This window comes from Fomitopsis serialis (assembly GCF_022376445.1).
Source record: "Fomitopsis serialis strain Sig1Antser10 chromosome Unknown B0H18scaffold_113, whole genome shotgun sequence".
In the NCBI taxonomy this organism is placed as follows: domain Eukaryota; kingdom Fungi; phylum Basidiomycota; class Agaricomycetes; order Polyporales; family Fomitopsidaceae; genus Fomitopsis; species Fomitopsis serialis.
In genome coordinates, this window is record NW_025955073.1 from 1,309 (window position 1) to 72,993 (window position 71,685).

Here is a 71,685-nt window from a genome sequence, read left to right on the forward strand (position 1 = left end):
GTCTACAGCGAAGGAGTACGCAGACGCGACGCGGAACTTCTGCAGCCTTTTCCTCGGACCCGTGTTCGTACAGGCGTTTGTCCTCACCTTCCTCGGCGAGTGGGGAGACCGGAGTCAGATATCCACCATTGCACTTGCAGCTGCACATGTGCGTTGGCCATTCTTCCGGTGTCACATCTTCATTAACCCATGCGCAGAATGTATACCTTGTAACACTGGGTACCGTCATCGGACATTCATGTTGTACCGCCCTCGCCGTCATCGGCGGTCGCTACGTCTCCACGAAAATCTCCGTTAAGCATGGTGCGTCGCTCCCTGTCTCAGAACCAAACATTTGCTGACTTCCATGCGCGCAGTTACGCTCGCCGGCAGCGCACTCTTCCTCGGCTTTGGCCTCATATACCTTTACGAAGCATTCGCCTCGATAGATACCGACAACGCAGACTTCAACCCCGCAAACTAGATGATCATTGTTGCATGCACATACAGTACCCTGCATAGTTTTGTATAATCTCATCCCGGAGTGTCATTCCCTTCAACCTTCCCAGGGCGCGTGAGGCACAGCCCTGGAGCGTGTGCACTCGAGTTGCCTCCTGCGTGCTTGCATGTATTGCATGCAGCAACTTATACGCGCCAGTAAGTACGGTGGTCGACTGACCGGAGAGAGTGATATTCATGGGCTCCGGACTAGCGTTCACATACTACGCCATGGCTATCAAGGAAAGCAACAGGATCTCCACAGTACAGTAGTATCATACTTACGTGTCGGACGGCAGTGCAAATCAGCAGAGCTGTGTAGTCTCCCCTAGGCAGACCCTAAAGAAGACCTTTGTGAGTGGGGGAGAGGACGGTCAGGGCTGTGAGCATGGTGAGCATGCCTCCGCAATCGTCATGGTCAGAGTCAGAAAGACAGGCTGTTTATATAGTATCTCACACTCGTAACGATATGTCCCTGGTAGTATATCGGTTAGTACACGCGCCTGTCACTGGGCCGCGCGAAAGCGGGGTTCGACTCCCCGCCAGGGAGTCATGATATAAGCTCTGCATGTTGCACCTTTTTTTTCGTGGCTATTGCATCCAAGTACTAGAATTTCACCTTAGTAGTCTCATACCTTCGCCCTCCGCGTGAGGGGTTTGTGTCGAGCCTATAGACTGAGGTACGGAAGCTTGAAGAATATTATGTCGAGCCTATAGACTGAGGTACGGAAGCTTGAAGAATATTATGACATGACATATGTTGTGGGAACGGATTTCTTACACTCAAGGTCCTTTAAAAACTTGTGGAGCGGAAGCAGTGAGCGTCGTGAAGACCTGTGCCAACTGAAGGTCCGAATGTAACACAATTGTTTCTGTCTTTGAAAAGGGACTGTAGGTCACCTCTATACCGGAACGCATCACTAGCTCGTTGCTTTGAGCTTTCGAACGCCGACACCGTGCTCATTTCAGCTCCCACACACTTCCAGCCTCCTCATGCAGTCGCTGAAGAGAAGAGACACAGCGATGAGCAGCAAGGCCTCCCATATGTTCGCGGACTCACATCTGGTTCAATCTCGAATCCGACGAGAGCCTCTAGGACCGCTCGGCCGGTCCACGCCTCTACCGCGGCGACCGTCTCCGGGGTGATGAAGTCCTGCGTCGTGCGCGAGGCGAAGACCATCTGCGCCGCGGCCGCCCTGATGCGCGGCTTCGGACGGAGTGTCCTTCCCTCAGCGTCGGTGGTGGACACGGAGGGGGGCTGTCCTTGCGTCGAGGGCGGGGGCGGCACGGTCATCGCGGGTGCCACCGGGAGGGTGGTAACGGGAGGCGTGACCGTCGCGGTTGTGTGCGTGGAGCGTGGCCAGTTCGCGGCGAGGTGGAGGATGTGGAACGTTTCCATCTACGATGACAATAGTGTGAGATACAATAGGGTGAGATAGCGGCGGCGAAGAGAGATAGCGGGGCATGTCGCACCTCTAGCGTTGCGAGCTCCGCATGCTGTGACTTCAATTCCTCGATGAGGGTCTCGTTGTGATCCGGGAAGGAAGTCTGACGTCCTTGGGAAGAGTAGAAGCTGCCGGGACGTAAGAGGATGTCCCGAAAAATGAACACTGGTATGACCTATCGGCAGATGCGTTGATAGCATTGTCAACGACGCCCGTGGACACTGTGGGTGGACGAGTGCGTTGCAGCGTGGCACTCAGCTATTGACCCTATAGAGTTAGCATGCATTTGGTTGGGCACAGGGTAAAGTACGGACGGCATGACGCAACTCGGGGTCAGCATCCACCTGTGCGACTGTTAGCGGAAAGCAGTAGTCCGGTATTCCAAAAACACTGACTGGTTTGCTGATTCTGTAAGGAAGCTCGTGGGAGTCGCCATTGATGAAGTCGTAGTCGTAGTTCCTCGTAACGGCAACGCTGGCCTTGGGGACGACGACTGTACCGACGGGTACATCAATCAGACCGCCACAGGACCCTAGTCTTCCACCTTATCAGAACGTCTACAGGTGCCTGGACGATCGCGCGAGACACGAACCTTATTACGACCATATCGCCGGTGAGGCATTCTCTCACTTCCCGCACGAAGAAGTCGGCGTTAGGATAGCCCATGCCAATGCTGACGACGGAGACGGGCATGCCCTTGTACCGGCCCGTTATGGCGGTGAAGCCGCGCTCTGAGCTAAGCGTGAACGGCCTGGGCGACGCGTCGAGGTGGGACGCGATGCCACTCGCCCGCGAAGGTGCCCCCACCGTGACCTATACGAACCTCAGCATGCGTCATCAAATTGACACACATTTTACTTCATACGTACGATGCGGTTAGCAACTTCGCCCGAGCGAATGCCGAGATGGTATACACGCTGATCTAGCGTGCGGGGGAAATCTGCAGCAACAGGTCAAATAGATTAGATGGGCTCGCTAATGATTAGGCTAGCCATGCCGCAGAAAGAGAAGTCTTGGAGCGCACTTACTCGCGTCGAGAATCAGATCCTTCATATTGACTCGCCGGCTTGCTGTAGTTGGCAGTTGGTGTCGTTGATTACCGGCGTTTGGCTTTCTGTATTGCCCCTAGTGGATTTGACCTTGTGGTGATAGGAAGTCTAAAGTCGATCAGGAAGGAGGTGGGCCGGCTCCGTATGCAGTGTTGTATTGAATTGTCGATGGTCGATAGGTGATAGTTGGATTGAATGGCTCAATTGAATGTGTGCGCGCTTGCCTCGGATCGGGAATAGCCGTTTACAGCGATCGTGCCACCCCGAATATCTCGGAGCCTCACGACCGCCACCGTCGTCCTCGTCCTCGTCGTCCTCGCCGTCCTCGGGCTGTCCGCCCACTGCTTTCTCTGTGTCACACTGCTTTCTGCAACTCCGCTTCCTCTTATGATCAAGTGGTCAACGCAGCAGAGAACCAATCAAACCACCTCGCTACGGATGGGAATCAGTTGAGGCAAGACACGGTGGGCGCAGACACAAGGTATCTGCTCCGTGTAAAGCAAGCATATCATTCTTCCTGATCCATTCAGTATATGCGGCATAGTCTACCGAAGGGCGGACACAGCTTGGTGGCGGCTACGCCCCAGGCGTCTGATGTGGCAACCCGATTCGGAGCGACTCATCCGTCTTGCTGCGAGCTGCTGTAATTCTCATCGGCGCCCCCATGTCCGATGTTTCAGTCTGCGGCGGCAAGAGAACGCAGAAGCAGAGGCCGGCGTGAAAGCAGGCGCTCGGAGAGCAAGTGCAGGGAGCGCGTTTGCATGCCGCGAGAACCACGAGGCCTCTTCACAAGGCTTCCCTCCCGTGCTTGCCCATGGTGTGTAGTGGATGACCTTGTGCGGGGACGCGTGCAGGACTGACAGCGGTCCGATAGCTCAAAGCTGGGGACATCATTTCTCAATCCGGCGTTGACCGCCAGCCATGAGAGCGTCCTACGTCCAACAATCTCCGACGCGCTCAGCGGAAACACGATGTTTGTACCTGGTATCCGGAGCGCAGGTCGACTCGCTGCGGGTCTTCCCTTCCGGAGGAAGGCCTCTTACGTGTGGCAAACCGCCGCCCGGATGTGGCCCAGAGAGCGTCGCCTCTGCTCCACGGACGATCACCATTTGCCGACCGACAACCGAACTGTGCACGCCGTCACCATCAGACCCTTACGACACAGGCTGCTCGGTATCCGTCTCCTGCGGTCAATCTGCGGTAGGGAAGTATTCCAGCTCCATGATTTGCAGCTCTTCCGACAAGGGGACCATCCCTCGAGCGGCGGCGGTAGACGGCGGGTAGCGACGAGGCTTCTGGGGCGCCTCCCCTAGGGTTCTTGCCCTACATGACATCAGCGGAGTCCTACCAGGCTGTCTTGTACTCCGTGTGAATGCACACATTCCTTTTCGAGAGCTTCACGCAGGAACAAGCCCCATGACAATCCACGGGGCTGCATGCCCAAGGACGCACTTGGTATCACCTCCGCCGGCGTGTGCTGAAGACACCTGCGGCCGACTCGAGAGATGACCCAGTCCTGCACATGTCGCGCTCGACATCGCTCGATCAGGCTATTTCAGCAACTAGCCGGCGCCACACATGCGTCCCGAGGACAAAACGTTGCCCTGTCCTCCACGATCAGCGACTGTGTAGGCAGCACCGGCCGCTCGGATAGACGGCCTTCGTCCAGGTACGGATGTGTAATCCCATAATGCAAGGTTCTGCCGCCAAGCCCTGTCACTTCTCGTGCGCCCGCAGTGTCTCTGGCCGTAAGTGCAATTCTCGGCCGTGCATACTCAGGAAGCTTGCTGCTGGCGCTGGTTATCTGATATCGATTCACAAGTCGTGTTCGTTCATCTTTCACCTGGCATGCTCGCAGCATGATTCCTGAGACGTATCGCGTACTGGGCTCGTCATCGATGCTCTCCAGAGCAGCGGAGGGCTTCTTATGTGCCTTGCGGCAGTCACTTGAAATCCCCGGGTTCCCACTGGCAGTCGTCGTATGTCCGGTGACGATGCTAGGCGCTAGTCCTTCTCAGGTAGCCTAGCCAGGAAGGGACTTTTGTCCTTAATCCCCATGGAAGGTGAGGCAATATCGCACCCGTAACTCACGAATGTCATTCTTACAAGGCAACCACCAGCGCGGGCCAAGCCACCGACCACTGGTCTGGGATTCTCAGGCCCGTCAACTGGCCGTGGTCTCACTCTGCGCAGTCCGGAGACTTTGGAAAGTGAGGGTGCGTTGCCTATATAGGTCCCGATCGAAAGCAAAGTGGGCGGTCCAGCACCGCAGGCAGAGCCTCGACCACATGGGCGCTTAGTGTGGACCCGTACCGTCGACTCAGGGCAGCGTTAATCGGAGGCACCGAAGCCATCTGTGCGGATCCTCCTTACCCACAGCGACTGAGGAATTCGGTCCGCTTTCAGCCCAGCGGAGTAGGTTTCATACTATGACACGAGACCTGTCCGCACCTCGACACCGTTTATAGGATTCCGGTCGGTGGTTGGAATCTCTCTTGCAGGCAGTCTTGCAGCCAAACTGGCTTCAAGTGTTTACCAATCCTGTCCGGCAACGGAACCAAAGAGAGGCTTTCATGGGCCTTCTTCGCCAACTATTGATCCCGCTTCCGGGGTGAGTCCGGCGCCTTACCCAAGGCCGCATGACGACTCGCAAACGGGAATTTCCGACCCACCGATATTCCCTCTCTTCGCCCGCCCTTGTGCATCCGTGTGAACTCGGTCGGCAAGAACGTAGCTCTCGCTTCGCGCCGTCAATATGTCAGTGTACCTGGGAGTCATAAGACGCGCGCAACCACTCCCGGATTGCCACAGGAGGTGAAATTCACAGTCCGCTTACATTCCGCGAAGGCTCGGGAGCCTCTGTCCACCCTCTGGTTCGGCGGGACGTCAATCATCAGAGCCTCCCTCGGCTACAAACCTAACCCGCTCCTGGACTTGTTCTCCGTGCGCTCCAGGGCCGCCGGAGCCACGGCCATCGCCTCAGCATCGCACCTGCTTCCAGCGGCCTCCTGGATCCTCTTTCGCGCAGCTCCATGCGCTCGAAGGCATCACGGCCGAGCACCGCGTCTTCTCAAGATCGGCTGAGGTGGGTAGACGGTCAGCATGTCAGGCGGCTCCCTGTCAGCAAAGGCGCTGCTGTTCCGGGAAGAGGAGCATGGTGCCCCAAGCTAACCGAATGCGGGATCGACTGATCCAGGCGGAATATGAAAAGGCAAAGCCCTTCATGGCCGATCCGGGGGCTATCAAATATTTCCCAATATCTAGGGCAACCCACCTGCGTCCACAAACCCTAATCAGTTTCAGCGTGCCTTTCTGTCCGGCGGTTGGACGAAGAACATCAGTCACACCAAACGCCCCGGCATGTGTACAAGATGCATTGACTGAAGACGCGCGACCCATCTCTCTTCTTGCTCAAACGCGGCGCGACACGACGCAGAAGACTCCAGCGTTGTCGTCACCCGACGCGTCTGGGAAGTATTTAGGAGGCCAGCTATCGCACACTCACTCCTCTCTCTCTGTTTGAAGGTCACTTTGACTGGAGAGGACACCTGACCGCCATCGACAATCTCGGCGTCGCTGCACGCTCGCTCGTAGCTTGCCAGCGATGAATTACTATAGCACAGATCTCTATTACGCGGGCCGCGATGATGGGTCCTACTACGATCAACAGCAGGGGCCAGGTCGTGTGGACAGGGACACGTCGCTCACGGAGCCAGATGCTAACGCAGCATCTTACACCGGCGGATACAAAGACGACCCTGACGTTGCGGGTTAGTGTTCTATCAGCAGTCGATACACACATATAACTTATTTCTCCTCTAGATGACCCTCACCTTGCGCTTACATCGCAAACATTGAACGCCGACGGCACGCCCAAGCGTCCCATGAACGCGTTCATGATATTCGCTCGCAAGAGGAGGCCCGAAATTTCTGCAGCTAATCAGATGATGCGCACCGGTGATGTGAGCAAGATATTGAGCCGGGAGTGGAACACAATGGAGATGGTATGACTCTCATGAATTCGTCTCGGCTAGTACTCATCTGTATAATAGCCGGAGAAGAAGTTCTACCTCGACCAGGCGAAGAAGCTCAAGGACCACTTCAACTCTCGATATCCCGACTACGTCTATCGTCGTAGACCAAACAACTCTCGGAAGAAGCGCAAGCCAGACGTTGGTCACGAGGCGTCCGCGGAAGGATCATCGAGTGTCGAGAGAGAAGACTTGGGCACCGATGACGCTCACGAGCTCGACGAAGTCGTCGAGGAGGCTGCGTTGCATGACTATCACTATCAGTTCGCACAGACCTCGGGGGCACCATCGCAGATGACCTACGGAAACGCCGCACAGTCGCACTCACTCTCCGGCTACAACGCACCATCTTCGCCATTCTCTTCGAATCGTTATGACGACAAGTCCGCTTCACTCTCGCACTCTCGGTATTCCTCTTCGACTTCGCCTCCGCTCACAGCAGGGATGTTGGCATCGCATCACGCGGGCGAGCTGAATGCTTCAAACGCATGGCCGTATCACCGGGACGGCACGAGAACAGGCCGTGTCCCTTTGTTACCGGCGCTGGATACCGGTCTTGCTCGTCAGAGGACTAGCGAGTCAGACTTGGCAGCCAGTATGAGGGCGGAAGCAACGTCTCCTCAGACTGGTGTGCGAACATGGGGAAGTGGTCCGTACTCCACCTCTTCAGGGAGCTCCAGTGCGTCCATGACGCATCACTCGAACTCGGCGTTCCCGACTCTCACTTCCCCCTTCATCCCTGCACCATCGCCTTCGCCTCGACAGGTCGATCCGCTTTCGTCGCCGATGTCGCATTACAGCGCTACTCAGGATTACTCTTCGGGGCAATCAGTGTATGCGCCCCGAGGAGCGCCCTCCTCGGGAAGGTCGGATGGCGCGTTTGAGCACCGTGGCTTCACCCAGACCAACGTACTGCCTCCGCCTGTTGCCAATACGTACCTCCCCCCTGCGGACCAACTGGGAGCGTCATGGTCGTCCCAGTATCGGTCCTTTCCTCCCTCGCACACAAACTTCTCGCCGTCGACGTTGTCTATGCCTTCCCTGCCTATGCAAGGCTCATCTCCCACGGCGCCTTCGCCTACAAACCCCAACGCAATGTCAAGCTCTCTCCCTCATATGGGGTACGTCGATCGGAATAGATTCGAGGGACGTTAGACGAAGTTTTATTGTATTTCGAGTATCGTCTCTTCCTGCTTTCGCTTTCCGCATCTCATCAGCATGGCCAACTCGTTCGCTCTCGTACAGGCTTCAGAGTATTTCGCATGAAATCAATATCTATGCCTCCCTATGGATGTCGTAGTTCGGACAGTGCGCATACCCCTCAATCAGTTTGCGTGACACTTCGCCCGCAGAATCGCTAACTGTTTGATAGACGGGTTTTTTGTCCGAGGACCCCCGACCCAAAGGCCTACGAATTCGGCGGTGCAAGAGTGGACTTAGGGCAGATCACAGGCAGACCGTCGCGAAACGGTCGGCTGCGCCCGATGCTGTTGCATGCCGAGTCAGGGTCCGGATTGGCGCTCCTTAACTCCCCACCGCATTGATGCCGTAATCCCGGCCCCGCGCTGTTCGCTGTTCGTGCGTTTCGGCCTGTCACAGCACGCGTGGGCTGTGGATCGTGTCACAGGGCGTACCTTCCGGCGTGGCGGGCTTCAGGCGCTGCGATGATAGTTCGTGCTTCCATGGTGCACGTCTGCCACGAGACAGCCATTACGTGCGGAAGCACGTCCATGTTCTTCGCCCAGTCCAGCAAGGCTTAGCAACTGAAGCCGACAGTTCCGCAGCATGTCGAGAGTGATCTACCGTATTCACACGACTTCAAGTGGGCCATCTCGTGAATTGGGGTTGAACCTGGTGTAACCCATCACAGCGCCTAGGCGTGTCTACACAAAACAACTCATCCCGACTCACGAACCTATTCTCTCGCTTGTGAGTACGTATGTAACAACGTCGCTTATGCCGTCTCATTGCTCGGTGGTAGCTCGCGCCAAACGACAGAAAATCAACCGGCGCTGCCGGGTGTCGCCCTTTTCCTCACGGATGGAGCCACTCATGCAACAACTTTGCCTGTCTTCCAACGCTCGTTGTGTTCAATAAAATTGCACAATAGACGCGACGTGGCCTCTACGCAGAATGTCAAATTGTCAACTCGTGCTTCGTTGCATCTCATCATGCCGGCAGGCTCAGTGCAAAATACTTAATCAGACTCGGAGAGCATTGAAGACGATGTCGCCGAAGATGCCAATCCGGATTGGGTGATCGGCGGCATATAACAACGCACTGGCGGTGAATATTTAATCTGTAAGTTGTCACTGAACGGCAGTCTGAACACCGACTCCAGAGGGATCCTCGGAGTGAATGTGGCATGAGCGAGCTCTTGCGACTGCGCGATTCAGCGTGCCGTTTGCGTTGTCAATCGACAAGCGTCACGGCTCTCCATAGGATTGTCCGGGCTCGATGGGCGACTCGCTTCCCATTCGTGCGTGGGTCCTACTTCCGAGGCGTTGTTCACATGCTCAGGCCCATGCTCAAGAATCAGGTATGTCCGTAGTCAGCATCCCACAATCACCACGGATGCGTTGCGCATGTGGTTCTTGACGTCACCGGTACCCTATCTACTTGCAGCGATGTGTGGCTAGCCTGCTGCACGACGGACGCTCCGAGTTGAGATCCGGTCCTGCGCATCGCAGTACTGAGACAGGCCCAATGATCTACGCGTTCCATATAAGTACGACTCTCGTGATGTAGCATTAAGTACACGAAGAATCGCCGTGCGTTGTTCACCGGATCCAAGCGGGCTTTAGGTTTCTTGGCACCGCGGAGAAGCTGGTCGGATGTTCTCGTTTCCGCTGCGACTGAATTGATCTCACAGAGAGAGCTCAAAATGTTGATTCGATCGCCCACATCTAATACAGACGGTGAGACATAATTCACTCGCATATCGAGATGAGATTGTAGGCACGAAGTCCGCGACGAGGATTGACACCGTTGTTCAAGCGAGCGCGATGGCTGTGCTGGGAAAGGCATAGCGGCACGCTCAATCAGCAGACCAACGGAGCTCGAACACCGTCTCTCTGGTACAGTCCCTTCCAGGAACTTGGACCTGGGTCTCAGCAAGCTCTAGATGGTATTCGTGATCAGCTTCCGAGCAGAAAGGGAGAACGTTCTCTCATAATTGCACTTCCACATGCAGCAATAACCTGGTAGGGAATCCCTTCATCTCCGTGAGTGGTCAGACGACATAAGAGGGTCCCCACCAGGTAGACAAACGCACATGAGACAACCAGCGCAAGCTTCTCCCGACTCTCAGGCGGCGCGCCCGCAGCCGACACGAATTATGGCGCCGTTTCTCTGTCCCACATAATCCATAAGAGTGATACACCTCTAAATGACCATCCAGGAGCGCAGGAAGCCGGAGAGACACAGACCGTAGCCATGAGGCCTCACCTATCGACCTCAAGAAAAATATATAGCCACTCGGAAGCTTGGTATTATCCCATCAGTCACAGCAACGAGGCTGCTGCTGCTGATGATCTAGAAACAGTGAACCCACGTCATCAACTCCAAGACATCATGCAAGGAATCTGCAACAAATGCGTGCGATCTTGTGGATTTCACGTTAACAGGTCGAGGCACCCTGAGAATCCGATGTTGTCGTGGCGGATAGGCCGTTGCACTAATCGGCCGAGAATTTCCTTCTTGAAACGGCTCTTAAGCTAGAAGAACGGCTGGGTGCTTGGTTGCGCGCCACCTGTGTGCCGCAAGCGCTGTTAGCCCAGCTGACGAGATGCGTACCTTGCGGAGCCGCCAGCAGAGCAGGGTATGCCTACAAATGGTGAACGGAGGGAACCATGTAGCAGCGCCCGTGCGAATTATCTTGCTACAGTCCGGCAGGACGAATATCCATGCTTCCGCATCCTCGCACGGCCATATGGCAAGGCGCGACACGAACGGCAGTCCTGTAACTCGGCATTGCGCGGGTGGCCTAGGGCTTTGTGCTCGCACCGGATATCGCCACAGAAGATCGCAGCGGAGGCCAAATACCTCCGACACGTACGGTACATCCCACCAGAGACGGTCTTCTCCCAACTGGGTATGAGCACTTCGAGTCCGGTAGGTGAGCGACTTCCGGTGCTGTCTTCTAGCTGCAGATGTCTCCAATTTGCAAGATTCTCTGCGCATAAATGGCTAGTCATCATTTGCTGATCGTTCCTTTCTCGGCCGCCAACATTCTTGTCGGCGAGAGCCCGTTTTGCGGATGTATCTGAACCTTGAGACCGATAGGCACGAAGCCCGTACGGTCTGAGAAGATGATTAGCTCTTGGGCGAAGGAAAATGACAAGAGGTTAAATAGAATACACCTGTCAGATGATGTCTTCGAAATTACGAATACAGCGTGGTTACGTTCGCTACCGTCACTGAAGCGCCCCTTGCGAGTCCTTCTATGAATGCTATGAGCGATGAAATTTCGTAGACTCTGTTCAACGATACCCACAGGTTGTTGCACTCCGTCCGGTTGTTGGACCGAAGTAGTGATAGAATAGGCGATATTGAAATCAAATAAGTCTGCTGTCGTTCCGACTCGTGTTGCTGTCCCATATTATGGAGGGATCGGGAGGTATTGACCCTGCGGCAATGCCCAGTAAATCAGTAAAACGCAGAGCTTTCCTATGTCCATGTAGAAATGGGCAATGACTAGTAGGATACTGACCCAGTAGTATATGACAGCTCGAGGGCACGCGAACAGAACCGGCGTTAGGGATGTTTACCGCCTCTCCCGATAGTCTACACATGTTGGTATTCTTCAAGGATCCTGGATTATAGCCAGTTTCCTTCGGCACTTCCAGCTATCGACGGAAAGGACTTGTCCAGATTAGAGGCCAGACGCTGTCCGGCCCGCCTGAAGCCGTCGGTGCCACCATGGCATCGTGGCCGAAGACTCTCGGAAGACGCGAAGTGGTGACCGTCCACACCCATATCGAGAGATTATGCATCTAGGTTCAGATAGGTGTGTTCCATGGAGTACCCCGCATTGCGAGCTCGAGTGTGTGATGCGAGTACGAGTATCATCTGATGAGAGCCACCCATGAACTCAAACAGCGAGTGACCTCCAGTGCCACCCAGTTTGGACGGAGTTGTACAATGTGGCTGATCACATGTTCCGCCATCAGTCCGCTATTACTATTAGTATGTCAACCGAACCACAATGATGTCGTCCACGTAGCAAAACCTACGTCCGACGACGAGGGCTTGACATTGTTCGCTCGTATGTTATCCTTGGACTTCCCTCTAGCCATCTGGTGAAATCGCGGGAGTCTTGACTCTTGAGTACTAGATTTGACGCCGCAAGCAGCTGTGTCATGCGACTCGTGTCTCCGGTGCCGCATGCGGCTATATCTCACAGCTGCTCACAGTACGACACTTTCCTCGACACTCAGCTGCTCGTTTTGAAGCGGGAACATCACGCCGATATACGCGGCTTCGACTCTGGACACGGGGGCCTACTATCGAAAACGGCCAACCACGGGATTGGGTGGACAGCGCATAAGACGTTTTGATCCCTCTGCATCGCTTCGTGCTCAGCTGACTCAAATAAGACCACAAACGTTCATCATCACAGATTGCGCCGGGCGCTGCATATATTAATGAAGTCATCGACCCCTCCTCCAACACCCGACGCCGCGCTCGACGTCGACGCTGAACCGCGTTACTTTCGCTCGAACGCACATCGCGACGCGACGACGATGGCACCCATCATCTGTGCGGTGCTGTTGACTTTGACATGTATTGTGCTCTCTGAGCCCACCGCGGGGTCAAGACTATCCTTGTTTCCCAAAGATGGAATGGCACGCATCGGCTCCACATCTCATTCACTCAACGTATCTTCATGTCCCGGTTCGCAGTTTAGTTTATATTGCCTGTTTGCTCCTTCTCATTGCCTGGCTTTTGCATAGGCTATACGCTGGACTCTTTGAGCGAATCAAAGACGGGCCTCACAGCGCAATTGCGGCTCGCAGGGGATGCTTGCGACGCTTTCGGCACGGATATCGTGGATCTTACTCTGCAGGTAACCTACGACACCAATCAGAGGTAATATATCCTAGTCCGACTGAGAATGCAGGGTGACCTGAGCCACTCTGTATTAGGCTCCGTGTCAACATCTTCGATACTGCGCAGTCGCAATTCACCATCCCATCGTCGGTTATTTCCGTGCCTCCCGAACCTACCGAAAGTTACGCGCAGACGTCAGACCTCGTGTTCAACTACGAGTCGTCGCCTTTCGCATTTTGGATCAGTCGTCGGTCGGAACCAGATGCGCTGCCACTATTCGATACTCGAATCAGCTCATTGCCTCCCACGCCGATCCCGCCACTCAATGAAAGTGACCCGTCCACTGCATTGGATGGGTTTCCCTTGGTATTCGAGGACCAGTACCTCCAGCTCACGTCCGCTCTTCCGTACGATGCCAACATTTACGGGCTGGGTGAAGTGATTGCAAGCAGCGGTTTCCGGCGTGATATAGGAACCACTGGGGGGCCCGGGACAATCCAGACTATGTGGGCCCGAGATATCGACGATCCAGTGGATGAAAATGTGTATGTACATGAGCTCATTTTCTGTGTTGCAGTGGCTGACCTCGGTTTACTGCGCAGCTATGGCTCGCATTCCGTATACCTGGAGCACCGTTACAATGATACTTCGCGGAAAGCCCAGTCACACGGAGTTTTCCACTTCAGGTTCGGTGCATCACCCTTGTCCGACCGTCAATGATGCTAATCGCTGATGTCATGGCAGCGCTGCTGGTTCTGATACGTTATTGGCGACTCCGCCGTCGTCTCCCGTCTCCCTAATCCAATACCGCGCCGTGGGAGGCACCTTCGACTTCTATTTCTTCTCGGGCCCCACTCCCCAGGACGTAATCGAGCAGTACGGCCAGCTCATAGGGCTGCCAACTTGGCAGCCTCTCTTCGGTCTTGGCTTTCATTTGTGCAGATGGGGTTACACGAACATTACGGAGACAAAGGAACAAGTGACCCGGATGAGGGAAGCAAATATCCCCCTTGAAGGTTCGCCAACCAGGCTGCTATGTGCTCGGGTGCTGTCTGACGTCTTGTGTTATGTAGTGATGTGGAATGATATCGACCTCTACCACGCTGTGAGAGACTTCACTACGGATCCCGTGTCTTACCCTGCAGAGGAAGTACGGGCGTTCATTCAAGAACTGGTAGGTCCACCTCACAAGCTGGGGATGTTTTCTTAAATCCGCTTGGGTAGGCGGCCAACCATCAGCACTACATACCCATTGTAGATGCCGCCATCGCCAAGCAAGTCAATTCAACCGATATTGTACGTCTGCTTTCCTACAACGGCGGCCCTATGCTGACCCTCTGACCAGTACGACCCGTACACGCGGGGTGTGGAGCTGTGAGTTTCATGCTAGGTCTGACTGTGTTCTCGCGTCGATGACTGTCCTCTACAGGAACGTGTGGGTCAAGAACCCCGATGGGTCCGAATACGTCGGCCAAGTGTGGCCGGGCTATACGGTGAGCCCCACCGTGTCTTCTTGCCCAAGTACTCGGGTCTGCGCGCTCATTTGGCGTCCTGCTGGCCTGGTTCCGTGGCTAGGTGTTTCCCGACTGGTTCTCTGACAACATCGAAGACTACTGGACGGAGGCGCTCAGCAACTGGTCACAAGGAGGCGTCGAATTCTCGGGAATCTGGCTGGACATGAATGAGGTGTCTTCCTTCTGCAACGGCTCATGGTCAGCTGAGGTCTTTTGTTCCAATTTTACTGGCGCTGACACATGTGTGCAGCGGTACTGGGGCTGATCTCTCTACCCCAACCCCGGTTTCTCTGCCTGGCGATCCTGGCAATCTCGTCACGGACTATCCCGAAGGGTGCGACTCTCATCGTCGCCGACAACTCCGACTGATGGTTTCCCAGCTACAATGTGTCGGTTTGGGGCCCGAGTGGAAATATCACGATCAACGGTACTTTAACATACGCCGCGAATGAGCGTTCGTTTGCTCCTGTGACCAAGAGGGGCGTTGGCGCCGGCGAGCAGTCTGGCGTCAATCTGAACTTCCCGCCATATGCCATTCATAACGGTAAGGGAGCTTTCCGGGTGCCACAACGGCGAGTTCGCTGATTGTAAATGCCGGTAGGGTTCGGTCCGCTATATGTCCACACTCTCGACACGAACGCTACTCATGTTGGCGGCTATGCCGAGTTGGACGTCCACAACATGTTCGGGCTGATGGAGGAGAAGACGACCCATCTCGCTGTTCAGAAGGTTCTTGGTATTCGTCCGTTCCTCATCAGCCGCTCGACGTTCCCCAGCTCTGGCAAGTGGACTGGCCACTGGCTCGGCGATAACCATAGCAAGTGGTCGTACATGTACTACAACATCCAGGGCGTCCTGCAATTCCAACTGTTCCAGATCCCTATGGTGGGCGCTGATACCTGCGGGTTTGAGGGTAATACGGACGAAGAGCTGTGCAGCCGATGGATGCAGATGTCAGCATTTATGCCGTTCTATCGGAACCATAACCAGCTTTCGGCGCTGCCACAGGAACCGTACAGGTGGGACAGCGTCGCGAATGCCTCCCGCACGGCGATCAGCATCCGCTATTCCCTGCTGCCCTACTGGGTGAGTTCCTTTCGACCGCTGTGTCCGTGTGCCTAGACCAAACCTTTGTAGTACACGCTGTTCGCCAACTCGTCCACGTATGGCTCACCGGTCGTGCGCGCCCTGTTTTACGAATTCCCGGACGAGCCGGAGCTGTTCGCCATTGACAGGCAATACCTCGTAGGGCGTGACGTTCTTGTGACGCCAGTTCTAACCCCAAATGTCTCAACGGTTGACGGTAGGTCTCTCGAGACTTTCCTTATGGGGGGAGAACTTACCTCGATGATAGGTATATTCCCCGGTAGGGGCCAGGTGACATGGCGCGATTGGTACACGCACGAAGTTGTCAATGCTACTTCCGGCGGAAACACCACCTTGGATGCTCCGCTCGGACACATTCCCGTGCACATCCGGGACGGGGCGGCGATTCTATTGTACGCAGCGCCTGCCTACACGGTCGAGGAGACGCGCCAAGGGCCGTACTCCCTACTCGTCTCCCTGTCACCCGACGGGACAGCATTTGGTACGGCATACGTCGATGATGGGCTGAGTGTCCCGCCGACGCCCAACACGACTCTGACCTTCGTCGCCGGTAACGGCACGCTGTCAATCGAGAGTAACGGTGATTTCTCCATTCAACAGGCTCTGCGAGAGGTGACGATCCTGGGGACTGGGCAAGCGAAGCCAGAATCTGTCATCGTACCGGGGCAGATGAACGCAACGTGGACTTACAAGCCTGACACCGAGGAGCTCGTCGTGACCGGGTTTGATTTGGATTTGAACAACGACACTCTCATCTCATGGATGTAACGAATTGAATCTCGTGTGCATATGTTCTCGTCCCCTTACGTCAGGATGGAATTTAATGAATATCTCTCGTAGTATTGTCGTCGAACGGCACACCTTGACTCACCGCTGCCCAACTTTGAGAATTTAACCTCGTTGCAATGGTAGATCGATAGACGCCCATAACGGAAGCATATTCTGATTAGTCAGCAGGTTCGCCAACAGTTTCCACACTAAGACGACCAGGTCGTAGTCGACGACTCCTCGACCTCGACGGTCACTCCCTGTGCTCGCTCCAGAACCACGCTTTGCTATTCCCTGAAACTAGTGTTTCGCTGGTAAGTTGACCCCTCTTCCTCGCTTGGATGGGCTTGTGCAGTAGTAACTCAGGCTGTCGTGGCGGTAGAACCTCGTAGTGCTGTAGGCCTTTCTAGGACGCCGGTCACGGACATGTCGCGGGTTGCGCACATCCGGAGAGACATCGCCGCTATTGAGCAACAACTCTGCTCCATTGAAGCCGAAAAGCAACAAGCGCGAGAGGCCCTAGACGTCCTGTCAGCGAAGAGACGCTTATTGGAGGCGCGTCGCACTGCACTCGACGCGCAGGCCACGCCCGTTCACTGGCTCCCATCTGAACTCCTACTCGACATCTTTGTCGCTTTTCTCCAAGCAGATGCGTCCGCACCGGTTACGTTGGAACTTTTGGTGCGCCCTATCACCGTCTCCCTCGTGTGTCGACAGTGGCGATCGCTAGCTCTCTCGACGTCGAGCCTATGGTTCCGCATCCCCGTCCACACTCGACCTATGATACTTTTCTTGAGCCGCTCTCAGGAGACGATGCTGGAACTAGCTTTCTTGCAAACTCCTGTTTTCGACGTCTCATCTTGGGATGCGACCCACTTGTCATTACGCCCTTACGTTCCACGTGTGCGGTCAATCCGATGGCGGATGACAGGCGGCAAGAGCCGTGATATGCTCAACAAGTTGATGACCAGTGATGTGCCGTTGTGCGCATTGCAGGTCATTGACATCTGCGGTCCGGCGCAGCAGAGAAGACTACAGTTCTGGGCAGTCGAACGCTACGTATGGATGAACAACACAACCCTCCCGGCGCTCGAGGAGTTGCGTCTCACTGCAGCCATGGCTCTTTCCAAACCTCCAGTTCGCTTTCCTCGATTGCGTATCCTACAACTCGACCACCGGGATTTGCGGCTCTCAGTGTTATATCAACTGCTTCAATGCACCCCGAACCTCAAAACACTTGTTCTAGTTGATATCGTACCAAGGTTGGATTTCGCTATACGGTCTATACCCGCTCGACTCGGTGACCGCCCTCGAATACAGTGGGCCTGGGCCTCAACCTCACAGCCTCGAATATACCGCGACGTGCCTGTTTTGGCTTGCCTGGAGCACCTTGATTGGAGCTTTGCTCCCCCGCGGATGCTTGGCTCCTTTTCCTTCTCCTCGACACTCCGAATCTGCGATCTCTTGCTCTGTGCCTCAACACTGGCCTGAGTCGATGGCCGCGTTACACGGGCTACGATCCCTCCAACCCCGACCCTGCCATTCAAGACAGCATTCCAGTGTGCCTGTCTTCTCTCCGAGAGCTGGATGTCCAATGTATTGATGACGAAGCGTTACGTTATGTTTTCCACAAACTCCACTTTCCCTCGCTCACGAAACTACACATCACGTATCTGCCGCCCCTCCGTGCGCGGTGCGAGCTTCCACGGCTTCCCCGCCACGAGAGCATGTTCCGCGAGCCTCGGCTTCACACCGTGACGGATCTCAAGCTCTCGCACTTCACTCTCGACATCGACGAGACCAAGACGATGCTGCGATATATGCCCGCTCTCACTCACCTTACTTTCCTGGACTGCCCTCAAGCGGCCGGCGTCGTCTGCGCTCTGTCTGGCGGCACTTGTGACAACCGACACGTGAACCCGCTCAACATCTGGATATGTCCGCGGCTCGAAGTCTTCCGGGTGGTGGACGTTCCCGACCTCAGATTCCGGTGCCTGCGAGGGATGCTCCACGCGCGATTCCATGGTTCCCGGGCACCCGGCTCCTGCCTCACCACTCCGTCGAAGCAGGGGCCTCGCGTGCCGGGATCCTCTTCTCCACGTGTCGTCAAGCCTTTGCGGAGAAGACTTCGGGATGACGACCTCAGTAGCGCCGACGGCTCTACGTCTTCGCCGTCCTCACGCGCGGGCGCTACCATTGGATGGAACCCATATGCCTCCATGCGACCATCGCTGCTCCGCATCGTATGCGTTGAGGGATGTCGCCGAGTCTCTGAGATAGAGGCGATGTCCTTGGGTGACGAATTCCCGTCCCTGAGGGTCAAGTGGGAAGCGTAGCCGAAATGTCCCGCGTTCAGTGAGTCGCCACGATCTCTTCCTTGAGGTTTCGTTACTCAAATATTGCATTGTGCCGCTGCTCTGTGCTTAGACGTGACAACCTCAACCTCAACTATTCCCGTTATTCCTACTGCGATACCTAATTCCCGGATCCTCATAACTCTGAACTGTGTGCGTATTGCACCTCTGATAGTCTATTCGTCCTGGCCTTGCGATACCCGCTACTTCTATGCGGACGCGTTGTTAAACCGTGTCCCCAAATGTCACTTACGATCTCAGACTGCCACTCTGGTATTCTAAATGATGTTGACGACTTGGTACCATGTATACGTGTACGATATATAGTCCGTGGTCACTTCATGAGTCCTATCTCTCCGAAAGCCTGCGCGATGTGGTTCTGATCACACTTTGTTGTCTGGAAAGATGGCGGAGCTAGAAGCTCAACGCCAATTAGATAAGCAAATTCATACCATCAGCATCTGCGCAAGTGCATCCAAACTCCTCCTGGCCTCTTCGTACTACGATCACAACCCCTTTTCAGCACTCTATTTCGGACGTAGCGCCGGACTTGGGCATATACGGTAGCCCGTAGCTGCCCAGCAGCGGTGCGTTCGATCAAGACGTCCAATGCTCGATAACTAATGGCAACCCAAACACAGTTCACAGTCGACTCGTTGCCAATCACGTCGAAGCGACTGCACTGCTCTAGCCAGCCACTGTGGGCTCCTTTGGCATCCTTACATTCTCACTTCAGGACCATCGGTAAGTATGTCAGATCGTCCATCTCTAATCGTTACATGGCTCATCTGAAATATAGGCCTCCAGCTTTGATAAAGCCAGCCTCCAGCTACGCCGTAACTCAACCGACTCTTCCGTGTACAACCACTGCAATCAAGCTGTCGATCTCGAATCATGCCCGGATCTTCGAATGACCTCGCTTCTCTGATTGAGGACGCCGATCACGACAAGCCCGTAGTCCTAGCACTCTCTGAAGAGGCACTCAATGAGGCATTTAGACCGGGATACAAACCCCTCTGTCATGTCGAAGTGTGCAAACTCGCCGACATCGCGCGTTCGGCACTGCGGCTACCCCCCTCCGTCCCCCCAACTGAGGTCCGCATCCTCAATGCTGGTTCCTTCAACAAGGTGTTCATCGTCCGTTTCAACTCAATCGCTACAGTCGCACGGGTTCCATTTGACGTACCGGCCGCGAGGGACCCCATCCGACTCAGGTCGCAGATTGCGACGTTGGACTTCTTGAAGACTCACAAGCCGACTATACCACTACCCAGAGTGCTAGCTGCTGTTGCCGATAGCGACAACCCGTCGCGCGCACCGTACGTCGTTTCGGAATTCTGCCGAGGATCGCCTCTCACGATTCAAGAGTGGTACGTGGACATGTCGGATGCGAGTCGCGACGCCGCGATTGAGCTCCTCGCTGACAACTGGGTCAAGATCGTGACGCCAATCTCGTTCCAGTCAATGGGAAGCATTGTCCGCGACCCTGCGCGACCGTCCGGCTTCTGAGTCATGCCCATGATCTCGCAGTTCCCGGGGCAGGCAACCCCGTTGCTCGATCCGTCTGTGGCAATGCTCGACGGACACAAGAGCCTCGGTGATTACTGGACCCTCACGATGGAAGGGCATCGCCGTCAGATGGTCGACTTCTGACCCGACAACGATCACTCTGTCGTTGGCCTGGACCTCCGTTACGAGAAGTACACTCTAGGGCATCTTTGGCAATGCTACGAGGCCGTCCTGGAACTTGTGCACATCGCCGCGTCTCTAGATCCGCTGGCGGACGCGCCAGCAATGGCACTCATGCACGCAGATTATTCCTTCTGGAAGAACATACTCTTCTCTGCGGATCGTACACGCATAGAAGGCATCATCGATTGGGACGATGCTGTCGTCGTTCCCCGAGATCTTGTCGCCGTATACCCCTACGAGTTGACGGATCAGGCTGGCGTATGGCGCACTGATCCGCCAGACCTAGTTGCTATCCCGCCGGGTACGCTGTTCGAAGATGAGGGTCTGTGGGAAACCGCGATCCAGGAAACACAGCAGAGGAGGACGTTCAGAGAAGTTGTGCGGAAGCAGGATCCTCAGCTGGCGGAGCTATACACAGATCGTCGGGCGAGGTTTGGGAGGCGAGTACATCTTCTGGTCAGTCAAGGATTGGACACTTGGCTATACATCAAAGACTGGATATTAGGTGAAGGTCTGGAGGAGGCGCGTGCATTGCGTGATGATGAAAGGTGACCACCGGCATACTGCTTCGCTCGCCGCAGGGGCATTGAATATGAGAACTGTCTGAAAATAGCCAGGTAACCGAATCACCGCGCCTTTGAGGCGGTTAGGAAGAAGAGCTGTGAAACTCTTCATGTACGTGATGGTCTGATTACTATTACATTGTTACCTTCGATGCGCGTATGGTCCGGAGTATACAGAGGTGCCTCTCTCTAAGTTTCGCATATTTGCCACAGCGGACTAAGCACGAGCCTGGACACCATGGCCCGCAAAGTCGCCGGCTTCGAATTTATCTTTCGGCCGCAGGCAGCCGTACCATCGTTGACGTTCTTCCCTGAAGCTTGGAGCTTGAAGCTTGAAGAGTTGTGCCACCGCGCATATACGTACCTTGCGGGAAGCGAACATTCAGTCAAGCAAACCATTGGCTGCCTTCAGAATGGCAGTAATACAACAATCCACCAGTATATTACATGGACACACTGTACTAGAACATCATAAATCCTGTCGACAACCGAATACGTGTCAAAGCTCGTGACCGTGGACTGCCTCCAGCGCAGAGCGAAGATTCGTCAGAGACAAGTATGCTTTAGTGTGATGAGATGCGACGTACCATCTATCCTACTCGTGGCCTGAGGTCAAACCCTGCGCTCAGCCAATGCACGCGCCTCATCCAAACCCTCGCCCAAGACCCACTTCTGTTTCCACAACCAAGTGCACCAGCCATACATGACCAGGTAGTGAACCCGTCTCCTGAGCCTCGCACGACGGTCGGTGTACAGAGCCGCAAGCTGTGGATCCTGCCTCTGTACCAACTCCCTGAACCTCCGTCTCTGCTGTGTCTCCTGGATCGCAGTGTTCCACAGACCCGTGTCTTCATACAGTGTTCCGGGCGGGATAGCAAACACGTCGTCCGGGTCAGAGCGCCACGAAGCCTCGTGTGTCAACTCCTCGGGATAGACAGCCGCGAGGTCTCGTGGGACGACGACGGCGTCGTCCCAATCGACTATCCCTTCGATGCGCGTGCGGTCCGCCGAGAAGAGAACATTACGCCAGCAAGCGTAATCAGCGTGCATCAGAGCCATGATCGGCTCGCGCCCGTGCGGGGTTGCCAGCGGATCCAAGGAGGCCGCGATAGCTGCGATAGTCTGCACGGCTTTAGCACATTGCCAGAGTTCACCTAGCGAGTGCTCGTTAAAAAGGCCATCCTTGACGATGACCGAGAGGTCATTGTTCGGGTAGCGAGAAGTGATGTTACGGAACTGCTCTTGAATTTTGGAGGCCCAAAAATCCGCTAAATTCATCGGCCCCGTGCGCCGCTCGAACGATGGTTCGAGGACCTCAGTATAACGGTCTGGAAATTGTGGAATCATAGGTATGATGCGAAAGCCACGCCGAGAACCACTAGCGTCTATGCGCCACATGCCATTCACGACACCGGAAGGGTCATGGAGTATGCTTCCGATTGCGTTGAACGGAACCGGCGCCGTGATCTTGACCCAGAGGTCGGCAAGGAGATCGACGACGGCGTCACGACTTGCGCTCGATAGATTGTCGCACCACTCGATATAGGTGATAGGAGTTCCCGTGAGGAATTGGGAAATGACATAAGGCGCACCCGCAGAGTTCGTGCTGCTGTTAGTAACAGCAGCAGCGATGACCCTCGGCACCGCGATATGCGGTCTGTACAGTGCCAAGAAGTCCAGTGTGGCGACCTGAGATTTCAGTCGAATGGGGTCACGCGCCGCAGGTACGTTGAACGGGACTCGTGCGACGACTGCTGTTTGCCCAAAACGAACGAGGAAGACTTTGTTGAAGTGCCCAACGTCGTGTATAAGCACTTCACTGGGAGCGACGGTGGAACGAAGCTGAAGGGCATCGCGGGCCGCAGTCACGAGCTGTCTCACGTCAACGCCGCAGAGGACCTTGTATTTCGGTGCGAAGACCTCATTCAAGGCTTCCTCAGAGAGTATCCGAGGTGTGATGACTGATAGGCAATAATCATCAGCATTATTAGCCGTCTGCCAATGGGTAGACCGTCACCTGGTGACCCGAGCATCGATGGCGGTAGTCGTCGGTTGCAGCGTGTAACGGGTGACGGGTAGGCACTTGCTTGAGGAGCTGACCAAAGGGAATGGGTACGTTCATATCACAACTTGATTATAACTGGCGAGCGACGGCGCCGTGGGATGTGAGTCAGCGTGACGCGAGTGTGATGAGCGCCTGAGTCACTTTAAGGAGATCAAAAAGTGGTCACGGTCACATAGCCTGACATGCGAAACTTACCCGGCTTATAGCTAGCCCAAAAGCCTGTGCGAGGAGGGTATGTTTGTGAGTCTCAGTGTGTACTTCGAGATGAATGCCGTGCTGATGCCTTGTAGTTTACGCGTCTGGCACGGTACTTTAAGTGCAAGCTTATGTCCACTGGCAGCAGCGCCACATGGACTCACGGTCGTTCAACGTTCCATAGTATAGAAGGCTAGCACGGAGTCGACCAGCAATACCGCACAAGAATCTGTCCATCTGCCACGCTCCCCGTTGGTCTCGCAATAAGTGAGTCTCGCTTCTGATGCGACGCTGTCGGAGATATCATTATGGGGCTTCTGTTGTTCTCGGACCGCAGATCCTGACATATACGGTGGCATCGCACCGCTCACTCAGGCTGAATGCGATGTCCGGAGACTATGTTGGCCGCAAACGTCAGAAATGACTGGAGCAAGGAGCGCACTATACTGCGTTGAGGAATGCCATGAGAGCCTTAGCCTGCCATGTGCTTGCGAAGTCTGATGCGGATAGCCGTTTCAGTGATGCTTGTATGCACCTTGTTCTGTGGCATCGGACTTCCGGATAACAACAAGTGTACAGTTCCGTGGGGAGACCCGGACCATACCGTTGGATTTCGCGGCTTGAGGATTCCTCGTGAATAGAACCGGAACAGGAACCATAAATTCATTGCTCGCCGTAGCCCATACGTGGACGGGCTTTCCACCAGGTTACTTTGTTGCTCCTCAGAGACGTTGCCTTGATATCGCGAATTGACTCGCTCAGTCTGCATGCTACGGCAGGCAATTTGCCCATACATCACAGCACTCGCACAAATTCAAGATGTTCACGCATCATGAGGCCGTGGACCTGGTAATTGCACCGAGGTCTTCTAGGCTATGCAGATGAAAACGGTACGTCCGCGCGTTGTGATTCTAGACCAACTTCTGAGCGCGCTGGTCCTAGCATTCCTAGGAGCTTCGGCGTGACTCAGTATACCAGGGCAACATACATGTGCATGTCCAGAATACGCACACAGGAGATGAGGTTCTAACACCTCGTGTATTGCTGGAATCGTGCCGTTCAGTCATATCACACATATTTGGCGATTTTGCACCGGTGTAAGTTCAGATGCATGCACTCGATTTGGAAACATTTGCCTAACATCGACAAGACAGACCAGGGAATCTGAGAAGAGTACCATCTCGGACGCGATCACGGCGCAAGGTGCAGGATGCACATTACGATGACTGTGTCTCCAAAAGAGGTCGTGTTGCTCGTGAACCGATATTGTGCCTCTCCGGAAACGGAACGCATGAGAAGATCTGCTCGGACCATAGTCAGTTCTCATTCGAGGGCGGCAAAGCTTAGCGCATAAAATGGCTCGAAGGGGACTCGAAGTGAGCAGCATCCTCCCCCAGAGTTCAAGTTGACCAGTGCTCCCTACGCATCTCAACCTCCTACGCCGATATATATCCCAATGGTAAGTTCACAGGTACACGGTTGGTCCTGTGATACGACAGACCGACGGTGGATTACTATTCTCTAGGAAACCATCAAGGAAGATCCGAAAGAGTGGCTGAATGTAGTCATTAACGATCCAAAGAAATCACCCGGCTACCCTACCCTGGCCGTAGGTGCCTGGACGAATATCCACGGTCTCGGCACTTCAACGCACAATCCCCCGCTGCGCGTTCAGATCATGCGCACGTCTCAGGGCGATTACAGATTCCGACTCCTTGAAAAGAACAGTCAGAGGATCGTTGCCGGTCCTCTTGTATCGAGCACAGGGGATGCCGACGAGGCTATAAAGGAGCTTCACAATTCCCTCTAAACCACCAGCGCGATGCTTCAGGTATTCGGTGAGCAGGTTCAAGTCGTGTCGTAATCATGCATGCCGTCTGACCATGTTGATAATCTGTCTTTAGACCTGCCTGTGTGCGTTGACAATGGCTGGAGTTCAGACGATGAATAACGTTCGGTGTCCCTTGACTTACTGTAACATACAGATTATGGCTCAGACGGATGTTTGATGATCTACGACAGACTGTAACTACCCCTTGCACAATTATTTTGGAAACACAGATCGTCCTCAGACCCCGGCGTAGCATTGGTCGATGCAGTACAGCACGCACATTAGCCCATTAATTTCTGACCCTTGCAGCTAGTGTAGTCTCCGGGCATCTGAGTTAGCTGTGCCATGCCACTGCCAGCGTACTACTGATGTATCAGATTCCGCTACTTACCCGGATACCGCCGCCGACCTGAACTTGCCAGTGACTCACTTATTGCGAGGCACGGCGGGAAGAGGCCTAATATACTGGCCTATGATATTGGATATTTATTGACATAAATGTTGAACGTTGAACGTTGGACGTTGACTATTTGAATCTTGGGTGCGTATGTTCCCGTCTTTTTGCTTCAGAATGGAATGCAAACAGTATTTATGTGATGTCGTGGTTGTCGTTGAACGGCGCAACTAGGCTTCGCTCGCCGCCGACCGCGGTGCAAAAGGTCGTCCGGCCGGCCTCGAACTTGCATATGGGTCGCGGGCAACCGTGCCATTGTTGCGCCCTGAAGAGTTGACACGTCCGAGTCGCGCACATATTTGATGGCAAGTGTGCACTTAGCCGAGTCAACCGTGGGCTGGATGGAACAACACAGCGGTGACAAATCAATTCGTAGTGTCCTACGTGGACACATCGTAGAACATGATACGCGCTCTCGGTAGCGTTTACCAGCTCGGTAGAACGCATGATGTATGGGTTTCTTGTACGCTCGAAGAGTCAAGACTGCTTGCTGTGCAGAAAGTACTGTAGCGAACCCTACAACCCGGATGTCACGCGTCACAAGCCCGCCGCCCGCCGCGGCGAGGATGTCATGTTACTCGTCACACCCGACCCCGCCGCCGGCGCCAACACTGTCGCTAGGCGCTAGGAGCGGCGCCTGCGGCGGGCACAGCGACAAGACCGCCATCCGGGGGGCGCATCACACGTCACACGCGTCCCCGCCGCTGCGCCGGATCGTGTACAGCCTGTCACACGTCACACCCCCATCCGGGTTGTGGGGTTCGCTACAGTAGTCAGAGACCAGTGTGCTTCAACACGGATATCTGTGACGTACCATCCGTATTAGTAGTCCTTGTGATTAGGTGAAGCTCCGCGTTTACCCAATGCATGGGCCTCATCCGAACCCTCGCCCAAGACCTACTTTCGTTTCCACAGCCAGGCGCACCAGCCTTCGGTGACTAGATAATGAACACGCCTCCTGAGCCTCGCACGACGGTCGGTGTACAGTGCCGCAAGCTGCAGATCTTGTCTCTGTACTGCCTCCCTGAACCTCCGCCTCTGCTGTGTCTCCTGGATCGCAGTTTTCCACAAACCTGTGTTTTCATACAGCGTTCCGGGCGGGATGACAAAGACGTCGTCTGGGTCAGAGCGCCACTTGGCCTGGTGGGTTAACTCTTCGGGATAGACAGCCGCGAGGTCTCGTGGGACGACGACGGCGTCGTCCCAATCGACTATCCCTTCAATACGCGTGCGGTCCGCCGAGAAGAGAACATTACGCCAGCAAGCATAATCAGTGTGCACCAAAGCCAGAATCGGCTCGCGCCCATGCGAGGTCGACAGCGGATCCAGGGAGGCTGCGATGGCTGCGATAGTCTGCACGGCTTTGGCACATTGCCAAAGTTCACCTAGCGAGCACGTGTTTCGAAGGCCATCCTGTACGATGACCGAGAGGTCATCGTTCGGATAGTGAGAAGTGATGTCGCGAAACTGCTCTTGAATTTTGTTGGCCCAATAGTCCGCCAAGCTCCCCGGCCCAGTGCGGTGCTCGAACGATGGTTCGAGGACCTCAGTATGGCGGGTCGGAAGTTGAGGGATCGTGGGTATCACACGAAAGCCATGCCGAGAACCACTGGAGTCCATCCGCCACATGCCGTCTACGACGCAGGATGGGTCATGGAGGATGCTTCCGATTGCGTTGAACGGAACCGGCGCCGTGATCTTGACCCAGAGGTCGGCAAGGAGATCGACGACGGCGTCACGATCTGCGCTCTATAGCTTGTCGCACCATTCAATATAGGTGATAGGAGTTCCCGGGAGGAATTGGGAAATGATATAAGGCGCGCCGGCAGGATTCGTGTTGCTGACGGCAGCAGCGAGGACCCTCGGCACTGGTATATGCGGCCTATACAGCGCCAAGAAGTCTAGTGTGGCGACCTGAGATTTCAGTCGAATGGGGTCACGCGATGCAGGCACGTTGAATGGGACTCGCGCGACGACGGCTGTCTGCCCCGGAAAACGGACGAGGAAGACTTTGTTGAAGTTCCCAGTGTCGTGTATACGCACTTCACTAGGATCGACGGTCGAGTGAAGCTGAAGGGCGTTGCGCGCAGCATTCACGAGCTGGCTCGCATCAACGTTGCAGAGGATCATGTATTTCGGCGAGTAAGCCTCGTTCAGGGCTTCCTCAGAGTGTGTCTGAGGCGTGGTGACTGGGAAGTAATGAACATGAGTAAAGTCACTGACCGTCTGTCATAATGGAGATGATTACCTGGTGGCTCGAGCATTCAGTCTTGACCGATGAAGTTACACGAAGTCAGTGTACTTAGTAGCGTGTAATGGGCGGGTACCTGCTTGAGGAGCGGAACGAGCGGATTGTATGTGTCAAAACCGCCGGCTGCGTCGCGCAGCGGGTTATGTTTGAACTCAGGCCAGCGTACCAATTTGGTACGACATACATGATATACAACGGCTGCTTGAGACACCACGGGTCCTTCAAGTTGAGACAGTCACGGTAGACTTCAGTGGCCTGGAAAAAAAGCTAAAATTTACTCACAACTGTTATAGACCTGCCGAGACCATGCTTGAGTGCTGGCCGCTGCACAGTAAGTGTTATGTCGAGGAGGAGGGAAAACCGTGTTTCACGCGTTTCCAGTCATTACGCGGTTTGCCGCATTCGGCGTCACAGTGACCATAAAAGTCACATTTCCATCACAGATCTAGATTTTGATACGCGTGAACACCCCATCATTCACTGGCACGGTGCCACAACCGGAGTCTTTTTTGTATTCTCCGTGTTTTAGGCCCGTACTGTAGGTACATGTGGGCACAATAGTAAGGGACGTCAGACGCTAACAGACCGTGCTGCGGCATGGGCCCCCAGATCCCGAGGAACCCCATCTCCCTGCGACCTCACCACCCTCCCAGCCCCTGCCACAACTGGAGTCACTGCCTGACTTTGGGCTGACTCGCGGGTCATTCACTTACCTATATCGCATCCAATCCCTTTGTTCCACTCCTCAAACAAGTGCCTATCCGTTGTACGCTACAACTAATGAGTCTACCGCCATCGGTCAGGACTACTAATGCAAACACCAGAGCCGCCAGGTGGGTTAGTAGTCTACCATCACTGTAGACGGACAACACTGCTCATCATTGCATGCTCACTGCCTCCCAGATATCACACCTCAGACACACTCTGAGGAAGCCCTGAATGAGGCCTACTCACCGAAACACAAGGTCCTCTGCAATGTTGACGCGAGCCAGCTCGTGGATGCTGCGCGCAACGCCCTTCAGCTTCACTCGACCGTCGATCCTAGTGAAGTGCGTATACACGACACTGGGAACTTCAACAAAGTCTTCCTCGTCCGTTTTCCGGGGCAGACAGCCGTCGTCGCGCGAGTCCCATTCAACGTGCCTGCATCGCGTGACCCCATTCGACTGAAATCTCAGGTCGCCACACTAGACTTCTTGGCGCTGTATAGGCCGCATATACCAGTGCCGAGGGTCCTCGCTGCTGCCGTCAGCAACACGAATCCTGCCGGCGCGCCTTATATCATTTCCCAATTCCTCCCGGGAACTCCTATCACCTATATTGAATGGTGCGACAAGCTATAGAGCGCAGATCGTGACGCCGTCGTCGATCTCCTTGCCGACCTCTGGGTCAAGATCACGGCGCCGGTTCCGTTCAACGCAATCGGAAGCATCCTCCATGACCCATCCTGCGTCGTAGACGGCATGTGGCGGATGGACTCCAGTGGTTCTCGGCATGGCTTTCGTGTGATACCCACGATCCCTCAACTTCCGACCCGCCATACTGAGGTCCTCGAACCATCGTTCGAGCACCGCACTGGGCCGGGGAGCTTGGCGGACTATTGGGCCAACAAAATTCAAGAGCAGTTTCGCGACATCACTTCTCACTATCCGAACGATGACCTCTCGGTCATCGTACAGGATGGCCTTCGAAACACGTGCTCGCTAGGTGAACTTTGGCAATGTGCCAAAGCCGTGCAGACTGTCGCAGCCATCGCAGCCTCCCTGGATCCGCTGTCGACCTCGCATGGGCGCGAGCCGATTCTGGCTTTGGTGCACACTGATTATGCTTGCTGGCGTAATGTTCTCTTCTCGGCGGACCGCACGCGTATTGAAGGGATAGTCGATTGGGACGACGCCGTCGTCGTCCCACGAGACCTCGCGGCTGTCTATCCCGAGGAGTTGACCCACGAGGCTGCGTGGCGCCCTGACCCGGACGACGTGTTTGCTATCCCGCCCGGAACACTGTATGAAGACAGACTTATGTGGGAGACTGCAATCCAGGAGACGCAGCAGCGGCGGAGGTTCAGGGAGGTGGTACAGAGACAAGACCCAGAGCTTGCGGCGTTGTACACCGACAGTCGTGCGAGGCTCAGGAGACGGATTCATTACCTGGTCATACACGGCTGGTACACTTGGTTGTCGTATGACGACTGGATACTGGGTGAGGGATTGATGGAGGCGAATGCATTGGCTGAACGCAATGCTTGAATACATAGCGGGCCACGAGGGCTACGGATGATGCGCCACATGCCGTTAACTTCGACCTTCCCAGAACGAACTGCACAGCCTGCGCGCATCTGATCCACTGATATCTCGAATTGTGGGAAACAGACTTGGCCTTGGTCATATTTAAAGAAGCGCTGCTAGCCCTCGCTAGGACTGTGATTTCCCAAGTACCTGATGACTGTGTCCTACAAACTTCGCAGCTGATTACCGTATGCCTGGATCATTTGGTGATTAGTTGAGTCCTCTTGTCACGTCGACAGATGCTTAAGTTACCCCTCTACCAGTTTCTGTGCCATCTGAGGCGGTGCTCAACGAGTCCTACATCCCGGGATACGGCAAACTCTGCCATGTCGATGTCTCTGGCCTTGTCGAAATGACGCGCGCCGCTCTCCAGCTATACTCATCCACCGCACCCAGCGAGGTCCGTATCCTTAAAACTGGATCTTTCAACAAGGTGTTCTTCATACAATTCGGCACCATCGCTGTCGTCGCACGCGTCCCTTTCGACGTGCCGGCAGCACGCGATCCCATCCGTCTTGGATCGCAAATCGCGACGTTGGACTTCCTCAGGATTCACAAGCCGACTATACCCATACCCAGAGTTCTCGCTGCTGCGCCCGACAACCAGAATCTGTCGCGCGCGCCGTTTATCATCTCCGAGTTCTGTAGAGGGACGCCTCTCACGATTCAAGAGTGGTACGACGACATGTCGAATGCGAGCCGGGACAGGGCCATCGACCTCCTCGCCGACGCGTGGGTGAAGATCACTGCGCCAGTCTCTCTCAATACGATTGGAAGCATCGTTCAGAATGCGTCGAACCTTCCGCATGGTATGCGGCCCAGCAGAGACGACGCGCAGTCGTCCGGATTCCGTGTCATACCCATGATTCCGCAATTCCCTGACGAATGGACTGGAGTGCTTGACCCGTCCACGGAGAGGCACTCTGGTCCTAGGAGCATTGCCGAACATTGGTCCCCCCTGCTGGAAGCGCAGCGCCACCAAATCGGCATGACGTTCGCAGGCAAAGACCCATCTTTCGTTGTATGGGACGACCGAGTCACTAAGCACACATTGGAGAAGCTCTGGCAATGCTTTCAGGCCATGCAGGAACTCACATGCATCGCTGCATCCCTGGATCCACTGGCACGTACACCGGCGATGGCATTAATGCACTCTGACTACTCGTGTTGGAAGAACATACTCTTCTCAGCGGACCGTAGGAGCATAGAGGGCATCGTCGATTGGGACGATGCCGTTGTCCTTCCTCGCGATCTTACGGCCATATACCCCGACGAGATGACGGATCAGGCTGGCGAATGGCGGTCGGATCCGCCAGACGTATTTTCTATCCCACCGGGTACGCTATACGAAGACGAGGGTTCGTGGGAGACGGCGATTCAGGAAACACAGCAGAGGCGAACGTTCAGAGAGGCTGTGGGGAGGCGGGATCCTCAGCTGGAGGCGCTATACACGGATCGACGGGCGAAGCTCCGGAGAAGAGTGCATTATCTTGTTCGTTATGGGTGGTACACTTGGTTATCGAACGACCGCTGGGTATTGAGCGAGGGTCTGGAGGAAGCGCGTGCGCTAGCTAGAGGTAGAAAGTGAACATATCCCCTTAGCTTCACGAGCATGTGCATCTATGATAGACATCTCTGTTCTTACGCACACCCTATGAAGCTCGAGCTCTGGGCACTTACCTACCAAATACTGTTTCCAATCATAATTGCTGTCGTGCGATTCCAGACATATCGAGGACCACAAAGCCATATGCGCCGTAATGCAATGACTCTGCGATGCATTCGGCATTGTGCATGATCATGAGTTCTTTGCCGACTTCGAGAATGTATTTATGGCCATCCCGTTCACGTTCGCAATTGCCGTCGCGTCCCTCCACGTTCGTGACAACCGAGGAGCTTGCCTGAGATGATCGAAGCTTGATACTGGGACGCAGTAACTTGGGTCGTGGTACTCACATTCTCATGCCCCACCATGATTGCGTCGAACGATAGGAGTGAATCAAGTCAATCAAATGAAACGCGGCAGAAGGTGAACAGGAAAGCTTACTGGTCATGCTCTTGTGTGATGCGCGGTTCTGGTCCGACGCGATGCTTCGACAATGTATTTGTGGTCTTTCCGTTCACATCCGCAGTTGCCGTCGCATCCTTCCAAGTTTCGCGACGACCGAGGAGCTTGACTGAGAGACCATCGATATCCGATGTCTACAAAAATACGCCAATTCAGTCCCTAGTACTCACATTCGTATGCCCCAACGTGCACTGCGTCGAACGATGAGAAGCTGTCAGGGAGTCAAGCAAATGGGACACGGTATCAAGCATCATACCCCAGATTGCATCCGACAGTGTCATACAAGCTCGCATTGAAGTCCTTCGCCGCTGCACGTTTAGAAGCAGCATGGACGTGGCTCAGAGCACGAGTGCATCCCAGGGCTGCACGAGTGAACGGAGCTGTCAGAAACGAAGCTGTCAGATGCGCAGGAAGACATGCAACAGACTTCTATCCCGATTGCGATGAGTGGTGTAGCAAGGCTGCGAAGGATGACGTCGCCAAGGCTTGGGAGAGGAATCTACAGTACCGCTTGGGATCGATGGGGAACTTTGCTGTCGTACAAGTACTACAACCGCTGGGTTCTGAGTGACGGCCTGGGGACTGGCTAAAGATGGGAAGCAAACAGACTGGCTATGTAGGGCTCTTCTTACTTACCTGTGGCGTCTCCGAGACCTTGGGCTTTTCGACGCTCGACACCACGAATGTGTAGGTGTTTTTGCTCTGTCGAGATCATCGTGTAAGATCTAATGCGACATAATCGATGACCGAGTCATCTATACGCACGAACTCAATACGTGATACTTGCGTTCCCATGGATCGAGCGTGACGCGGGCGCGTGAAGAACGACTGCGCATGCATATTTCAGTCGAATGAATGAGACACGAAGCTACGAACCAGGTGGCACTGCCTTCGACTTCGTCGTGGTCCTTCGGCACCACACTTCGTCGATGGCAAGCGCGCGCGCAGGGGAGGGCGGATTTGGATCGTGCCTTGGGTCTGACGGACGTAGGGGGTGCAGCGACGATGATCCAGGAGTGATCAAGGCGTACACGCGCTGCGCTCCAGTGTTCTCTTGACAGTTTACGGAGGATGTGGGAATGCTGCACACGACTATGGACTGGAGGTTGGCGTGCGAGAGAAGCAAGATACTAGAACCAACAAACCTGCTCGCTCGGAAGAGGGTTATTATGCGCGAATGAGTGAGGTCAGCGTTCTATGATTAGTTCATACTGAGCTAGCTCGATGAATGAATATTGAGGACGCCGGCAACCGCAAGAGACGCGTCGACCACTGAGAATGGGCGGAGGTAGCCGTGGAATCAAAACTCAAGGCGTCCGCGCACTCGGGGCACTGGATTGCGCGCATGTCCGGGGCCACACAGGCAATAATGCCATGATGAACAAGCCGACAAAACTCGCGGAAAAGGCGAGAGGAGGTCGCGCTCTCGTACGTGTATTGCTGCGGCTGAATAGGACTGTTGTGCGCTGCCTGGCGAGGGGACGGGGCGCAAGGGGAGCCCTTGGCCCAGTGGACTGAGCCTCGAACGCGTCGCGGAGGTAAACACCATGCTTTATAGCATTTCAAACTCCGCAGTGGTGGCTTTTTTCGGTGCCGTCTTTATCCAAGTCCGGCCCTCCTGGACACTCCTGCCTCCCCGCTACTCCTCTCTCCCCGCACCAGCCATGTCGTCCAACATCAACATCAGCCAGGTCGACCCCACGGCGCCGACACCGCAAAACACGCCCCTCAGCCACGCCCCCATCGCGCAGGGTCTCTCGCGGCCGACCGTCCCAGACATCAGCGAGGACAATGAGCCAGAGGAGGAGGAGGAGGAGTCGGGCATCCAGCAGGCCATGCAGGGCCTCGTCAGCGCGAAGCTCGCCACCCTCATCGGAAAGAGCTCCGGCTACGTCGAGAGCCTCCCAGAGAACGTCCGGAAGAGCGTTGAGGCGCTCAAGGGCGTCCAGGTGAGGCAGGTCGAGCTGCAGAACCAGTACAAGCGCGAATGTCTCGAGCTCGAGAAAAAGGTGCGCGAAAATCAGCCGAGCCTATTCCGATAGGGGTCGCTGACAGGCGGGCAGTACCACGAGCTGCAAAAACCGCTGTTCGAGCGTCGCTTCAAGATCCTCACTGGGGCCGAGGAGGCGACCATGGCAGAGGTCGAGGCCGGCGAGAAGGAGTGGGCCAAGGAGGACGAGGAGTATCGACCTCTCGGCACCGAGGCGACCTACCCGTCCGTCGCCATCCCCGAGTTCTGGCTCACCGCGCTGCGCAACCATGTTGGCCTGTCGGAGATCATCACAGATCGCGACGGCGACGCCCTCAAGCACCTCGTCGACATTCGCCTCGAGTACCTCCCCACCACGGACACCAAGCCCGGCTTCAAGCTCATCTTCGTCTTCACGCCGAATGAGTTCTTCGAGAACTCAGTGCTCGAGAAGACGTATATGTACCAGGAGGAGGTTGGCTACACGGGCGATTTCATGTACGATCATGCGATTGGCACGGAAATCAAGTGGAAGGAGGACAAGGACCTGACGAAGGAGTTCGAGATCAAGAAGCAGAGGAACAAGAGTGCGTAGCAGGCCATTTCGCGCCGGCTCATGCGTATATGCTGACGATCACCGATCAGACACGAACCGGACGCGTTTAGTGCGGAAGGCAAAGCCAACGGACTCGTTTTTCAACTTCTTCGCGCCCCCGCAGCCACCGAGCGACGACGACGACGACGTTGATGGGGAGGAGCTCGAGGAGCTCGAGGAAAAATTGGAGATGGACTACCAGATCGGCGAGGATATCAAGGAGAAGGTTAGTTTGCGTTCGATCGCTCTTGGCCCGCTCATATCAAGGTCGCTAATCGCCTCGATTGCTCTAGATCATTCCCCGTGCGATTGACTACTTCACCGGCCGCGCGCTTGAGTTTGAGGACTTCGAGGACGACGATGATTTTGAGGATATCGATGATGAGGATGACGACGAGGACCACTTCGAGGATGAGGTACGCTATTCTCTGCCCACCACCGCCGGGAAAGTCGCCAGACTGATTCGAAGGACTGAACACAGGACTCGGAGTCGGACGATGCGTCGCCCGCACAACGGCGGCGCATGCCCGCGAAGGGCGGCGCGGGCGCGAACCAGAACGTGAATCCGGAGGAGTGTAAGCAGCAGTGATCGCGCGTGTCCTTCGCTGCTTGCCCGTGGAGTGTAGCATGGTGGAGTCTGGCTGTGTCCCCCTCGTCATTGTCGGTTGGAAGGTCCTGGTATGCAATCTGGTAGGTCATCAATCGTGTTGTTGTTCAATCATACGTACGTACGCCCGGGAAAACGTAATGTTGTCATGCTTGTATTCATTATTCACGCTCTCCCCATCCCACCCCGTGCTCTCGTACTGTCTGCGTCTTGTGCCTTGATATCTCTCGACGAAAACAAATGATGTTCAGGTGCCTCGTGTGTCTTCTCATTCTCATGGTCGTGGATCTGCCCGGCGGAGAGAAGGATGGCGGGAACGATTTTGACAACCTCAGCTGCGGATCGAGTGTTTCGGGGGTGAAGCGAGCAGATTCAGAAGTTAGAGGTCTCCGCGTCTGAATTTGATTGAAGGATCAAACGTTCAGGACCCTGAGGCCGGGGACACGGGGACTTGAATAATTAATGGAAAACACGCCGGAGTGGACATGTATGAGTGGTTGTGGACAAGTGTGCTACACCGTCGACATGTATGCTGCCCTGTGGTGACTTCAATCAGACTTCAACGCTTCACAGCAATGCAGAGCTGTGGAGAAAAGAAAGGGCGCGTTGCCATCGGGGGCAGCCGAGGTGTGACTGGACGCGTGGGTCACGTCACGCGTTGATACCGCAATCGCCGCGGCCGCGGGACGCGCCTCGACTCGAAGCAGCCTCCCGTAGGCGCTTGTCCCCTTCCGTCCATATTCGACATGGCCTACTCCTCCCTTGCAAACTGGGACGGCAGCCAGGCCTCCTCCTCCCAACACCCATCTCCGTCCAGACATCCGCCCACCGAGACACAGCACCTCTCACCCTCGAGACCTCCAGCACAAAGCGGTGCCGGTGCCGCGAACTCGAACGCAATTTCTGCGGAGCCGTTGCGGCCTGACGATCGTACCGGTCTGCCTGCGTCGTCCGACATGCCACCGCCGCCTGTAGCGCAGAAGAGCCGTCGCCCACCCGATTCCACCAGCTCGGAGAGCGCCGTCAACAACATGCTCTTTCTACCAGAGTCGGATTCGGAGCCGGAGCCAGTCCAGGCGGGTCCTGCGGTGCGTGCTGGGATGCTTCTTCCGTTCCACGGTGCCCGTGGCAGCTGACTCGTCCTTGCGTCTCTTTTGCTATCAGCCTCTGCAGGAGGTGGATGTGCGAGTGGCTGCGGCCAAGGAGGCGGAGCACTCTGTGCGGGCGACGGTGGGTGGCTTCCTTTGTCCTGCGCCCGGCGGGATTCTCATCTGTCCGCCCGCGGTCGTAGATGAATCCAAAACCGCCGACTCCGCCTGCGTCGCAGTCTCCCGACTTGTTGCCTGATATCCAAGTCCCTCCCGAGTCCATTACGTTCACGTTTCTTCCTCAGGGCCCGCTTCTCGTCGAAGCTGGGCACATGCAGCTATCCTTTCAAGATGATTGGCCTGCCGAAGCTGCTGGTACGGCATCGGTGCGTATGCCTGTGCGTAATTTGCATCTGATAGCTTATGCACTGCGACCTCAGCGAGACACCGCATCGTCAAAGGCGACCGCATCGACATTGCCGCCTACCCCACCGTTGACAGGCTCTCTTGACGCCTCCTCTGACGCGCTTCTAGAACCCATGGAGAGCGCTGCTGCCACGCGTGCCTCAAGCACAACCCAAGGTCTTGAAAGTGTTCCTCCACAAGGTACGGACGTCGAGATGATTGATCTCACCGTCGATGCGCCAGAGGAGCAGCATCATGACATGCGTTCGGACTCCGGTTCGAGCAGATCGCGTCGTCGAGCCATCCCGCGGTCAACTGCGGCGGAGATGCTCACCGTACTCGCTACGCCGCAGGCGGCATCGTCCTCTAACACCTTTCCTCCGCGGCTAGGAGAACCGGGACCATCATCATTCTCGAGCTTCAAGCAGCTGGCGTCCAGGGGCAGCAGCACCAGCAGCCACGGCATCAAGCGGACGTTCTTCGTACGTGGCCTGGACGCTCTGGCTATGTGCGTATGCTGACGTGTCCGTTCCCCGTAGGAGTCACCCACCCCTGGTCCTTCAGATCGTGACTCGATGGGCCCCCCACCTAGGAAACAACAGAAGAACATGCATACATACGTGGCTGCGGCGGGGCCGTCCACGTCGTGCCGCTCTGTCTCACCTCCACCCATCTCGTCTCACCCACCAGATCGTCTGCACCATGGCCGGACGGCGATTCGGCAAGAGTGTTTCGTCCTGGTACCTCGTCTACCGCCGGACGTCAAGCTCGATGACTATGTGCCAATGGACGTGTACCTAGATCAGCCGCCCAAGCGCAAGGCCAAACAGCGGGCAGAACAGAAGCTCAAGGATGTCGCGGCTTTTCATGCTGGCGAGTTCGTCGCGGATCCATCTTCGCCTGAGCCACAGAAGCGGGAGCGGGCGAAAAAGAAAGCCAAGGCAGTGTCTGCTCCTCGGGCCAGCGAGGTCCGTGCGACCCAGCCTCCACCGACGCCAGTGAAGCAGGCAGAACTGAGGCTCCAGGAAGTGGCTGCTCCTCGGGCCAGCGAGTCCCACGCGACCCAGGCTCCGCCGACACCAAGAAAGCGGGAAGAACCGAGGCCCATGGAACTGGCTGCTCCTCAGGGTTCCGAGTGGCGCGCGGTGTCGATGTCGCAACCGCGCGAACCACCGAGACCCGCCAGATCCCCATCGCTCCCCGCCACCCCGCCGCCTCCCGAACCCGAATTCTATCCCGAGTTCGCACCGCTGGACGCGAACACCACCATCGTGCCCGCAGACGGCTTCGCCCCGCTGGAGATCGCGGACATCAGCGTCGAGGACCCCCCGTTGATCACGCCTCTGCTGCTCTGCACCGCGCTCCGGCACGTTTGTCCTGAGCGGGACACTGAGTGGTGGCGTGAAAGGGGAAAGGAGGAGGAGGAGAACATCAGGCGGTGGAGGGAGCAGGTGGAGAGGGAGAAGCGGCAATTGATGGGTCCGTTTGCGCCTGGTCCTTCTCAGGCACCGTCTGCGTCTGCGAAGGGTAAAGGGAAGGGGAAGGGGAAAACGCAAGTGGAGAAGGGAAAGCAGGAGCTGATGGGTGCGTCAGCGCCTGGTCCCTCCAACGCGCCGTCTGTGTCTGCCAAGGCGAAGGCGAAGGCGAAGGGAAAGGCGAGGGCGAAAGTGAAGGCAGAGTCTTCGACGTCTAGCGCTTCGCCGGCGCGCAAGAAACGCGAGGCGCATGTCCGGGGTCGGTCTACGGTGAATGCGGAGGCAAGCTCGAGTAGGGATATTCCTCCTCCTCCTCCTCCTCCTCCTCCTCCTCCTCCTCCTCCTCCTCCTCCTCCTCCTCCTCCACCACCACCACCACCACCACCGCCTCCGCCGTTCTACGCGCCGATGTATGACTTGCAGCAGATGCAAGCGCCGTATGAGCCACCGGCCCCACCCCCGCCTCCGCCCTTGCCGGTCCAGGCGGCAGCCCCGGTGCTTCACGGTAGTCTCTCTGACCCGGTTTTTCTGAGCACGTCGGCGTCCATGCATGTGCAGATCCAGCCCCGCCAGTCGATCGTGTCGCCGGTACATTTGCCGACCACCCAGCGGGAGCAAGTGATGGCGCAAGAGATGTTCCGGATCTCGTTTGAGGAACCTGCGCAGGGAAGCAGGGGGATGGAATCGTCTTTCGGGGAGCCGCAGTCTGAGGATGCGGCCATGGCCATGGGTTTTCGAGAACCTGAGCATGAGGACGGGATGACTGATGTGGATTTTAGAGGGCCTGAGCAAGCGAACGTGGCCATGCCCTTCGGAGGAGAACCTGAGCCAGGGGGTGCGGCGATCGATATGGCTCTCGGGGAGCAGGGAGGTGCGGCGATGGACACGTCGTTCGGAGAGCACGGGAATGGGACCATCGACCCGACGCTGCTGGGCGGCCCTCCTCCCCTGCCGGAGCGTCCTCCGTCGCCATACGAGCGTCACCTTTCTCCGCCTGAGCGCCCGCCGTCTACACTCGAGCGTACGCTGTCTCCGATGTCGGAGCCGGCCCGTGCGAGCGCGAGCGGACCAAGCAGCGACGAGCAGACAGTTGCCGTTCCTGAGGATCACTCAGACTACGATGAGAAGACCGGCGGGAAGGGTAAAGGCAAGACTGAAGGGAAGGAGAATAGGAAGAGCAAGGGGAGGGGGAAGGGAAAAGGGAAGGGCAAAGCGAATGCGGCGGAGGCCGATGCTGTCCAGCGGGATGTGACGTTCTGTCATCACTGCCGGCGGAGCACTTTACATGCGAAGATGCGCTGCACGCTGCTCAAGCCAGACGGGGACCCATGCGGGAAGCGGTTCTGTATAAATTGTATTGCGAAGAGGTCAGTGCAATCCTTTCTCCGCTGAACCCGACGTCGTGCCGACTCTGCTTGTTCGTTCGGGCGACGCGTTTGCGAATCGCGACAGCTATCCGGAGATCGAATTCGTTGAGTTTGCGACGAACTTTCCGTGCCCGTATTGTGCGCAGACGTGCATGTGTTCAAAGTGCTGCCCCAAGCGTGGCGAGACGTATGTGCCCATGCCGCGCTATCAGGTCAACTACCAGACCCTGGAGCCGATTCCGAGAAGCAACAAGCCGAAGGCAGCGCCCAAGTCCAGACGACAGTCACGACGTGCGTTACTATTGTTCCATCGGCGAGTTTCTGTGCTGATAGTCTATGCCCCCGTCAGTGCCATCTACGCCGCCGCGCAGTCGCGCCGCAAGTCTCCCTCGCCACAGCCCCTCACAGAGAACCGCGCAGACGAACTAAAGAGCGGGTCATACTGGGGACGCGTCTATGGCGTTGACGGCGCGCCGATTGGCGGTGCGTACATTAATGAAGACAGGCAAGCCGTCGTTTTAAAGAAGAGGCGGGTCTTTGTTGGGAAGCCTGATCCCAGCTGGGGCGCCCGTGCCGCGGACGTGGACCTCGAGCCAGGTTACGTCCCTGTCCCGCGTGGGGTCTGTGCTTATGTCGGGGAACGGAGGTTGCTGGTTCCAGAGTGGGCCTCTGAGTCCGACTCGGAGGACGAGAAGTTCGATAGCGATCCCTTCGCTGGCCCCTTGTCGCCGCTGCCGGATGACGAAGATGAGGATGTGAAGGATTCCCCTCACAAGATACCGCCGCCCCATGAATTGTCATTCATGCTTGCGAACATATTATTCGAGTCCGCCCAAGACCAGGCCGCGGCTATCGCTAGTGAGTAATGGTGCGATAGAGCACGAGGCGATGTAGTGGACGGGGATTTACTGCTGGCTTGCCCATGTTGATATAGGATTCGCTCTTGTTTTCATCCACTGCCTCATTTGCTATAAGCACAATTGCATAGTGATCTTGTTCACGAAGCTCAAACATAATGTTATCTTAGTCTACCAAGACAGTGGCTGATTGCCCGTTGGCGTGTACATACCTTACACCCAGTACGACATAGGTTCACTGTACTCTAGTAAGCGAAGGACAGTGAATAAGTAACCGTACGCTTGGTGCGCGTTTCATCCAGGGCAGCACTCGTCGACAAGGTATTCCTTGCGTCCAGGTACCGCGGGTAGCTGAAAGATCCAGGAAGGACGTTCAAGCGATGCTCAGCCTGTCTTTCCTCTCTGAATCTCATTATCTCCTATCTGAGTATCTCTTTCCACCACCTCACTCACCTCTATGACCTCCCCGCCAGCCGCCAGCAGCTCACTCTCCCCGCAGGACGCTCTGGGTCTGCGCACCGCCCTCGCCGCAGCCGGCAAGTCCTACTCCGAGGGCGGCGTGCCGATTGGCGCCGCGCTCGTGCTCCCGCACCCGCCAGGTGAGCCAGACGGCGCGCCCGTCGTGCTCGGCCAGGGTCACAACGCCCGCGTGCAGCTCGACTCGCCGATCCTCCATGGCGAGACCGCGGCGCTGCTGGATGCGGGGCGGCTGAAGGCAGAGGTCTACCGGCAGGCAACGATGGTACGTCCACATTCCGGTCTTGTTCCCTCTTGCACAAATCGGTCGTGCTGTGGTAACTTACGCGGAACCTCGTCTCGTCGCGCGACATTGCAGTACACGACGCTCTCGCCCTGCTCGATGTGCTCAGGCGCGATCCTGCTCTACAAGATTCCCCGGCTCGTGATCGGCGAGCACCGCAACTTTGTCGGCGACGAGGACCTCCTCCGGTCGCGCGGCGTCGACGTCGTCGTGCTCGACGATCCGGAGTGCGTCGACCTCATGGAGAGGTTTATCAAGGAGAAGCCGGAGGTACGTCGGTCTACTATACGGACGGGTGCTGTGGCGTCGTGGCGGACACGACGAGTCGGATTGTGGACTTACACCCCCACTTCAGGAGTGGTATGAAGACATCGGGGAGGTCCCACCAAAACACCAATAGGGAGACGCAGTCGTGGCTCGTGATCATCTTAATGGAGAAGCTGCGACTCAGTTGTCCAAGTTGCGGCTCACGTCGCACCTCAAGACCCAGCCCGGAGATGCCGCGATCGAGAATGAGGCGGACGTACGCGTACATCAACGTACGAAGGAAGACACGATGGAAGAGCAGAACATAAGCGATGTGGAATACGCAGAACCCGAAGCAAAGTCTGGCGATTGGGAGTTCATGACATGTACAGACTCTGCGTGCTTCGAGCCCTCTTCATTCATGCAGATCAGCCGCGACCGCCAACTCGTGAGCCATATCAGGGCTCAGCCCAGATGCCCCAAACTAAATTGGCGCATGGACTCGACTCGCTCACTTCAGGTAATCTTACACTTGCCCTGCTTCTGCTCTTCAATCATCCTCTTTACTCACTGTTCACTGCTGCCAAACCTGCCTCTCCTCCTCCCTCGTTTCCAACACCCGCGCGATCTCCTCCAATCCATCCACCACCAAGTCGACTTCGCCGCCTTCCCCGTCCGTCTTGGCGCGCACGTCGGGTGGACAGTCGAGCTCGCGTGGGCGGCGTACGAAGACAGTGCGCAGCCCGTGTGATGCCGCCGCGCGGAGGTCGTACATGTGCGCGGCGACCATGCAGAGCTGCGACGGGTGCGTGAGGGACAGGTGCTGGACGGCGCCGAGGTACGTCTTCGGGTTGCTGGATGGGATGAATGTGAGTCCACGGGGAAGGAAGTGAAGGGAACAAGAGGCGGACGTACGGCTTGTACGAGCCGAGGAGCTCGGAGGAGAGGACAAGGTCCCACGGGAGGTCGGCATACTTCGCCTGCATGCCATTCACCCATTTCGTCGATCGGTGAGTCATCCCTCGTCCGTCACTTCACTTCTCTAGATGCAGAAAAGAAGGGCGCACCATGTCGATCAGCGTCCGCACGCTTCCGTTCGAGAGCGTGCCGATGATCGCGAACTTCTTCACGCCGTACAAGCCTGCGGACGAGTCTGGCCACCCCGGGAGGCGGTGCCAGAAGAGGACGAGCTCGTGCCGCGCAGCGTCGTCGAGGTGAGGCGCGAGGTGCGCCCAGCGGTCGGTGGAGAGCATGTCTTCGAGGATCTGCGGATTTGTCGAGTCAGCCTGTATTGAGGTGAGAGAGGGCCGGAACCTGGAGAGCGCACCTGTCTGTGCAGCTGATCGACGTTGAGCGGGCCTGAGCCGCCGGATGCGACGGAGGAGCTGAGGACGCCTCAGTCGGCGTGGGTGGCAATGTATGGACCAAGCACGCTCACGTCGACTTGTAATACCCCTTTCTCCACTCCTCCGCGAACGCATCCCAGTCTAAGGGTTCTCGTCAGTCGCCTCTTCACAGTTCATGAGATGTATTGGGGCTCGGCTTGCGACTAACCTTGATTGGGTGCGACGGCTCCGAGCTTAGCCTCGAGCTGGTCGAAAATACCCTTGCGCCAGTTGACTACGGTGCCAAAGACGTCGAACACGAAGGCCTGTACGCCCTCCAACGGGTTTTGAGTCTGCGCCGACATGGCAGTGCGGTGTTAAGTGGGTGCCTGGCACTCTGCAAGCTATATATGGAGCTGAATATGAGACGTTCGTCACATCCGGATGAAATCGGAGGGACGGCGCACCGTCGTCGTTGTGCCAGTGTAGCGTGATAAGTGGTCTGTACTCGCGCGATCATGCGCCCCAGCCGATTGAGAGAAGGCTCGTATTACATTCCGTGCATGCACTCTCCCGACATGTTCACGCGCGGAAGACATAAGACGTCGGTGAGCAGGTCTCTCGTTCGCATAAGGTCAAAGTATCGATTGACCAGCCATACCTGTGCAGCTTCTCGCGGTGTGGGCCGATGTGATTATGTAGCGATTGAAATCACGATATGCCATCCAATGTGCGCACGGCGCTGGCATTTCAAGTATACGAACACACACAAGTACTATGATCTATCATTACAGCAGGATAGCAAAGAGAAGGATATGCATCAACAGTCACAAAGAGCTGCAAGCCGTGAAGGAAGATTAGGTAGCAATAAGTGTATGCAGCGAACACGATTTTTGGTTTCAAGATGCTTCGTGACTGGCAGGCTCTAATTTGCTGGCAATGTTCAATCTGTGCCAGTGCACACAGGAAGCCATGGTCGAGGGTCCGAATCGATCACAAGAAAGTTGCAAGCCTGCCCCCCTTCAATCCTGTTCATCGTCTGAGTCCACCACCACCCTCTGTGCTCGGCTGATGTGTACGGTGAACGAGTCTACCAGAGACTGTAGGCCTCTCTGGATGGCATCGTGTTCGTCAGGGAGCTGATGGGAGGTAGTGCCAGTGGCATCTTCAACCCAGCGCGCGAGGATTGGGTCGTTCTCGGCATCAATGTCTGGGCGGACTACGAGGTTGAGACCAAGAGTCTTCAAACGAGTACCTCCCTCATCGCGCTCTTGCAGCGTCGAGAGGAGACAATCCAGCATCATGGACCCGTCGGCAAAGTCTGCGGATGGATCGCATTGCACAAAGAGCTCGCGCAACTGCGGGCAGGGGACCCCGGCAGGGGTTGGCGCGAGAGTGAAGATGAAATCGCACATGTCATTGCCTGTCCTGTCCGAGAGGACCTCGAGACACTCGATGTTTGGGTAGGCAGCCAAGAGTTGCATCCAGTCGCGTGGATTGACGATCGCCATGGGTCCGTAGAAGACGAGCGTCCGAACAGACGATGCGTCGAAAAAGCCATCACTAAGTTCACCGATGACTGTCTGGAAGCCGTGGTGGTAGGTATCAGCATGTTGATGGACGGGCATCATGCGACATGACATGTAGAGCTGTGGTATGAGAGGCAGTTGCTCGACGAACCAAGGGGGGTTGAAGTCGACGGCCCTCCATGATCGCGAGTCCCAGAATTGCGTGCGATCGATGTCCGCGTAGGCAACGAACCTAGTGGAGGTGGACCACAGCAGTACGTGCCGCATCTCCCGGATACAAGTAATGGACTCGGGGTTAGACGGCAGGACTGAACGCAGCACCGAATGACACTCGTCAACAGAGTGCGCTTGCAGCGCGAGGCGAGCGCTCGGTGGTAGGGAGAGATGTTGTGTGATCGCAGAGAGATCAGGTGCGCCGCCGGATATGCGAAGGCTCTGCATGTGTGGCAGAGACACGGTAGTGCCTGGGTCGACTACCCGCTCTGACCAAGGACTAGGCTCCCATTTGTAGAGCTTGAGCTCCTCCAGGGACGTGCACAGCTCTAGTACGTCCAAGAGGTCGGCGAGCGCCGGGGCTCTGGATCCTTGGTGGTCGACGAAGGTAACGTCGCAAAGCGATATCGATGTCAGACGTGACCAAGGCAAATGCGCGATGTACAGGGCGAGACCGCTATACTCGATGCGTCGGAGGTTCGGCGCCGTGTCATTCACAGATAGTGCAAGTCCGCTAAAATGAGCACCCACGGACATCGTAGTCAACACGGGGTAATATTCAGAGATGATGTGCTTGAGCACTTCCGCATAGGGCGCCGATATGGAATCTGGTGTCAGCCCAGGCCTAGAAGTCCGAATAACGAGATCAGAGACCTGCGATCGATATTGCGCAAGGAGGGGAGCGACTGAGAGATAGGCCAGGGTGAACTGCAATATGGAGGTATGGCCTGATGGCATATTGTGCCGTATGTGGTTGTGCAGTAGGTTGAGCTTCAGGTTTGCGTTCGCCGAGCGTGCGAGACAGAGCCGGAGAAAATGCACATTCCACGAGAGGTCGACGGTGGTCCAGAAGAGAGGTGTTTGGGATAAGATGTCCCTCCAATACCGACAGACACCCATAGTCTGAGATATCCATGGGGCCGTACTGATTTGCGCCATGCTACTGGTAGCAAAACGAAACACGTCGACGAGGGTCTCGACGGGTAGCGTGTGCATGGGAAGAATCGCATTGGCCATCCTCTTCAGTTTTTCTAGTCTGAGCTCTAGCCTTGAAATCTCCGTGGTCATCCTGCTATGGACCTCCTGGCTATATGGACCGTGCGTCGCCAGATCTTCTGCTTCAACCGGCAGCGCAAGGAGTGCATCTGCGAGAGGGCTTTTTGTAGCCATCATCCACAGTGCTAGAATATAATTTGGTCAGCAACTACGCACAGTATATGATGGTAAACCATGTACATCCAACCGGGAGGTTACAGTGAGTCGTATGTAGGGATTTGACTGTAATGGTGCAGGAGACCACGCTCGTATGAACTTGAACGCGTTCGTGCGTTGGCGCTGATTGGCCACACGTGCCGAGGTCGAACCATCCTCGCGTGTAGGCTCGTTCCCAGCCGTTCTGGCGTAAAAGATTTCAAACTCAGTCGTGGCACTCCGTTAGAGGCCCCCACTCCCTTTCGCACTCCGATTCCTTTCCTGGCTTTGAAGTATTGTTTCCGGAAAAGGTGGTGGCGGAACTCAATGACTGGCTTGCGAGTCTAGTACCTCGTGTGTACTGATACAGCGCTTACGCGATACCCGATTAGGAAGTGTCGCGCGTGCCACGTGCCTGCTACGCGCGCCCATGACTCCTGGCCTGCTCGCCTGCTCACTGGTGCTCAGCGACCTTGCCTTCGTCCTCCCATCTTCTCTCAATTTCCGGCCGGATATAGTTCGTCTCTCTGCTTTTCTTTTGCATGAATGGCAAAGGAAACTTTTCGTGACGTCCGATATTACATTTCCCTCACTCTGCGCGCCGAACAGCGCGAACAACTCGCCGATGTCCTCAACGCTGCAGGCGCGACTGCGGTGACAGCGGACGACCCCTCGCTCACCCATTTTGTTGCAAACTCGCTCCCGAATGATGACACCCTCGAATCCCTGCCAGAGGACACCACCGCTCGCCTCGTCACCCCGACGTGGGTCGAGCGTTCGCGCATCCTCGACGCGCCACAGTCTCCTGACTTCTACTCGCCAGATCCCGCGCAGATATTCTCCGGCGTCACCGCTACAGCGACAGACCTCTCAGCGTCGGACGCGGAGCTCATGTGCGCGTCGATCACCGCGCTCGGCGGACAATGGCGGGGCGCGCTCACGCGCGACGTGACCCATGTCTTCGCGCTCGCGCCAGGCAGCCAGAAGTACGAGACCGCGCTGCACTTCAAGGAGCAGACTGGGATGCTCGTTCTCGTTCCTCACTGGCACGACGACTCCATACGGCTCGGCATCAGGGGGCTTCCGACCGCAGAGTACGAGTGGCCCGAGCCTGCCGTATTCAGGGGTGACTGGAGCACGAGCAAGGACGGTGCTGCGAGCGGGGAGGTGCCGCCACCGTACAGGATCTCAGGTGAGAAGAAGCCTTTCTTCGACACTGCACTCGCGGCAGGCAATGACTTGCCGCGCACACGAGCTCCGGCGCACAATGTCTGGAATGGCCTTCGCATGCTTTTGGCCGTGTCTCTCGGACTTTCGGACAGCCAGCGCAGTGCGCATGAAGAAGACATACGCAGGGAAGGGGGAGTCGTCGTCGAGCTGGACACGACGAAGAAAGGGCGGGAGCTGGTGGAGGACGAGGTCGCGAAAGTCGACGAGGCCGATGTGTTCGTGACTGCGTACCGATCCGGGCCAGCCTTCGTGAAGGTGAGCGTGTCGTACTTGTCGAGCTGCTCACAGACCAACGTCCTGGCAGGCATACAGGGAGAATAAGACCATCGGGACATTGCCATGGGTGTGGTACTGCCGCGCCACTGGATCCATTTCTCATCCGACAGACCAGCTCGTTCACTATCCGATACCGAGAAGACCAATCGAAGGCTTCTCGAAACATGTATGTAGCCTGGTAGCCGTGCACGCTCTCACAGGCTTACCGCTAGGATCAGTTTATCACTATCACAAACTACACGGGCAAACATCGCGACTACCTGAAGAAACTGATCCTCACTATGGGCGCGGAATTCACTCCGAGCATGTCGCCCAAGAACACGGTCGTCGTAGCCGCATAGTGCGTCTTACGTTTGTGCTCAAGCCATTCTACTGATTACCTCGCACGCGCAGTATGTCGGGTACGAAGGCCGAGAAGGCCGTCTCGTGGTCCATACCCGTCGTGAATCACACCTGGCTCGAAGACTGCTTCGTACAGTGGCGGAACCTCACACCCGCGCTGGAGCGGTACATCAACTTCCCGCCGCGCACGGATTTTAGCAAGCTCATCACGGAGCGGCCGATGGGCGGGAAAGTCATCCTCGAGCCCGCGGAGCTCGAGGCGCTCGAGAAGGGGGGTCTCGACGGCGAGAGGGGTGATGGGAAGAAGCAGAAGCTCGCCGGGAAAGAGAACAAAGCACCTTTGAGGACGGCTGCGAGCGCAAGAGAGATGAAGGAGGTGGAGGACGCTGTTGCAATGGCGGAGGATCCTGCGGAGGTGAGCATAGGCGAGTTCCTCGAGACGGACATCCGGATCGAGGAAAAAGATGCTCGGCGAACGCGGAAGGGCGCTGACGACGAGATGGACGCGGACGAAGGTGAAAGTGGGAAACCCAAGTCGAAGGGATCGTCGCCGCGGAAGTATCAGAGTATGGCGAAGGCGATGAGACGAAGAGGCGCTGCCCGCCCAGACGAGGACGCGGAGGACGACGGTCCTCGTCCGTCCACCTCCGCCTCTCCTGACCAACGCAGAACCAGATCTGCACGGGCGGCGCTTGTGTCAGACCAGGACTCTGATGTGGAGATGGTTGACCAGTCTCCTCTGGCGCGGAAGGCGCAGAAGTCGTCCTCTCGCCTGACAGCCAAGATTGCGGAGGTGTCGCCGACTCGGACGAAGCGAACGTCCGCGAAGAAGGCAGCCCCTCTGGTATCCTCTGAAGACGAGGCCGCCATGGAAGTTGACAGTCCCGTGGAGCCGACCTCCGCTCGTGCCACGAGGAGCAAGGACAAGGGGGCTGCGCAACCAGCAAAGATCGGTCCGCCAAAGGGCGGGCGTAAACGCACCAAGCCTGCGGACGACTCCGAGTCCGAGCCAGAGCCCCAGGGCGGGCCATCGTTCCGTGTACCCAAGTCCACCGCGCAGTCCTCACGATCCGCCGTGTCCGAGTCCATCGAGCCAGACTCGCCTAAGAAGTCGACGCGATCGCCGCGGAAGGAGGTCACCGTGGTCGTACCGACGGTCGTCGCTTTATACGGGACGCGGTCCGAGGCGGGCCCATCGTCCTCGTCGAAGAGACCACTCAGCAAGATGCAATCCGTGCGTGCTACGGCGACCGAGTCGCCTGCGTCCCCCGGCAAGCGAGGGAAACCCGCTCGGGAGAAAGCGAGGGAGGAGACTCCGGAATCATCCCCCAGCCCGCCGCCGATGCCCAAGTCGCGCCGGAAAGCGGCGGCAGCGACAGCGTCGACCACTCCGGAGACGGAGCCTGCCAAGATGGAGACACCGTCGACCCTGCAGCGTACGCCGTCGAGGCGGGCTGCGGCGAGCAAGGCGACGCAGAAGCTGAGGGACGAGATCATGCCTGACGTGGTGAACTTCCAAAAACAGCTGAAGAGCGGTGCAGTCAGAAACGCATGGGAAAGCGACGTGTCGTCTGCGAAGGCAAAGGAGAAGGAGAAGGAACGGGCGGCCGAGGAGGGCGGGGAGAAGAGCCGGGGCAAGAAGAGGGCGTCCATAGGAGATGCGGAGGCGGAGGCGGCTTCCGCTGAAGAGGACGAGAAGCCAGAGAAAAAGCGGCAGCGGACGAGCTTGACGAAGGAGGGGAAGGCTGCAGGGAAGACGAAGACCCAACGGCGACAGTCTGGGAAGAGTGCCCGTGAGGCAGAGGATGAAGACCAGGCGAGCGACGCTGAGCCTCGTGCTAAGCCTACGAGCAAGGGTAAGGATTCTAGCAATTCATCAAGGTAGCGTACAGTCGAATCTTCGTGAACAGGACACAGGCGCCTAACGTGCCCTATAGTCGTCTGCAGAGTATACGAATCATGACTACGCAGATCACTGTGTCCGATGAAGTCACGAAGGTGAGTATCGTCCTGGCAAGCTTGTGATCCTATCCTGACCTCGCCATGAGCAGTTCCTCAAGAAGCTGGGCGTGCAAATGACGACCAAGCCCTCAGAGTGTACGCACCTCGTCGCGCGCAACCTTGTGCGGACAGAGAAGTTCCTCTGCGCAATGGCACACGCGCCGCACATCCTCAACGAGAAATGGCTCCTCGCGTCCTACTCCGTCAAGGAGCTTCTCCGTAAGCCCCCCTGCTCCTCGCCGATTCTGCTGAACTCACCGCCTGTGTTCTGCCGACAGCGGAGGACAAGTTCCTGTTGAAGGACCCCGCGAACGAGGACAAGTTCGGATTCAAGCTGACGGACGCGCTCGCGCGCGCGAAGGCGAACGGCGGCAAGCTCTTCAAGGGGCTCACGTTCTACGTCACCCCGCACGTCCCCGTCGACAGCAAGCTCCTCAAGAACGTCGTCACCGCGTGCGGCGGGCAGGTGCGTCCCCGTTCCCGCCCCTTTTCTTGATGTCTCACGCGCGTCTCTGGACAGCTGCTGACGCAAACGCCGACGGTGCGCATCCTGGCGGGGCACCCGGAGCGGCACGTCGTGTCGGCGCCGGGGGACCGCGCGATCTGGCGGCCGCTCGCGCAGGCGGGGCACCGGGTATGGAACCAGGAGCTGATCCTGACGTCCGCGCTGAAGCAGGAGATCGACTGGGAGAACGAGACGTACTTGATTGCGACGGATGCATGATCAGCGGTGGGTGGTGGGTCGGCGGCATGTGGGTGAGATGTATTTCGTGGCTTGGTTATGTGCTCTGTGTTTGGCTGCTTTGCGAGGTGCTTTCGTCTCGAATATTGAATATGGATCAGTTTTGCTTCTGTGCTTCTGGATGCCTGTCTGCCTCAGGGGTCTGAGACTCGGGATCAGTGACCACGGCCCCAAGACTCTTCGCCAGACTCTCAGGTCACCCAAGCACGAAGCACATCGAGGGGGACATGCACAAGAAGTGGGAATCGATTAGCAGTCCGTACGTCTTGGTTTCTCTATGTATCTCTATGGGTTGGGTATGTGGTGGGTTGTGCCTCGTGTACCTGAGCAAGACAGAAAGCATCTAGATGTCGATAGATCGTACGCCGCCCTCAGCAAGCTCTCATTCTCTGCCCCGCGCTCGCGTTCTCCCCGGGGAAGCCAGACTTCTCTGTCCTTAGCACAAGTCGTCGTCCTAACCACACCCCTCACGCCTTCACCGCCAACGCACCATCCACGGGCACGCCAGCCTCGACCTTCTCCAGCACGGCGGCGTGGCTTGCGTCGTCTGACTGCGCGTTACGCGCGTTGACGGCGGAGAGGTAAGCGTTCCAGAAGAGGGCGACGGTGCCGATGGTGAAGAAGCGGTACTGGGGCGGGACGAGGGCGAAGTTGAAGATTTGGGTGGGGACGAAGACGCCCCAGTTGCGGATGAGCGTGGGGACGTATGCCTGTACGATGGGTTAGCCAAATGGACAGATCGCGGGTTTGTGCGCGGGGATGCGCCGGTGGCGAGGGGATTTATGCGGTGGTCGTTCGGGAGGCGAGCATCGCTGGACGGTCGGATCATCTGGGGACGTGTCCCGTGCCGACAGGCGACGCGCCCGCGCCGGGGCCATCCCCGCGGAGAAACGAAGCACTGAAGATACGCACAGTGCTGAGACGATCTTGCGCATCCGAGAAGCTCTTGCCTTCGAGGAGGGTCATGGAAGTGAAGAAGAAGCCGACCACAGCTGTGCAAAGGGCCCGGCGGGCTCCGCCGTCAGCGCGTACGGTGCCGCGCAGGGGACGCGGGGAACGCACCGGGAGTGAAGACGGTCTGGTCGAGCCAGACCTTGTAGGCGACCTCCCTGACGCGGGACTGGACCTTGATGCGGTTGAGGACGTCGAGCCATTTTGTGAGGAGGGGCCCGAAGAGGGCGCCGCCGTAGAAGGCGGTGCGGGCAGTCCGGAGGAACTGGGAGGGAGAGGACGGGGCTCAGCATCGGGTCACGCGTCTGGCAGCCGACCCCACGTTAACGCTCGCGTACGCGCACGTACACGCGTCCGCCAGCGCAGAGGGGCGGGGGCGGGAGAGAGGGAGGGGGACGCACGTCGTGGTTGGTGCCCTTCTTCTCAAAGGCCTGCTGGGCGAGGACGTCGCCGATGCCGAACATGACGGCGGAGGACGCGCACTGGGTGAGCATGGGCCTCCGGACGAGGGATACGCTGCGTGGGCGATGAGAGAGCATGCGGGGTGAGAGCGCGAGGGCAGACTTACTTGAATGCCTTGAGGAAGGATGCCATGGCTGGTCGTGTGCGGACGATGTGCGGGCGGCGAGGAGGCGGTCAGCGACGACGACGACGAGCGAGGGCGCGATGGGGGATGGGAGGGAGAGAAGAGGGCTGGGGAGTGCGGGGGCGACATTTTCGGGTAAATGGCTGGCGACTAAATGGCGGGGCAGGCGAGCGCTTCCCCGCGGTGCGCGTCTTGCTGCGGTCCGTTCCCACCGACACACGTGACCGTACCTCCGCCTACGCATCCTCGATCGACGATCCCTCCTTCACTTCTCCCAACGCAGGGCGTCCACCTCGAGCGCAAGACAGTCATATTCCATGCTGCTTCATTGGAGGGGCCGCCGTCACTCCCGATTTTTACGCCGAAAGTGACACGACTTCAATCTGAATCGCAAGGCTATGGAACAGGCCGCGGTGTGCGATAAGTACAGGATGGGGCAGACACAACATGAAAGCTGATACAAAATGGCAACGTACATTACAGAAAACCAATAGCCACGACACGTCCATCTATGCGACAACATGGAACCACTGCGAGTCAATACATACCTCCATAGAACCACAACCCGGCCGGCCGGTTACGGTGTCTTCGCCTCTCAGAGACCTCAATGTCTCATCTCCCGCCCACGCCTCAAATGCTCAATCGTCACTTCGACAGTCCCCGAATGCTCCTTCCAGCTCGCTCTGTCTCCATCCCCAAAAACCACGTTTGCATTCACAAGCGAACTCACCACCTCCCGTCCCTTGAACAACCACATCGGGACTGGCACCCAGAACCTCAGCGCCCACCCGCCGCCCAGCCCGGTCCCTCTGACGCCCGGCGCGAGGTACGTCCACGCAATATCGGTGTGGATCCCATTCGCGGGGTTCAGCGAGCCCAGGACGTGCGCGCGCTTGATGAGGGCGGCGCCCCCGCGGTAGGACGTCTCGTAGAGGTTGGGGTCCGCGATGCTGGGCGTACCGCGGCGGGAATCGACGGTGCGCCAGTTGATGGTGAGCGAATTGATGGGCTTCAGTGGGTACTGGCTCGAGTGCGGCTTGGCGTCCTTGACGTAGACGAGCCCTTCAAGGACGTAGGTGTGGCTGGTGAGTAGCCCAGGCGATCAGCATACCGTACGCAGACGCGTGAATACAGATAGACACTCACTCCAGATCGACGTCCCACATGACAATATGCTTCGCCTTCACTTTGATCGACACGTCGAAACGATCGTGCGGCTGTAGATCGCCCATAAGCAGACCGGAGACCCTCGTCAAGAAGCCCGGGTCCGCCTCCTCCGCGTCGTCTGCAATGAGCGCCTTGATCTCCTCAAGGTCAGGATCGACCACGGGGGGCCGCACAGCCGGGCTCTTCGCAGACCACACAGACGCGTCGCCGTCGCCCGCCGTTGACGTCTTTGACACCACGCTCTTGCCTTCGACATCGGCAAAGCCGTCTTGAGAGTCCAAATTTCTGACAGCAGAGTTGTGGCCACCGAGGTCGGACTCGAGGTCCACTTCAAGTTTGATGTTCCGAGAAGAATGGCACCGCTTGAGGCCCTTCTTCTTAGCAGACACCGCGCGGGGCTTAATGGCCAGTCGCTTGCCTGGTTTGCTCCCCTTAATCGTGGCCACGGATGCCCCCGAGTTGCAGCGCGCTCGAGGGTGCCCGCCCTCGTCCCCATCCACGTTCATGTTCTCCTCGTCTTCCTCCGTCCACAACCCCAGATCTCCGTCTTTCTCTTCTTGCGGATCAGAGGTTGGTGGCAGCGGAAACGTCATTTTATCGAGGTCAGGTTCAGGTTCAGGTTCGGTGAGGGGTGGCGCGAGGTGCAGAGTGAGGTTCAACGAGTCCCGGAGCTTTTCTTTCATCGCGTGCGCCGACTTGAGGCGGCTCGTCGCGGATATTGGCGCGGAGTTCTTGGAGCGGGCATGCGTGGGCACTGGCATGGCTTTAATAGGAGAAGAGCGCTTTGGCGTCCCTGAGTCGTGTGCTTGCGCAGGAAGAGGAGGAGGCTGTACGCGAACAATGCGTGTGGCGGAGCGACGTGACGCCTGTATCGTCGGGGTTCCAGTCGGACCAGTTAACTGTTCTGCAGGTGTCGACCTTGGGGGTCGTTGTGAGGGAGTTATGAGAGCTCGTGTGAGTGTAAGTGGAGGTGGAAGTCCAGCACCGGCAGTGGCTCACGGGAGGGTGGCCACGGGCTCGGGCCCTGCCGTGCAGCCACAAAGAGCCACAGACGCGTCGCGCGACTTGAAGATGTCACGCGCAAGGGTCACGAGATGCGCGTTTGGTGGCGCTAAATCCTCGCTGCTAGCACTGCTGGCAGTCTCGACCTTCTCAGTATCTCCATTGCAATGCAACCTGAACGCATGTCAGACTCGGAGACCCTAGGGAAAGCCCAGTGGAGGGCAATGAGCTACGGTGTATAGTTTCCGCGCTGGGTGGGACATAAAGGTACGCCCTCAGGCCTCATCGACTCGTCGGACATGCCCCTGGGCCTGCTCGGAGAAGATGGAACGCTCGCGAGATCCATACGAGTCATCCTGGCACGGTCTCGGCCAAAGACATCGTTGTCGAGAATCCCGAGCAGCGTCAAAACAACCTTAGACGGATCTGGATAGGCCACATGGCGGTACTAGATCGCCTCGCTTCACGTCTTTTGTTCGACCCGTGTGCGTGCGACCGATCCGGGCTGCTTCCGGTGACGACTACTTATCGCAAGGCTATATAGCCTTCTCCCTCGCATCTGTTCCACCAGTTTCGAGCTTGACCAGTTGACCTGGTATCTGACTGACGATACTCGCCCTCGCCGGTGCGAGGTAAACGCGACACGACTTCCTGTAGCCCTATCCCGACCCCGAGACGCATAACACTCTCCTTAACTTCCTAAACTGCATCTTGCAACACGATATCGCATTCCAAGATACGTATACCAATACCCCTCAATACCCAACAAAGCTATCATGGCCACTCTCGCCTCCAACCCGCCCTCGAACGCTCCCGTACGGTCCAAAGCTGCGACCGGGACGCCGCTCGGTGGGAAGCTGCGCACCATCCTCGCGCCCAAGCCGCGCATCGTCCCCCCTCCACCAGCCCACGCAGCGTTCCCGACGCGCATCCCCATCCGCAAGAAGCGCGAGCACTGCGAGGTCGCGCTGGACGAGAACGAGACCGCCGGCGACACCCGCCTCGCACACATCCGGCAGCGGTGCGATTCTGGCAGCTCGGTGAGGACGGTGGGTGCGCGCGCCGTCAGGGCGCGGACGGACAGCCAAGAGACTGTCCGGACGATCAGGCTCGACGAGGCTAAGCCTGTGCCAAAGGCCGGCTTAAGACCCGCTCCCGCTGCAAGTCCACTGGTCGAGTCTTTGAGCGACCCCGTCCACGCCACTCTGTCCCGACCTGACAGCATAGCCGCCATCGCGAATATAGCGAAGACTGCGAGCGCGCTGAGGCGCACCACTGATCATAACAAGACAGGCGACGTCAACGCCAACTCTTTACTCTTTCCGTCAAGCATCGCGCCGATCCCTGTGGCCCGGGCGCGTGCTGGATTGGACCTACAGGAGAAGACACACCTGTCTTCGAAGCCGAGGGGTGCCACTGAGCAGAAGCTTTTGAAGACGTTCACCGCTCCTGTTAAGCCACAGAAGACCCTGAAGCGCACGCACTCCCACCGGGACCTCCACGCCACCGAGGCTGAGAAAGACTATGATCGCCTCGATCGGTTCTGTGCGACGTCGGTCGAAGTGTACGAGGCACAAGTTGACGAAGCGGTCGGCGAAATTCAGCGCGCGAAGGAGCTCCTGCATGACGAGGACGAAGACATCGTCCAGAAGGTCGTTAAGGATGTCGTCGAGGACCCGGCTATCGCTGCGGAATCTGAGGCGCTGAAGCGGCCCCCGAAAGGACGCATCGTCATGGACGATCTCGAAGAGATACCTGACATGTTATCGGACGAGGAGGACGCGCTGCCGAAGCGCGGTGAACAGGCCCCCTTCATCCCGCCTCCTGCGCGGTGGGGGACTCATGAGCGTTTCGACGTGATGGCCAAGCCTATGAACAGGCACACCACGATGTGGGATGTCGACTTTGAGTAAGTTAGCACCCTCTCACTACGCTCGTTTCATGCTAACCATTCATAGGGACACCTACGCCTGGCAAGGCCTTCTCTTCGTTGCAGATGCGAAACCTTACACCGGGATCCGACCACATATGCCTATCATCGACCTCGAGATCGAGTGGCGCACCATCGACGCCTGCTCCCGCACTCTTCGTAGCGACGCCGAACCGGAGTACGCTACGATCTACGAAGGCGCCGTGCTACCGGGCGCGCAAATCCTCACGCAGATGGACCCCGCGCGGGGATCTACACTCAACCGCTCTGGAGCTACCTCCCGCCGGACTACCCGGGAACGGGCGAGGGCGGCGCGTGGGCGCTGCGGTTCTGGGTGCCGGTACCGATGCGGTTGTTTAGGGGCCGCGACGTGCGCCGGTTCGTGCTCGATGCGCGCGTCGCGTTCGGCGCGTGGGACGTGATGACGGGCGTGGGCCACTCCGAGAGAGTGGACGTCACGATTGAGCATCTCCGGCGCGAGCGGGACATGAAGATATCTGCGAAGGTGTGAGTCTGCTTGTTTGTTTTGTTTGTTTGCTTTCCATTGCTGGGCTTGAGGGTGTCAAGGTACTGTATCGTCGTTTGTAAATCCACTCATTGTAGCATAGATCTCGTCGCGTCGCTGTCTCATTCTGACATTGTCTGTTCTCACTGTTATCTTGTAGCTTTACTCTTACGTCAAGTGCAGCAGCAGTGCTGACTGCATCTACGTTATGTCATGACTATAACATTTGGTGCTATCCTCATTTCCTTCCACGCACATGTCCTTGTCGCTCGTGGCTTCAGGCTACTAGTTGTACCATCCTCCCGTGTCATCGGCGACTGGCTACAAGTGTGAAGTCACATGACAGACGCGTCTGGGGACGCGACGCGACATTGCCATATGGGGAGGAGCATCGAGCGAGAGACGCTCTTGCTCACATCTCGCAAGACCATCATCCATTTGTGGGCCCAAACGCGCGATCACCGCCAAAACATGACTCGCACCGCCCTTCCGACCCTCCTTTCTACCTGTAACCATCTGTGTCGGCGGACATATTATCCTACTCTTCCGCACTACTTATCCTCACTGGCTCTAGCCAAGACCCAACTTGAAGAGATCATACTAGGCTTCGCTGAGTCCGTATCCTAGAACTCTTCTTGAAGGAGATCAACATGGCATTCCTTCTTGCTGCATTCAAGTACGCTAGCTGATTGGGTCTGTGGATGTCTCGCCCGCTGAACAGTAGATTGACAGCGAGGCATTGGTGATCAATCCCTTGCTAACCCGGTCTGCGACATCGATGTCGATGTTCGCGCTAGGTGATATCATGGCGCAGCAGTTCGTCGAGGCCAAGGGGTTAAAGCACGACGTAAGCATTCGCCTCACCAGATATACCCTCTTCACTACACTGATTGCTCGTATATAGCCAATCCGGACGGGGCGTGCAGCGTTCTATGGCGGTACGTCTGGCAGCTTATCCTTAGCGAGAGGCGAGAAGCAGAGGGTCCAATGACGATGTCTTGTCTCAGCGACGGTTTTTGGTCCAACGTACACGACGTGGCTCAAGTGGTTGAATAGCTTGAAGTTCTCGTCGAGGCCCAAGGAGATCATATGCAAGGTCTTCCTTGACCAGTTCGTCTATGCACCGAGTATGCCGTCGCTCGTCAATTTTCCGAGTCCGCTAATCATCATTGCACGTGGTAGCCATCATTGCGACGTATTTCACGACGATGACGTTCATGGAGGGAAAGACTGCGGTCGACGCGAAGGAACGGCTACGAACGGTGCATTTCTAATCAAGCTAATTCCGGAATAGCTCTCTGACATAGCACTACACAGGCGTATCTACCTGCGGTGACACGGAGCTGGTGCGCGCGCACGTCTTGCTTCCCCTTGTTCGTGTTCTGTCCGGATGCTTACCAGGGACGGCACATTTATAGTTCAATATTTGTTCCCGCGCAAGCACTCAGCTTCTCCCTTGTCCGGTGCAGTATCGTTTCTTCGTCGTCACGACAATCTCGCCGTTCTGGAGTAAGCACTCCGTCCAATGCACAATTTTAGGTTCCGATTCTCATCTATCTTCGCACAGATACCTACCTCAGCGCGGTCAATGCGCGAAACGCGCGACTGCAGGAAGCGGAGCGGGCATCACGCTACGAAGGTCTTGCGGGTGCTTCTGAGCATGCGCCTGCGTAGTGGACGAGGTGGGTGCACATAACGGACCACACGTGCTGGGCGATCGCGTAGATCGACTTCTAGACTGTACAGCTCATCAGTACGGTTCACTACAAGCAATGTTTGTAGTCTCTCAGACGCGAGAATCTCGACTTTTAACCAACTTTTAACGGTACTATGTACTGTGCTGTATTCGCTCTGGAAGGCCGCTTCCAAGCCGCTCTGGCGAAAACCGCCCGCGTTGTCGCCGCTGTCATCAGGGCCAGCTTCAGGTGACGTAAATGCTGCTTTGGTCAAAAAGCAAATAAAATCAAGGTCTAGGCTAACGATTCACGGTGTGGTGTTCACCTGTGTTTGTGCCGTACGACTGAGAACCAGAAACATGGAAACGGAGAACGTCCTGTGTTGTGGTGAGTTCTCCAATATCTTCGTGTTCTGCTCTTCCAACGTCTCGTTATATAGAAGCTGGGTTAGGTCGAACGCTGCCAGAACTTGACAGCCCGGGCACCGATGGCTATCGTGGTAAGTATGTTATTCCGCTTTCCTTCCATGCGACGTACATATTGACATTGTGTTACGCAACGATAAGCGGTACATGCACAAGGTCTCGTAACTCGGCGCTATTTCCCAACATGGTGGTCTGTATTGCCTATGTTATTGGCGCCGATCAATATGAACATGCCAAGGGCCGACCCTGTCAGCGTGGATATGCGTTGGGATCACGCTCACTAGGGCTTGTACAACACTGGCTGAGACGATCCAAACATGGGTCGTGGCTCAGTAGTTGAACGAGGATGGGAACGTCTCTCAATTCGCGCCAGTCTCCTGCTGCTGAGGACTCGTGCTCGTTGAGCCAGCGCGATGCAAGACGCCTGAAGACGATTGCTCGGGTGCCCTTCAGATTCTGATGGTGAGATCTTGACATTGCAATCCAATTGTTCAACGTCAGGGATCTGAACGTTAACCTTATGCATCGCACCATTTTTCTAGCAGCACCTCAGAGGCGAACACACCTACCCTACCTCGAAGCCAACTCCCTCACAGCCTGAGGTCGTGGAGTCACTCTTCTGTGAGTATTTACTCAATCTTCTCCGAGCATCTGAACTGAGTTGATCGCGTGCTAGCGGCAAGAAGTGTTCGGAAGACAAACGTTCGAACTTATCAAGGAATTCGTGCTTGACTCCAACGTCGGGTTCAAGCAAGGACTTGCAGAGTACCGCCTGCCTCAAAATCCGAACGCAGCCATAATGGCCAACAGTCTGGCTGTCGATGCGTTCGTTGAGATATTTGATCTCGCTACCAGCACCAGGCCTACGTTGGATAGCCCACCGAGTCAAAGCCAGCGGATGATAAGTCTCACGGGCGTGTGTCGACATTGGAGAGACATCATCATGACCACGCCCTTCTTTTGGACTGACATCAACTTGTCGAGCGACACTCGTTTCGTAGAGCCTGCTGCCGCTCTGGGATGCGAAGCTCCACCTCAATCTCGCGACAGTTTACTATCATCGTGGCAGGACGGTCGAGACCAATCTCCTGGCGATCACCTCCCTACTGGAGCCACACCGTTCCCGGATCTCGCACTTTGGCATGCAGGATGTTCACTCACAGCCTATGGACGAGTCGGAGGGTCTTTCGCAACTAGCGAACGCCGATTACCCCATGTTGACTTCCATCTCCGTGATTTCGCTCGCTGAAGGTAGCTGGTCTCCGCTGAGGCTAAAGCTGGACCATCTCCAGAACCTTCGACGCGTCGAGCTCTGTCGTGTCAAGCTGGACCATCCATACTACCTCTGTCGAGATTGACAACCCTGTCGATCACCACAGTTCCCTCTTTCCAGGACCGCCAGGAGCCCGCATGCGGTCGCTCCCGGATCTCCTGGATCTTCTGGATGCATGCACGTCTCTGCAGAACTTCACGTACCAGCATCTGGAGCTGAGCTCTCGCCCTGAACGGGCAGCTGATGAGACCCGCGTCGTGCCGCTATCCCACTATACTACACAAAGTACCGCCGTGTTGCTGGCGTGCCAGCATCCTCTTGACCTATTTGAGTCGGTCTTTTCTGCCTGCAAACATCAACCATGGCAACACAAACCCAACCGCTCAGGCCGGCCCCGGCCCCACTCCCCTACGTCTGCGCTGGATCACCATCTACCATCCAGGCTACACACCCCCACGTATGCTCTTCCACTTCCCCACCTACGACTCCGCCCCGCTCCTCACTTCTCAGGCTGCAGCCGCCGTCTCGTTCTCGACGCCTGTCGCATCATCGCAGGTAACCGCGACGGCTGCTCTCCACAACCCCTGATCACCGTGGCCCGGCGTCCCGGAGAGCGAGACCACGCTCACCGCTGACGCATACTACTTCCTCATCGACGACGACGACCCACAATATGCTGTTGTCTGCGAGTTTGTAGCCTGGCGCTTCCCCGACGTCGTCCCTGCGCATTGGCTCTCTGTCCGCCGCCGGAGCAGAACATAATAACACCCGGATTCAGATCCAGCGGCACGTCTATGTCCGCGGTGGTCAAACTCAGGGATGGAGAATGCCTCCTCAGTGGTTATAAACAAGGTGAATACCGTCGTTTGTACGCGCATAGCGTCTATTGAGCTCCATCTCAGAGAGTTCGTGCGATAGTGCACGGCTGGTGCCGAAGGAACAAGCAGATTGGTACTACGACAACCGGATGCGGCAATATAATGCTGGACATGTCGAGACACCCGACGATGGTGCCAACGGTGTCTGCCTTCGCACGGACATCCATCGCTGCCTCGACCGCCAGGGCTTTGTCTTCTTCCCAGTCGGATCTCAGTTCGTGGCCTATTTCATCAAGCCTGAGCCAGACTATGCGTCGCAGTACCATCGAGTCCCAGCGCGGATCCACGAAGATGTCTCCATCCAGTATCTTTACGCCCGTTTCGCTTTCAACGTCATCTAGCTGTCGGGCCTTTCACGCTTCGCCAAGAAAAGTGTGATCGTGGTCCCTAGCGTCGACTTTCAAGTGTTGCCGGCGGCCTATCAGCCTAGCAAACCATCTGGAACTGGAAAAGCCAAGCGAGTGTCCGCGACTTCAAGCGAGCGGTCCACACCAGAGGAGCCAGCAGATGATCATCCAGGTGAGTGTCCGTCTACTTATCATAATCCGACTGAGCCAGTGTGTTGACATGATACTAGTGGACCGCGAGGCGATCCCTGGCAGCCACCAATCCGAAGACGTATTTTTCACGAGGTTCCCACAGATCCGTACATACTTATCTTGCTTGGCAGACAGGAGCTAGCTTGCTCATGGTAGTCCCGCCGTCTTAGGTCGGGAAGTCGAATACTCCGACGATCGCGACTACAATAATCTTGCTTGGCATCCCGAGTCCGACAAAATGCAAGCACTGAAGAAGGCTTGGATTCTCAAGAATCCTCAAGTAAGGCAGACCTCCGACGGACACGAGGGGGATTCCGTGAGTGAGGAGGTATGTGCGGAGAGTGCGTAGTTTGACAAAAACAAACTGAAGTCGTCCCCCAGGTCTCTGCTTGGGAAATCAATCTCGATCCCGAAGAGCAGCAGGTCGCGAACACTTCGGCGAACGACTGAAGCAGGATGTAGGTTTGTGTACAACGGACAAAATATAGTCGTATACCGTAATAAACAGTAAATTGTAGCGTTAGTATAATCGCGACCGTAGCGTTTAGTAGATATCGCCATCGCATTACTCGTACTGTACCTGCGTGTCTATTATAATAATACTCGCTGGCTAATTTTACATGATGATTTGCCAGGGAGTTGAACATCGCATAAGCGCCGGGGAGCATACTGACGTAAGCATCGCGGTCGTGGTTCGCTTCCGCTTTCGTTGTCCAGCATTCGCCGGTGCGCAACGATTCGAAGGTGAGTTCTACATCTGCTCCTTCGCCATCATATTGCGTCCACACAGCCTGTGCTATCGTGCAATGCAGACAACTTGCTCCCGTCCTGTCGCCGAGTATCAAGCTCCCGGCGTCGAGGACGCCGATCTGCGTTCAAATAACTAGACTACCGTGCGAGCTTCCTCATTGACATCGTGGAGGAGGCCCTCACCGCGTATGAACATTCACCATGGCGACAGCCATCCGACCACACAAGTCTTTCGCTGCTACACTCCCCGCCCGCCCGCGCTACATCACCATCTACCACCCAGGCTGCAAACCCGAGCCGCACATTCTTTTCCGCTTCCCCACCTACGACCCCGCCCCCGCCCCTCACCTCTCGGGCTGCAGCCACCGCCTCGTCCTCGACGCCTGCCACATCATCTCGAACAACCACGACGGCTTCCTCTCCGCTACCCCGGACGGCTGCGCCCGTGTCTTGGAGAGCGAGCCGACGCTCACCGCCGACGTCTATTACTACTTCCTCCTCGGCGACCACGACCCCGACTACGCCGTCGTCTCCGACTTCGCCACCTGGCGCTTCCTCGACGTGCTCCCCGCCCATTGGCTCTCTGTCCGCCCGCAGGGTCACACGATCCGCCATGGGCCCGCAGCCAGCGAAAGAGCTATGTCCGACCTGGTCAAAGGTAGGGATGGGGGCTGCGTCTTCAGTGGGTTCGAAGCAGGTGAATACTGTCGCTCGTATGTACATGGCAACTAATCAGCCTCCACCACAGGCAGCTCGTGCGATAATGCACGCCTGGTGCCAAGGGAGCATGTGTTCTGGTTTGCAGAGAACGAAATGAGGGCGCACAGTTTTGGGGGCTCCGCGACACCGAACGACAGCGCAAATGGCGTCTGCCTCCGCGCGGATATCCGTCGCTGTCTCGACCGACAGGGCTTCGTGTTTTTCCCCGCCGGCTCCCAGTTTGTGGCCTATTTCATCAAGGGCGAGCCAGACTATGCGGAGTGGTACCATCGGACCGCGGCCCGGATCCACGAGCGCGTCCCCGTCCAGTTTCTCTACGCGCGTTTCGCGTTCAACGTCATCCAGTCCGCGGACATCTGGGTCGCCGTGAAGGTAGTGGTCCCGAGCGCCGAGTTCCGACTGCGGCAAGCGATGTTCCAGAGGAGAACACAAGCTGCGAACAGGCAAGCGTCTGCCACAGGCCCAAGCGAGCAGTCCGCATCCGACGGGGGCGTAGGCGACGCTGGTGAGTATCCACCTGCTCGTGCTAACTCGTTAGTAAACTAGCACCGTGACGATGCATAGTGCTCGCGGAACATGATGCGACCCGGATCCCGGGCAGCCACCGATCCACCGAAGACGTCTTCTTCGAGAGGTTCCCACAACTACGTGCGTGTCTCGCTTCCCCGAACAGCGACCCATGGTGTCGTGTCGCTCATGCCAAGCTCCGCCAATCCAGGTCGCGAGGTCGAGTTTTCCGACGACCCCGACTTCAACACCCTCGCCTGGCATCCCGAGGTCAACAGGATGCAGGAGCTGAGAAGGGCGTGGCTTGCTCAGAATCCCCAGATCAGACAGACATCTGATGGGGACGAAGGGAATTCCGTGGGTGAGCCGGTATGTATGCGCAAGGCGGAGAGTGTGGCGTACTAAATTTCAGAAGCTGACTGAGGTCGTCTCACAGGTCCCACCGCTGCAGGAACTTGAAAGCGATCCCGAGCCCGAAGCGCAGCCGGTTGCAAACACTTCGGCGAGTGGATGAAGGTGATGTGGGCGCGTGCACAAATAATCAATCAGCTGTATCATCATCATAATATTGTAGAGTCGATATGAACATAATAATCATTCGTAGTTGTGGCCTGAGTTGGCGCCTCACTCGGGGTGCAGGTCCGCAATCCTAATGGCACTTTATCCGCGATTGTTCCACCGTCCAATATCCAATGCAGGTACTCAACAAGCACCCGCACCACAGTGAGGATCTCAGTCAAGAAACGAGTGCTCTTCCATTGGAGAGCCCTTGCGAAGGAGGTCCCGCCAGTCGAGCGGCTTTGGCACGCCCCGCTTCACCGCAGGCGCACCGTCATATCTGTTGTGCATCTCGGAGGATGCGTGGTCAATACGCAGCGGAATAACGACCAAGGCAGGCTTACATGGTGCGCCTTCTTCCCTCAGGGCCCGGGAGACGGGATACAACGGGGACTTGCCGTCGTTCGCCTATCAGGTGTACACCTGGGCGCGGCCGAACGGCCGGTTCAGAGAAGCTAAACGCGAAGCGTGGACTCGGAGGACGAATTTGAAGCACGAGTACGCACCACGACACGCTCTGACACGCTCCATCGCGAGCAGCACGTTGAGCATCCAGAAGTAGGCCGCGGCCTTAACCGTCTTGTATGCGCTTGAGCCGAACTTGACATACCACCCGCCCACGGCGAGCGTGCACTCAATTGCGAACGAGAGCAGGATGTCGAAGGGGATCATGTCGTGGGATCCAATGCGTTTGGGGGCAAGCAGAGGACGAGCTGGCGGACGGCTCCCTGCTTTGTCGATTTGACCGAGGCGTCTTCTCTGGGCGAGGAACAAGGCGCCAGACCCTCAGCCGGAACCCAGCACCGCACGCACTCACCACCGCTGAGACCCACATCAACATCATCAGCAAGACCATCCACGCCGCCATCTCCGCCGAGGTCCGCCGGATCGTGTACCGGCAGCACGCCGTACCCATTGAGGACCCACACGAGGCCCGAGAGGTGTTGTGCGAGCCCGGCGAAGAGCACGACGGAGGGGAAAAAGAGCGTCGGGGAGGAGGGCTCTCCCTACCAGGCCGCGATGAAGGACGCGTGATCCATGTCGACCTGTCGTGCGCCGGGGGAGGCGGGAAGGAGTACTTGGGATGGGGCTGGAGTGAGAGGGAGAGGGTGTAGAGAAGGGCGGTGCGTATGCGAAGGAAGACCTGTACGCAATCGGTGGTACTGACCGCGTGGTGGTCGCCAGCTGGAGAGTTGCTAGATCTAGTGCAGAGGCTTGCGATGAAGAGGATGCGAGCACCCGCAGGGTACTGCATGACAAATCAATACACCATCAGTCATATTGGCTGCGGTGACCGGCTCCACGATCATGGACACACACTTGATCTGATTCGTCGATTGCCATCAGCACGCTGCAAGCACCGTAGTTTTGCCGTAGTTCGTCGACCTCCCGATACAAGCTCAGAGCACGTTCTTGAGATACGAGGTCCAAGTGCCAGTACTAGGCTGAGCGCCAGCGAGTGGTAGGATTGTGTAGTAGATAGTCAGGGAGCGTGCGGTCGGCGGCGACGCATCGTATGCCGCAGTCTATAGCCAAAACACACTGGCGAGGCCCGGGCAAGATGGGCAAGACGACCAGGAGACCACTGATGCCGCCGTCAGAGTCAGACTCATACAACTCCGCGCGTATTGTCACGTGCCGTAGGCGATCGAGTGATCGAGTGGGTCCGAGTCGTCTCTCCGACCGACTTCCCCCGTCTACTCGCGGAACGCGCATCCAGGCCTCTCGAAGGACACCAGCGCACAACTGTACAGCGACATCGCGACCATCCTCACTGCGGGTCAAGGTGAAAGTGCAAAGCGTGATGGGCGGGGTGCTGCAACGAGAGCCGTCTCCGTGACTGGAGCCACCTCGCAGACTCACGGAGCCGTAATTGCCGTAGCGTATGACTCCGAGGACAGGCCGTTTGTTGCGACGCATCCTCCTCCGCCTGGAGGCAATCGACTCTGCACCCGCGCAATCAGTCTTTCAGACTTGGACAGAGCAGCCAGCCAGATCCAGACACCGTGAGTGCACCTCACTACTGCACGGCAGCGGTCCATTTCATCCTTCTGCAGAGACGCTCCAGGCGACCTTCTCGACAACGTTCTTGCCGTCTCGCGCGCACTGTCGCTGCCGATCGCAGATTTCATCCGATTCATAGTGCACTGTTGTATCCCCAAGATCCTCCATCGCTACAACGTTGCAGAGAAGTTCTGGACCGCTCCGCTCTCGGCCATCCTTCAAGGCTGGGAACCCCAACCACAAGACGAACTTGGCGACGGCCGCTGGTTCCCCCTCGCTCCCCACTTGGCCGAGGAACTCAGCCTTATCGATCCATGCCTTGTCCGGATCAGGACGTCGAGAGACGGGCGGGGCGAAGAGGAGTGGTTCTGCGACGCGGCTGCGGCCGCGAGCTGGGTAGAGCTCATACGGAAGGTCCTCAACCGCACTCGCGAAGAACTCGAGGACGCACGGACGGCGGGCACGGGGGACCAGGCTACCGAGTGGGCGACGTCCCGGGCCGCCATTCTGCATGCTCTGCTTTCGAATACGGGCACCCGCTATCTCTCCACCGCGCCGTCCCTCTCTGAGAGATTCAGGCGTGCAGCGTACCCGGGACTACTGTTCCCGTCGTACCAAGATGGTGCGTCGTGTGCATCGCTCGGCTTGTACGCCCTCTTCGGTGTGATTGAGGTTTGTGGCAGCGTTTCTCCAGGCGGATCCCCAGAACTTCAAGGACGCCTCCACAATGGAGGAAACTCTAGAGGCTTTGGACGAAGTAGCCACCGCCGATGGCTTCCCGGAGCCGACCCGCGCCGCGAGCAGCGCAGGGCTCTTCGCGCTCCGCTATATGCTTGCTATCACGGCGTGGATCCCCGCTTCCGTGAACGTCCATCGGAGCCTCGCGAAGCTGACGCGGAGCAACACCCCAGCGACGATCTACGTCGTCGGTAGCCCCTCCCCGGACTCGCCGTCGGTGTCGACGCTGGACGTGCTCGCGGACCACCTCCCCTCGACGCTGGGACGCGAAGAAGACAGAGCGACGAGGGCGGATCAAATGCTGACGGCGCTCAAAATCCCAGGGAACGCTACTGGTACGGTACACTCGGAAGCAATCTTGATGGCCTTGACCTATCGTGCGCACACCCGGAATCACAGCGAGCCATCGCCCCTTCCAGATTCCAGTCCCGACGCCGGCGTCCGCGAGCTGGAGGACGCGCTGCAGGTAAGTCCTACGTGCGACCTGTCATACCCGTCTGGTCACGATCTGAGTTAGGGATCCACCGGGGTCATCGGGACCGCGAAGAAGTGCTGCTGGTGCTGCTCCTGGCTCGCGGAGCATCTCAGTCCCCATGTGGATCCGACGTTCCGGTTCCGTGTGCCTGCAGGTGTGTCCCATGGTACGATCTACCCCTGGGCGCCACCGCCGGGTTTGCCGCCCGCGATCTTGGAGGACTTGAAGACGACGCTTGAGAAGGAGCTGAGATCCGCCCTTTCGACTCTCCGGCTCGAGGACGAGCGACTCGAGTCTGAGTCCAAGAGTCGGCAGTGCTCTCTCGAGTTGATGCTTTCGGGCACAGAAGTCCTGCAGACCAAACGCGGTGTGTTTTTGTGAGTAGCGTAGGTCGTAGTGCAGATTTGTATGTTTTGCCACAATTACAACACAGTGGATCTCGTCTCTGTGGCCCTGTATCCATTAGATCCGTGAGCGGAGTACTAGTAACCTGAGGGTACATCGGCAAGAAGGCCTTCGTCGCGCCTCGACTCCAGCTGGAAGCATCTCTCAGCAGTCATCATGACAGCCGACGGCCTGCGCTCAGCCCGCCATGCGTCTGCGCGATGATATCGTTCTGCGACTATCCCTCAGACAGCCATCCACGCCGCCATCTTCGCCGAGTGATCAATAAGGTGGCAGGGGAACAAGGTGGACGTACAGTAGTTGGCACATTAATAGAGTCAGAGCATCTCCGGGTACGCATACTGCACGGAGGAGACTCCTATCCAGGGGACGATGCCCACATTGTCGACAAGGCGTCAGGACTGGACGAACGGTCGGACTTGGAGCGAGGCAGGGCGCGGCGCGCGGAGCTGATTACATTGGCAATCTGCCGCCCTCAGGCCTCAGGCCTCAGGTGCGGCGCTCTGCTGCGCGGCACCCTTCCCGGCTCTGGTGATCACTGTCGCAGGCATCGTCTGCTTTTTCTGGCGTGTCTCGGATAGATCTAGTAGGGGCTGGGGTTTACTGCCGCTGATGTGAAGTAATAGCATGCCGAACTCGATAGCGATTACCCGTTTCTCTAAGAGCGCGAAGGCGACGCAGTCTTGAGACCGCATAGGTGGACGCGCGAGCAATACTACAATCGAGCGGGCGAGCGGACGTGCAGACGAGCGGGCGAGCGAGCGAAAGGAGTCGAGCGGGGGCGGACTTTGATAGGGAGACGGGCGACGCGGCCCAATATTACTAGATATTATTGTATGCGAGAGCAGCTGGAAGCGCGACTCAGCGCCGAGAGAGATAAATGAGTACATAGAAGGTCGAGAGAGACGTGGGAGATGCGGCTCGACAGAAGCGTGCACAAACGTGAAGAGCGATGACAGATCGGGAAGGCTTGATGTCGAAAAAGGAAAGTACCGTACAGCAAGCACATGAGCGCCTTTCTGGGCGACGGACCTCAGGCTCCCTTGAGTCCCCTTCCGGCTTCGAACGGTGGACCGTAGTCATGGCGCGAGGTTGGCAGCTCGAGAACGGTGCCATCTGCGAATGCGACCTGGACCCAGCAGGTGCGGCACTCGGTTCTGTGCTCGTCTCGTCCTACAGTAGCTCCGTGTCTCCGCCTTCCGGTTCGTCGCGAGCGCGCCGGTAGAGTTGGTGGTACAGTATGGGGTCAGTTCTGTTGAGAGAGGTAAAGCAAGATAGCTGAGAGACAGAGGTGAGTGCAGGAAACGGGCACGAGAGACAGGTAACAAAGTGGCGGAAGCGCCGAGACGACCGCCTGGTGCGTGGAGGGATGAGAGCGCGAAAGAGCGAAGAAAGAAAAGAAGAGATGCGTGCATGAGGCGACGTGCCGGAATTATTTTGCGCAACGGAAGAGAGGTCGTACGGCCTGGGGGTGAAGGGCGTCGGGATCGACTCCGCTGGCGGGTCCGAGCCCGTCGAACGCACGAATCACCCCAACGACGGTCGCCGCCTGGAGCAAGGCTTTAAAATCAGACTCTCGACAGCATATCACAATCAAAGGTACGCACATGTGTGGCAACTTGGTAACGTCGGTGCAAAGTATGGCGTCTTTCCCATCCAGCGCTACACCAATCTCCGGTGGCACTGTGTCGTACGCGCCGCACTGAACGGTACAATGAACGTCGCCGACACTTTCCGCGGTGAGTACGAGATGCTTTAGATTGAGGCTACCCCGCATCTCCACCGGAACCTCCACGATGAACTGCATGCCCTTGATAATGTTGTTGCAGCAGCCTGCTCCGACGTAGAGGATCCCACGATCATATCTGATCGGGAAGGTGCTCGCAGCTTCCAGTTCCTCGTCCAGGCTGAACACCAGCCGGTGTTTGTTCTGCCCCAGGCACACGGGAGTCTGCAAGTGCCACACCATCACTGGGAGTGGTGCTCCGGGGCCCCAGAGCCCGAGATGGTCCTGTTTCCGCAGCGCGTTCATAAGACGCGCGTACGTGAGGTCAGGCTCTCCGAGCCTCATGCGCATGCGCTTGAGCAAGAGGTACGTGAACACCCCGCGCGGCTTGTCGAGAATGATATGTTCCTGCGCCGTCTGATCCGGCGCGCAGGCTGCGAGAAGGACATGTGAACGCGCCTCCAGGATCGAGAATCCGGTGTCGGGCTGCACGACAGGCACCATCGCTACACCACGACCTGCGTCCGGGTCCTGCCAGGCCCAGATCTCCTGATCGAGGTCTTCGGGGATAGGAAAGCGGGGTATCGAGCTTTCTGCAGACAAATATCGCGTCCTACCGGCACTGGCAGGTCCACGATGCATGCCCCCGGAATGGCAGCAGTCGAAAACAGTCATCTAAAAAGTAAGGACCCTCCTGTCACTACGGGGTAGATCAAAGGACTATTGAGTAGACGCACGATATTGTCGCCCTTCTCATGAGCCAACCGACGCATCAGCCCTCCAAATGTTCGGGACGGGATGCCAACAATGGGCCTGCCTGCCTGGTCTGGCATGCCTTCGTCGTGCGGACAGATCAGCTCAACCGTCGTGGGATATCCTGAGGCACGAAGGTTGAAGGAATTAGTCTACGTCTGCCCGGGGAGACTACCATCGTGTCGAACTAACCTACAGCGTTCCAGCCCGCAGGCGCGATCCTGCGATCGCCATGGCCTGCATAATAGAATACGATCGTGTCGCCGCGCTCGATAGCCGAGTTATTGATGAGATGGCTGAACAATACATCAAGTATCCGGGTGCGTGTCGCCTCCTCGTTGCTGAGTCGAACAATGTGGCTGGAATGGACCTTCAAGGTGATTGTGAGGAGATCGTAGAAATCGTCGCTGTCGTTGACAGCGCCGCGGAGAGGCTTGGCCTCTCTGTGGGCGTAAGTGTTCACAGCCACCAGTACGGCCCATATACGGTTGTGGCGGATCGGGTCTTCGAGATCACGTGCAGTGCTCGGAAGAGTAGTACTGTCCGCCATGGCGCAGAAAGTTCCGGAGAAGAGTGCGATGAGTCGCCCCTCCTCCAGATATCTATTTCATCTTATATCTGCGGAGGATTGCTCTTCTAGGTCCTGCTCAGTACTCACACTGCACAGGTCCCGTCCATGAACCTGGGGCCTATTGACTGGTACCATCGCGGAGTGACCGGCGGCGTGTAGCGCGACCCCCCTTAACCGCCCCCAGGCGCGGGCACAGCGCGCCCGGTAAGTACTTCAGAACCTTGCAAGCTTGTCCGACGCGCCCCCGCGCGTGCGAACATTCAAATAAATCAAGAAACCCACGAAAACGCGGGAAAGTCTAGGAATCGCGATACACTCACCGTAGCCACTATAGAACACCGTGTACACCCTGTTACAGGTTCGCGGCGTACGCGGCATGGCTGTCGAAGCAATTCGAGGGCGATTTTACATACAGTGCCGGACACCCGAACAAAAAGTTTTGTATAAGTGCTCTCGATCGGAATAGGTTTCGGTCAAAGTGTAACTCTAGGAATGAACTCAGGGAGGCGATATATGTACTGTACGCGCAAAACTAAAGGTAAGTGCCCGGATAACTACGTGCAAAGATGGTCGTTTTGGGAAGACACATCATGATATTCCACTAAGTACTCGCTACATATTGGGGTAAATGGTGCTCGAGTCTATGCATAAGTATGCTAGGCTATGGCTCTCTACGGCTACTCGCTCTTGAACAGAAACAGATACTAAACCCGCTTGACTGAACATTGCTTCGCGACGTTCATATGTTTGATCGCGACTTACGTAGTTCATCTGAGGCAGCTGCGTGACCATACAGCATTGTCTCATTTACAGTGTCTTCTGCCACGGTGCGTCTTACTTGCTGTTGCCGTGACCCCCATGTTCAGACAGAACTTCCTGCGCCTCTGTGACGAGACTCAGGACAGCAACGGTCACTTGCCAGCACTGGGGACCGCTATGCGCCATTGAAGTATGCAGGAGAACGGCGCGACTCCATTGCTCAACGGCAGCGTAGCGGGCAAATTTACGGGAAGAGTCCTGACGTGGTATGCGAGCGCGGCGCCAGGGACAAACAGAACTTCTGCAGTGGCTCACCACTAAACTGGGACTCGATTTGTACTGCGGCCCCTCGGGTGCATAGGTATC

At 56.9% G+C, this 71,685-nt stretch overlaps 2 protein-coding genes and 1 non-coding gene across 3 annotated transcripts; 1 reads left to right on the top strand and 2 right to left on the bottom strand.

Moving 5' to 3' along the window:
* The first annotated feature begins 949 nt into the window (after positions 1-949).
* Positions 950-1,027, top strand: B0H18DRAFT_t138. Its single transcript has one exon. It is a non-coding gene; the product is annotated as a tRNA-Asp (tRNA).
* A 20,447-nt stretch (positions 1,028-21,474) lies between these two features.
* On the bottom strand, positions 21,475-23,174 carry B0H18DRAFT_1037435 (uncharacterized protein). Its single transcript, XM_048030403.1, has 3 exons — positions 23,069-23,174; positions 21,639-23,012; positions 21,475-21,574 (listed from the first exon to the last, which is right to left on the bottom strand). The coding sequence occupies exons 1-2, from the start codon at positions 23,082-23,084 to the stop codon at positions 21,664-21,666; spliced, it is 1,365 nt and encodes a 454-aa protein (XP_047887864.1). The 5' UTR covers positions 23,085-23,174; the 3' UTR covers positions 21,475-21,574; positions 21,639-21,663.
* A 3,262-nt stretch (positions 23,175-26,436) lies between these two features.
* On the bottom strand, positions 26,437-27,585 carry B0H18DRAFT_1037443 (uncharacterized protein). The gene has a single exon (XM_048030404.1). The coding sequence runs from the start codon at positions 27,223-27,225 to the stop codon at positions 26,494-26,496; it is 732 nt and encodes a 243-aa protein (XP_047887865.1). The 5' UTR covers positions 27,226-27,585; the 3' UTR covers positions 26,437-26,493.
* Between the last annotated feature and the right edge of the window lie 44,100 nt (positions 27,586-71,685).

Coding starts and splice junctions, on each gene's coding strand:
- B0H18DRAFT_1037443 (XM_048030404.1), bottom strand. CDS start 27,225: ATGTGGCGGATGGACTCCAGTGGTTCTCGGCATGGCTTTCGTGTGATA.